Below are 72,089 nucleotides of genomic sequence, written 5' to 3' on the forward strand. Positions count from 1 at the left end.
GGTCTATTAGTTGACCAAAAATCTGCAGCACTTGGTCTTTTCATCTCTAGAAAGCTCTGCAAGAAGAAAGAGACTTTCATCTTCATCAAATGGAGAAAATGAATTAAGAGAAGTGGAGAGAGAGATTCGACCAGCCATGGATGCTCCACCAACGGCCAGCTCCTCTATTTTCTTACACCATGAAATCCCTAAAGTTTTCTACATATCCACCATTAAGTTTCAAGTGAAGGAGAAACAACAAACTTGCCATGGAAGCTCTTGAAAGCTCACGGCCATGGCCATGGTGGAAGCTCCAAAGATTGGTGATTAAAAGTAGTTTTCTCCAAGTGTTTCAACATTTTAGAAGGCCCCTAGAAACGTGATTTTTCAAAAAAAAAAATCTTCACCAAAAATGTTTTCTAACTCTAGATAATTCTATGAAGGAAGAAGTGAGAAATGTAGAGAGAAAGAGAAATCGACCAAGCCTTGGCTTGAGGAAGAAATTAAGGGGTCAAGTGTGGTAATTCTTCAAGGTTATGGCAGCAAGGATGGAGTCTTTAAGGAAACAAAAATATTGATGAACCAAGCCTCAAGTTCCAAGAAAATTGGGTCATAAAAGCCTAAGGTAAGATTCAATCTTTTTCTACATGTTTTAGAGGATTTAAACTTGTGTAAGTTGGTAAATGTGTGGTGAATGTATGAAATTATGGGTGTTGATCATTGAAATATGTGGGAGACATTAGGGGTTGTTTTGGTGCAGAAAATGGTGAATAATATTTGCTTAGTACTTTTATTATTATGGATATGGATTTTGGGATGAGAATGAAGGTATTTAGTTGTTAAAGTTGAAGCTAAACTTGTTGTGGGCTGTTGTAAGGATTTTAGTGGTAACAATATTGTTTATTTACATATGAATAAGGTGGTATAATGGTCTTGTGGCTGGTTCTATGTCTCACGAAAATTGGAAGGAAAGTTAGAACGAAATAAGGTGAAAAAATTGTATGTAGCCTCCTTTGTGTGTTCACGAGTCATAGCAAGGTTTTGAGCCTCCTTATGTTGTTGGTTAGGGGCTGTTTTGACATATTATTATTGTTCTTGTTGATCTTGGAATGTTAATGATAATTAAGGTTATATGTTGTATTATATGTTGGTTGGGCTGTTTTAGGATTGTTTCGATAAAACGACGAGACTATGGATCATTAAGGATAATTGGAAGATGTAGTAGTTATATGTGGATTGGAATAGTTGTTGAGTGTTATGAATGTGAGCTTCCTTAACGTACCAATAATGTTATAATGAAGATGTTAACTTGTGTTAAATGAAATTGGAAGCAAGAAAACCCCATGGTTAGTGTTGGTATTAAAATGGACAGATTTGGAGTTGTTTGAATTAGATTGGGTTGATTGTCGTGTTGCTATTATTGTCATGAATTATGTGTTAAAAGTGAAGGGATTGTATATGTTAATATTTGGGACATATTGGGGCTTTTCTAAACTAAAAATAATGGATGAACATCGATTAATGTGGTGGTTGTTATTGTTGCTTATTAGAAAATGAAAATGAAAGCATACGACATGTCAAGTTGAAATTGTAATTGATTTAAGGGCGGCTTATAGTATGTGGCTGCTTGTGTTAAATTGAAGTTATGATTATGCATTGTATGGTTGATTGTTGGGATGTTATAGATCACTTTAATAAGATGTGATGGCTGCAACTTATTAGAAGTAATTTGATGGCATCGTAGTCGTCATGTTGGTAATAAACGAAAGTTAAATGTTATATGGGTTGTTTGGAGTAATTTTGAATATCGTCTTGGATTGCCTTGACATGGCATTTGAATATATGATTATTAATGTTTCTTGGTGATTGTATGGCTGTTTGGGAAGTGGGGAAAGTGAGCAGTATAAGGGAGTTGTTGCCCAGAATTTTGTGTTTTGCAAACCCGTTTTTGGATGGAATTGCTGTTAGTAATTTTAGCATAACCTCTTGTGTAAAGTTTCGTTTTAAGTGATTAAAGATGTTCTGGAAAGATATTTCATAGATCTAAAACTTTCATTTAGGATATATAATCCAGTTTTTCTTTTATATATTCGAACAATGGTGATGAAGTTCAGGGGAGGTGCTGTCTAAATTTTCAGAAATAACCTACTAACGATGAAGTACGTTTTATGCCTCTCCATAGCCTAATCATAGTTCTTAACGTATTAATATAGGTTGAGATCCTATGGGGCGGCATATACATGTTGTGTGCGGATAAATGCTAAAGGTATGTAAAGCCTATCCCTTCTTTCTTTTGGCATGATCCATATGAAATCAACGGATGGCGAATGTATAAATTCCAAAGAAGCTCCTATTCTTAGAGACACTAGGATGGCTAATGTTCTTAATTCCTAGAAATTATATCATTATGTTTTGATACATGTGTATGATTCCATCCATCCTATTTTGGTATAATTCATATTTTGATATAATTCATGCTTGGCATAATTCATAATGGCAATCGAAGATTACTTGAAGTAACTATTATATTAATTTTTAAATGATGGTTCATTTGAATTATTCTTTTGAGTCCCAAATGATGATTTAAATGCATATGGTTTTTCACTACTCTGCTCGTGCATGCCTTAATGTATCTTTCACCGAGTCCCGGGCCGGGTATGTATTCGTGCACAGTTTCACTATATTATTCACCGGGTCCCTCACTAGAGGGCCGGGTACGGTATGTATATATATATATAATGATATATGATGACATAATATGATGACATGATGATGTGATGATGGCGCTGAGCCCCATGATGGACCGAATATGATACATGTATATGACAGATTCACCGAGTCCATAATGGGCCTGATATGATATATGATATAATCATGCATGATTTTATTTCATAAGGCACAGGTACAGTGATTTCTTGATTATTATACTTGTCTCTTGAATCTCTACTTCATGTGTGACCTCCTTTATGATATCTCAAAAACCCCATCTACCCCTTAGGAAAAAACATCAATAGCTTTTTTGGCAATTGCTTTCTTCAATTCAACCAAAGCGGGATCACTATCTTGCTTTGCCTTTACATCCGCTTTAAAAGATGATTTAAACCATTTTTCATAATAACACCACCATCATTGGAATCAACCAATAGAACACTCAAACAGGATAATTGATGCACATCCCGAACTAGCTCTGTCTTCTCATCCTAAATATGAGCAACACTGTTCATAGAAAATCTAATAAGAGCGTCGGCAACAACATTTACCTTACCCGGATGGTATAGCACACTCATATCATAATTCTTCAACAACTTAAACCATCTCTTTTGTTGAAAGTTTGGGTCCTTTTGTGTGAACACATATTGCAAACTCTTCTGATCGGTAAAAATATCTACATGGGCACCACACAGATAGTGTCTCCAAACCTTCAGGAAAAATACCACCACCGCCAACTCCAAGTCATGAATTGGGTAATCCTTCTCATGTGCCTTGAGTTTCCTTGAAGTATAAGCTATCACTTTACCATTTTGCATTAGAACACAACCAAGAACAACTCGTGAAGCATCACAACACATAACAAACTCATCGGAACCTTCCAATAAAGTCAACACCTGAGCGAAGGTAAGCTTATCATTCAACTCTTCGAATCTTTTTTCATATATATCAGACCATTGGAATTTCACCTTCTTTTGAATAAAAGTAGTCAAAAGCGATATAATGGAAGATAAACCTTCCACGAACCGTCTATAATAACCAGCTAAGCCCAAGAAATTTTGAATATCAAAAAGATTCAATGGTCTAGGATAATTCTTAACTGCCTCGGTCTTTTTTAGATCAATCATAATTCATTCTCTGGAAATAATATGACCAAGGAACGCAACCGACCTTAACAAAAATTCACATTGGCTAAACTTTGCATACAACTGATAGTCCTTGAGGATGTGCAACACAATCCTCAAATGATCGGCATGTTCTTCCTTATTTTGAGAATAAATCAAAATATCATCAACAGAAAATCACAAACATTTCTAAGTATTGCTTGAATACCCTGTTCATCAAATCTATAAAAGATGCACGAGAATTTTTTAGTCCAAAAGACATAACCAAGAGTTCAAAGTGACCATACTGAGTTCTAAAGGCTGTCTTTGGAATATCACACTCCCCTACTCAGAGTTGATGGTAACCAAAACAGAGATTAATCTTTAAAAAGTAACTTGCCCCTTGAAATTGCTCAAACAAATCATCTATCCTCAAAATTAGATACTTGTTCTTAATTATGACCCCATTCAATTGTTGGTAATCTATACACATTCAAAGTGACCCATCTTTCTTCCTAACAAACAACACAGGAGCACCACATGGTAAAATACTTGGCCAAATCTTTCAATTATTCTTTCAACTTCTTAAGTTCCTCAGGAGCCATACGGTAAGGAGGAATAAAAATAGATTGAGTATCGGAAATGATATCTATGCGAAAGTCAATTTCCCTTTAGGAGTAACACTAGGCAAATCATCGGGAAAAACATTCAGAAACTCATTTACGATTGAAACTAACTTAAGAGTAGGAGTCTTGGATTTAGTATCTCTAACCCAAACTAGATGGTAGATATAACCTTTGGAAATCATTTTCCCAACTTTAAGGCATGAGATGAATTGATTGTTAATCACTGAATCATTACCCTTCTATTTAAGAATAGGCTCATTAGGAAATTGAAACTTTACCTTATGGGTCCTATAATCAATGGATGCATAAGAGGCATGTAACCAATCCATATTAAGAATAATGTCGAAATCGGTCATGTCAAGTTCAACAAGATCACAAGGGATAACTTTATGCAATACCGACATAGGACACTTTGTATAAACTCTCTTGGCTAACACTAAATCACCAACGGGAGTATAAATCAAAAAGGGCTCAAATAATACTTCAAGGCATACATCAAATCTCATAGCAACGTAAGGAGTAACAAAAGACAAGTTTGCACTCGGATCAAGCAATGCATAAACATCAAAATTAAAGACCCGTAACATACCCGTAACCACATAGGGAGTTCATCCACATCTTTTCTAGCATGAAAAGTATAGAATCGGTTGTTACGTTGGCTATCTTTTGGTTGAGCTTGGGTGCCTTGTTGAACTTGGCCTCCTTGAACAACTTGGCCTTGAGGACGACCATCTCTACCTTTGTTGGAAACATGATGGCACTCAGATTTTCTATGTCCCATTTTGCCACACCCATAGCAAGCACCCATACCCATCAAACATCTCCCTCTATGATTCTTCCCATACCTTGTACACTTGGAAATGAAGGGCCACTAGCATTTACACCTCCTCCTTGAACCTTAGGGTATGTCACCCTATCCTTATCAAACTTCTTTCCTAAACCTTGGATTTATTGAGAACTGTCACTACTACAACCGGTCCTAGCATTGGAGAACCCACATTCATTCTGTGCTCTCTTGGAATTCCTCATTCTCATCTCTTTGAGTTTCTCTCCCTCAATTTGTTCAGAAAAAGTCATAAGATGAGATATGTCTATTTTCTTAACAAGAATAGAGGTACGAAATTCCTTTACAAATGAGTCAAACACCCTCAATATAAATTGGCTAATGTGGGAACGTGAATCGACAACCAATGAAGGAGCTTATTTAGATAGCTTGGTAAACTTGAGGGCATAGTCCTTCATACCCATATTGCCTTGTCGAAGATTGATGAACTCCAACAACTTGTGTTTCCTTAGCTCAAGTAGGAAGAAAAGATTAAGGAAAGCAAGCTTAAAGGCTTCCCAATCAATAGGTCTTTCATCCACTCTTTCTAACTTCCATTAAGTATACCATACTTGAGCAACACTCTTGATTTGGTACACCACCAACTCCGCTTTCTCTTCCAAAGTTACTCTCATAATACTCACTATCTTATAGATTCCGTCAATGAACTCTTGAGGATCCTCATCAACTTTGGAACCATGGAACTCCGAATGATTTATCCTTGCTAATTCCCTCACTCAACAGATCGGAGTGGGGATATTAGAAGGAGCCACAACCTCTTGGTTGGCCAAAACTTAAGCTAGCATAGTAATAGTGGTCCAAATACTCTATATTGCCACTTGATCAGGTAGGGGACCATTGTCTTGAGGAGCCAGAGGAGCTTGGTCCTCAATATTATTGACCCCTCTTTGCATAGTTGCTCTTCTTGGAGGCATTTATGAAAATTGCAAAGAACAATCGTTAGGGAGAAACAGTCTTAAAGTATACTCTATCGCATGACATAGATCATGAAAAAAGTGAGAATTTCCTAAAACATCTTATATCCTCCTATTAATAGATGTGGTGCACTTCAAAACCATGAATAAGACTCTACTTGATGCGGCATGTTGGACTCTATAGAACATCTTAAAACTTGTGCTCTGATACCAAGTTTGTCATGATTCGACCTAGGGCCTAGTCATAACACGATGATCAAAACCCCAAAAAGCTTCAACCAAGACTCTTGACATATTATTAAGCATAAATAAGGTAAGTAAATGCATAAATAACATAGGAAGAGTCTAAACATGTATTATAAAAAGTATAAGAATTCAACAACATAGACTCTACATCATATGTCCAACAAATGCCTCTACTAGTCAAGAAAGCTCTAGGCTAAGACATGTCCCTATTTCACCCTCAACATGAAAGAAATAAACCTTTTTGATAGAATAAAAACTCATAACTAGTCCTTGATAGATGAGGACTCACCAAAACTCTGCCGATATGAAATCTCAACTAGCCGTGTGTGGGAATATGATCCTCAACCCCTATATTATGAAACAATATAGGCAACAATATGTGTTAGTATGTTTGAATGAACTAAGTATGCGTACATGATATATAACATAAATCATAAGATGCAATGATCAAGAACGATCATAATAAAGAGGATAAGTAAAGCCATGAGAAAACTATAATGATCAAAGCCTTTAAAAGACATAGTTGAAATCATAAGAAAGCATAAGGAAAATATACAAGTGTGGGAAAGAACCATAACCGATAAGAAGACCATGCGAGCTATAACATGGTATCCCGATGTCTCCCTATACAATGGAAGGAAAGGGAATCTACTTGCCAAAGTAGACTCTATCCTGCTGGGCGGGTTATGTACATACGCTATATATGGATCCACTAGCTAAGACATAAGGAAAATCCTATGGTGTCATATAGTTATGAGAAAAGAAACTTTATATAAGGACCCCGTAAGTCGAGCCCCTATCTTAAGCCATCATTTGGTGTGAAGTCAAATCCCATGGAATACATAACATAGTAGTCATACTTAACATATATCATAGTTGTGCAAATACTTCATAGTTCATGGCGTAGCTCATTTTTAATTCATAATTGAATTTAGAGTAAAACTCATATACATAGTCAATTAAGTGAAAATCATGAGAATAATTTATAATCATTGAACTTCATAATCATACTTTATGTAAATCATCATTGAGGATAGCTTCATGCATGGGCATTTATAATGCAACTTAAAATCATGTAATTCATGTAGAAACATACTTATAATGATCATTGATAATAAATAAAAATATAATTGAAATAGCTCAATGCAATTCATCAAACTAGGGTTACAAATCCAATTGAAATTCATGAGATTATGAGTAAAAAACCTTGGGACTCCATGGGTTAAAGGGGGCCATAGATAAATCTCTACATACCTTGAATGAATTTGAACTTGGAATTGAGAAAGGATACTTGTTCTTTTAAAAAGCCTAGCCAAAACATGATGAAGAAGATGAACTCTTGAAGGAACCTTGAGAGAGAAGTCTTAAAGTTGTTTGGGAGTTAATGAGGGAATGAAATAGACTTAGGAGTATTTAGGATAATTACATAATGAATCTAGTCCCCAAAAACGTTCACATACATTAATGAAAGAAGAGTGAAATGACCAAATTACCCTCATTTAATTAAAATTGGAACTCACCATGAAGGACCCATCACGGTTTGTAGTCCTCACCACTGCCCGTGGTGGTGTCCGTGAAGTTAGACTTGACCATGAAATCTTGGGATTGCAGATGAAGAGTTTTAGGACTTCATCCACGGAGACCTTCATGGTTAGTGGAGGTCATCACGATCTGTGAATAACGTTCGTGGTGCAGGACCTGCAGGAGCAACCACCACAGAAGCTTTCATAGTCCGTGAAGGGCTACACAGTCTATGGTGGTCAATCATGGTTGAAAGTTTTCTGAGGGCCTTAGAGAAAGGATCATCATGGAGTGCACTATGGTCTTTGGTACTCACCACGGTCCGTGGTCCCTTCCTACAGGACTGAGTTTCAGAACCACCACTATGGTGTCTCATCACGAGCCATGATACTAATTATGGCCCATGATGGACTTCGTGGTCATCGCCTGGTGCCAATATCTGCATTTTTTTTGAATTTTCATCTTTTCTTCCTCGTTTTTCGACTTTCAAACTTCTGAGGTCTTATAAAAACAATAAAAAAAATTAAAATAAATATTGTTGGTGTTTTGTTCGCATCTGTTTGATCATCAATGGGGTCTGGCTCCTCATGAGTATCATTATTCAAATTGTAAAATACAACCTTACAAAAATAAAGGTTAGATAATATGTATACAAATGCAAATTGTATAGATTATAATGATAATTGAAATTGTAGAATGAATGTCTAATTAAACCTCTAAAATGATCTTATCAAGCAAGAGATCATTCAATTTGGAAGCCTTGAATTAATAACAATCAACATAATTGAAATGTCATAACTATATGTATATGTACATTTAATTATGTATAAATGTGGATTTGAAAAACTTGTATAAATGAAATATATATTGAGATTTGTATAAATGTGGAATTTGTATAAACTGTATGTACGATTATACAATTAAAAAAATTCAATGGCTAATCCAATAAAATGTATAAGTATAAAACTTTGATCTAAATAAAATATATATATACACACAACTGATGTTTTATTGGTGTTTGTTTGGTTATCCATGAACTCTGGCTCCTCAATAGAATCATTATGCAATTTTGAATAAATAATCTTACAAAAAAGAGGTTAAAATAACATGTATACAAATGCAACTTAAAGATAATGTATAAATAATTGAATTAAATAATGTATGACTAATCAAACCTCTAAAATGATCTGATCAAGCAACAAATCATCATTGTTGGAATCCTTAAATATTCAAGCAAATAAAAAGAATTAAAATGTCAAGTCAACATGTATATTTGCATTTCCTTATACAAAAAAATATTTTGAGAAACTATATAATTATTGAATTATACAAATGAAATATGTAAGCATACAATCCTAAATATATGGTGAATGATACGTATATGTATAACACTATATATAGGTTGTATAAATAAAAAGTAAAAAAGATGCTACTTTTGAATAATTATGTTGCTTGATGGGTGCTTTATTCCGACATCAAATGGTGGATAAAAAATAGGAGACTGATGATGGCTATTGAATGATGAATGTGGTGGAACTTCTTGCTCAGGTATCTAAATTGGATCATTAAGATTTGTGTTTTTCTTATTGCTGGCATCCAACATGATTGTGAAGTTGTCTTATATCAACTTTCTCAGATCCTTGAACTCCTTCTTTACCTATATTCAGATGATAGAATAAAATTTAAAATTAAATAAGTTATATAAAAAGTATATATATATATCTTTAAAAAATGAGCTTACCAATTTTTTGAACAAATCGAATTCATCACGAGAGATTGTGAAATCAGATGACCTGCTGGTTGATGGTTTTTCAGTAGGGTCATCTATCATTTTCGCTACACACGCTAGTTTATTGCTAGTTTATCAACAACATGATGAGGGCGTTTACCATATTTCTTTAAAGGCAGAGCCTTGACAGGTGGTGAGACAGTGTGATGTTTGGACACTTGCTTTTTTGGTATATTCTGGACAGGAGCAACAACCGAATGCCTTGTCTTCTTCATCACAGGTATTGCACGACAACCAACTTTCTCTTTGCCTTTTATCTTTCTTAAATTTGGAGGATCTTCAAAATCATCATCATAGTCAACGGGGCCACTGGGATCACATACATCAACACTTGAATCTTGCACGATGTTCTCAAGCAAGAATTGGAGGATTTGAATTTCCATAGAAGTTGGACTTATATTGTGGAAATTCATCTGCATATGAAAATTAACCTCATTATCAGAGTCAATGAGGCTAATGGGCTCACATACATCACCACGTGAATCTTGCACGATGTACTCAAGCAGGAATTTGAGGATTTGAATTTCCATAGAAGTTGGACTTATATTGTGGAAAGTGATCTGCATATGAAAATTAACCTCATTATGCATACATATATGTATATATATGTAAATATATATAAAGTGTTAAACAGAATTATACAACAATAAAGTATACAATTATAACACTAGTATAACTAAATGTATAGTGCATAAAAGCATGCTTTTAATTGTATAACTATAATAAATGGGTTAAATCTGTATAAGAGCTTTGCCAAATTTAGTTAAAATGCTGAAAACATATTCGGATTATCTGCATCATGAAACATTCCTTTCATGAAATAATCTAGACGAGGATTTTCCTTCTTGATCTTCTAGTTGAGAATTCTCGGGATGTGGTCAGACACCTTGACAACAATCTCTGGGTTAACCTTAGAACAACAATCGTAAAACCACACTTGCATAGTAAGAGGAAAATCATATATTTTGTAATACTTTCCTTCGAGTGTTATCTTCTTATGAAGATTTTTGGCTAATTCATCGAATGCTTTATTGCCTCATGGATAGTTCATATATCTACCAAACTCGATCAAGTCAAAAGTAATTCTATCTATTGTTGCAAAAGTAGGCTCTAGATAGAATGAATGTATGTATATAGTACAATATTGCAAACTTCAACACATCATCATCGTTATCATTCCATATCTTGCCAGTAAAATCATCAATAAGATCTTGTGTACCGATAGAATTTCTACTTTCAAAGTACTGGCTAAGAATTCTATTTGGTTCAATAGTGTCAAAAATAAAATCACACACATTCTTATTGCACTTGAGACCAGAAATAATTAAAAAATTCATACGAGTGAAGCGTAGTTTAGTGCCATTTACATGGATGAGAATTTCATTTGTTGAACTACTTTCCAATTCACGCAACATAAATCATCTAAATAATTGTGCTTGAACATGACATTGTTTCATGATAGTCAACTGAGCAAAATATGTAGTACCAGAGAAATACTTCAGCCAAGATTCAGATAAATACTCCACTAAATGATCCATAATATCGATGTTTGTATAACATTGCATGCGTGGAATGTGCTTGGGAGTTTCATTGAGTATGAATCTAACAACCTAAAAAAGTCATTATCTCAATTAAATTATCTTTAAAAAATCAAATAAAAAGAATTAAAACTAGTATTAACTATAAATTAATATATAGTATATATTTATTTTTGTAAATATATACAAGTAGTGATCTTATATACAAATTCTCATGCAATATAGAATTGTTATACACAAATGCTCAGGTAATATATAATTGGTTGTATATTATAAAATAAATTGTATAATTGTATATAAATCAGCATATACTATTGTTATTATTGTATAAGAATAAACTTACTTTACTTGTATAAGTATAGATAGAATTGTATAAGAATAAACAAATAATGTATAAAACTTATTTTAGACCTATATAATGTACAAGGCATTAACAGGTTTGCCATATCATATGGTTTATATACAACTAAATGTTATAGTTATCATTTATACAAGTTAGATTAACCCAAGTAGATACATATATGGATTATACAAATTAGGTTTATACAAAATACATGAGATGTTTCAATTTCATTAATATCAATTGAAGCTTCATTACCATCATCTCCCATTGTTGATTCATTGTTAGTAGGATCAATCTCGTTTGCTTCCTCTTTTTTGTTAGACCCAGAATCTACTTGGCCTTTGTTTTTTGACTCAACTGATTTTTTGCCTTTTTTTGTTGCTTGATGTATAATTTGTTGAACTTTCATTGAGTCGTTTCTAAGCTTGGACCTGATCTCATAGTCTTCATTAGATCTGGCATTGTCGAGATCTTTACTTTTTATAATTGATACTATATTTTCTCCTAATAATTGTGTTAGGCTGATCGAATATGATGGAAAATCATGAGAGGAATAGGCATGCAATGGTATACATCCGGTGACTCTTTTTGATGGAGTTTGGTCATCCATTTTTTGAGAATAAACAGTTATAATTGATTGGGGAAGAGGAATTTTAAAGTTTCAAACTGGAAAAAAAGATTAGAGTAGTGAAGAACAAAGAATTTTTCAAATTTGAAAAAAATAATTAAGGATAAAACACATAATTTAGCGATTACCTGATATGGTGATTGTCGATTAGGAGGGATAATGAGATTGGTGAAAATTTAAATTAATACACAAGTAGGGGTGTACATCGATCGTCTCATTTCAATTTTATGTATTATCAGTTCGGTTTATCAGTTTTTGGTTTTTAAATATGCTAAACCAATAACAAATCAATAAGATATTTTTTATCAATTTTTGATTTATCGGTTTTTGGTCGTTAACGGTTCGATTTTTAATTTACCAATAAGAAAATGGTCATCAAATAAATATATAAATTCTCACTTCTCTAAGAAAATTGTCATAGTCGTTCTTAGTTCTTGCGAACCCTCCTTGCAAATACGCCCTCACACCTCGCCTAATCTTTAGTTTTTGAGAAAAGAGTAAAGACTAAAGCGGTCTGAATTAGTGTTGTAAAATAGGTAGATTGTGTAGAGTAGTGATATAGACATATTATGTCTAGTTAGGTTAATTATTAATATTTAATATTTAGAAGATTAAAGTAGTAAAATACTACCATCTTAATGGGTTATTACTTACCCAATAACCCAATACTAAAAACCAAAACCGAACTATTAACCCAATAATTTTTTTATAAAACTCTTAATAACCGCTAACCCAATAACTTACTAGAAATAACCCAATAATATTATTTCGGTTCGATTTATCGGTTTCAATTTTTGCACACCCCTATAGACATACGTGAATATAGGAATGAAATTTGAGTGGAGTATGAGAGATAAAAATAAAATTGTATAAAAGGCTGTAAAAAAAGGGAAGTTGGAGAGTTTTTTTTATTCTGATACAAGTCAGAATATGGGGCCCGATTTGTATAGAAAATCTCAGGAAAATATACCTACGAATGGTAATATATTAAAATTATACCCATATGAAATAATAAACTATTAATGATAGACAACTCGTGTAATATTCCCTATATTATAACCTCCACTACTACTAATTCTAGGTTACTTGTTGGAAAAAGCCTCAAATATGCCATTGAATTTTAAGAAAAGGTTCATTTATGTCATTCTTTAAAAGTTTGGATCATTTATGATATTTTTGTTTGACAAAATGCTTATTCATGCCATTATGGGTTAACTAAAAATCACATCCGAATTTGCAAAAACAATAACACAACACAAAATCAACTCAAATTGGCCTAATTATTCTCGGATTATATCTTAATCTCAAACACTAGGCCAACCTCATGATCTTTTCACCCAATCCAGAGTTTTCTCACTAATAATTCACCTAGAACTCCTAATTTTATGATAACACTAGTGAATTACGGTAGTATAATCATGAACAACCAATTTATCAACAAAATCCATGGTTTCTACCCCTAACATTTCTTAGTACACTAGATTGTCCATCCTAGGTTAAGCCAACCCTCCCCCCAAAGGCCTCTAATTATTGATTCTAAGGTACAGAAATCAAAGTACTAGATTAGGGAGACAATTTCCTTACCTTTATGAAAAAATCTCTGTGAAAAACTGATGAAAAATAGACAAAGTCGCATCTACTCTTTCTCAAAATGTTCTTGAGTAAAAATGAATATTTTTGGAAGTTTTTGCATAAACAGTGGCTTATACAACTATGACATCCTAATATCACGGTGCCACCATAGTGCGAGCCGCCCCCAATAGCGGGATTGACTGCCTTGACTCTCGCTATAGCGGTCATCATAGTAGCGGCGTATCACCCGCTATAGCGCCTAACACAGGACTTAAACTCAGGAATCCTTTCACTTTTTCCCATTTCACAATACTATAACGACCTAAACTGTCGTTAATTTTGATTAAAAAGAAATCATAAGAATCTGGCTTGAATGAGTCCCATTATCCCATCATAGTGGAAATATGGCAGGCAGAGCAGGAGGTCGTGGGACAAAATTTAAATCACAATTTTTTTATTTTCCCCACTTCTTTCAAGTGTGAGTTAGAGGCTAGGGTTTCTGTAAAACCCTCCAAAAAGGATTCTCTTGAATGAAGAAGAGGAAGGGAGGGAATCTCAACTTTTGGAAGACTTCAACCCATGGAATTCAATCTGGTCTTGCCCGTGGAACATCTAGAATCAATAATTTCAGCAGTGTCATCTCTCCGCGAATGCTTGGCACCCAGGTAGGCTAGTCTTCTCTTTTTTGAGTAGTAAATCTATACCTACTATGTAATATAGAAGGAAAATTAATGAGAATTCATATACTAAGTTGTGGGTCATGGGTTACAATAGAGATCCGATTATGATAGGGTTAAATTCGAATGTGACCTGAGTAGAAAGGTGTTGTAGTGAATTGAAAAGTCATTGATTGTGATATTTTTCTGTGCAGCTGGTTAATTTATATCGGGCATAAAATCTCATACAAAAAGGTAAAACTAGTAGATTTTAAGGTTAGACCTGTAAGGTTTGATCGTGCAGACGTTGATTATTTCTGGAATTATCTTAAATGTGTAATTGAGTTACTTATAATATGCCTAAATATGTACAGATAAGGGTAACAGATTAGTCCTTATATAAATGAGCACTTGCTGGCCTATTTTTATGATGAATCTATTCTTGGTGATATAAATATTGTGAACACTGAATGTAATTGTGAATGTGGTATGTTTGGATCGGGTGTCACATTTCGACATATATATAGATCGGGTGTCATGTTTCGACACGTATTTGGATCAGGTGTCACGTTTTGACATATGTTTTGATTGGGTGTCATGTTCCGACATAAATTTGACTGAATTGGGTCCCTTGAGAGGGCCAAGTATGTATGTGTGGATGATCCTATGAGAGGACCTGATGATATATGTATTTTCATGTAATAATAAGGTTAATGGTAAATGATTCATGGACTTAGAACTATAAATGAACTCTTTCATTGAGGTGTGCTAGATATAGAGAATTGTGATCATCAATACACTTATTGGTGGGTAAGAGGATGGGCCCTATTAGGCATGGATGTGATCTATATGGTATAATCATATTTTATATTTATACACTTAGAAGTTGAGATTTCTAGTTGCTAGAGAGTGTTACCATTGTGATTTCCATGAATAATTGAGGTAGGGATAGTGGCTATCTAAAACTCAGGTGAGTTGGAGAGAGTGGTTGTGAGACGAATATGCTTTATGCTGTGAGACAATTAGACCAACTAGTGAGGGTTGGGCGAAATCATTGAACAGTTAAGGTTGCTAGGTGGGGACTATTGGGGTGATGGAATAATAGTAAGGTGGGTTCCTAACCCACAGGTTTTAAGTTGTGACTAGGGTGGTGGTGGAACAGTTTTGTTTAGGGTGGTGAATACCCTAAGAGTGAGAATAAAGAGTGCACTTATCACGATCCAACCCCATGGGCCATGACTAGTGCCCGAACTGGACACTCATACATACACTTGTCATCTATAATCAATAAGCAACTAAACTTGATAGGGGATTTATACGGACAGAACATCGCCTCAAAACTGTCATACATATATATATATATATATATATGAAAACCACCTGTCTTCTGAGAAGTCACAATCGTCAAAAGAAAACATAGTACATAAGCCGACAAGGCTACCACTACATATCACATTCCAAAATATACATGTATATATGCAAGCCGACAAGGCTGCCACTATGAATAGTAACATTCCAAAATATAAGTCATACTAGTACAGCTGGATAACATCTATATACCACCCACATATATGTCTATAGACCTCTAAGAATATCAATAGTAACATATGACGGGACAGGGCCCCGACGTACCCCTAGATAACAATTATATACATCAAAATATTTATACCGAAATTCTAGGCTCCGGGATAATAGAGCACTTCCCAAATAGTTGAGTGAAAATCCTAAGCTGGTGGATTCCCGAAATTAATATTTATACCTGCGGGCATGAAACGCAGCCCCCCCCCCTCGAAGAAAGGGGATCAGTACGATATATATACTGAGTATATAAAGCATAAGATATAATAAATGAGATCACATCTTAAGTAGATATTCAGGAGACAAGTATGATACTCAAAAAATCATTGTACCTGAGCCTTATGAAATAAAAATCATGCATGATTATATCATATATCATATCCGGCCCATTATGGACTCGGTGAATTTGTCATTTACATGCAACATATTCAGCCCATCATGGGGCTCGATGCCATCATCACATCATTATCTCATCATATCATATCATATATATATATATATATATATATATATATATATATAACGTACCCGACTCTCTAGTGAGAGACTCGGTGAACAATGCAGTGAAACTGCGCACGAATACATACCCGGATCGGGACTTGGTGAAAGATACATTAAGGCATGCACGAACAGAGTAATGAGAAACCATATGCATTTAAATCATCATTTGGGACTCAAAAGAATAATTCAAATGAACCATCATTTAAAAATCAAGACAATAGTTATTTCAAGTAACCTTCGATTGCCATTATGAATTATACCAAGCATGAATTATATCAAAATATGAATTATACCAAAATAGGACGGCTGAAATCATACACATGTATCAAAACATAATGATATAATTTCTAGAAATTAAGAACATTAGCCATCCTAGTGTCTCTAAGAATAGGAACTTCTTTGAAATTTATACATTCGTCGTCCGTTGATTTCATATGGATCATGCCAAAAGAAAGAAGGAATAGGTTTTACATACTTTTAGCATTTATCCACACACAACATGTATATGCTGCCCCATAGGATCTCAATATATATTAATATGTTAAGAACTATGATTAGGCTATGGAAAGGTATAAAATGTACTTCGTCATTAGTAGGTTATTTCTGAAAATTTGGACAGCACCTCCCCTGAACTTCATCACCATTGTTCGAGTATATAAAAGCAAAATTGGATTTTAGAGCCTAACTAAAAGTTTTATATCTATGAAATAGCTTTCCAGAACATCTTTAATCACTCATAACGGAGCTTTACACAAGGAGTTATACTAAAATTACTAACAACAGTCCCATCCAAAAACGGGTTTGTAAAACACAAAATTCTGGGCAGCAACTCCCTTATACTACTCACTTTCCCCACTTCCCAAATCAGCCATACAATCACCAAGAAACATCAACAATCACACATTCAAATGCCATGTCAAGACAATCCAAGACGATACTCAAAAATACTCCAAACAACCCACATAACATTTAACTTTCGTTTATTACCAACATGACGACTACAATGCCATCAAATTACTTCTAATAAGTTGCAGCCATCACACCTTATTAAAATGATCTATAACAGCCCAACAATCAACCATACAATGCATAATCATAACTTTAATTTAACACAAGCAGCCACACACTATAAGCCGCCCTTAAATCAATTACAACTTCAATTTGACATGTTGTATGCTTTCATTTTTATTTTCTAATAAGCAACAACGACAATCAATCCAATCTAATTCAAACAACTCCAAATCTGTCCATTTTAACACCAACACTAATCATGGGGTTTTATTGCTTCCAATTTCATTTAATACAAGTTAATATCTTCATTATAACATTATTGGTAAGCTAAGGCAGCCCACATTCATAACACTCAACAACAATTCCAATCTACATACATCTACTACATCTTCCAATTATCCTTAATGATTCATAGTCTTGACGTTTTATCGAAATAATCCTAAAATATCCCAACCAACATATAATGCAACATAAAACCTTAATTATCATTAATCTTCCAAACTCAACAAGAACAACAATAATATGTCAAAACAATCCCTAATTAACAATATTAGAAGACTCAAAACCTTGCGACGACTTGTGAACAATCCAAGGAGACTACATACAATTTTACATCTTATGTCGTATTAACTTTTCTTCCAATTTTTGTGAGCCATAGCAGCAGCCACATGTTAACAACATTACCTTCTTATATGCAAGGACAGTACATTAACATCATTTATCTCCTACAACAGCCCACAACCAATTACTACTCCAACTCAAAATATCAAATTCTTCCATCTCCATTATATAATCAACCACAACAATAACATCAATAATAGTTATAACTAATTTCATCATTTTCAGATTAAGGCAGCCCATTAGTTTCAATAAACACAATACAAATTTTAACTCCTAATCCCTCCAATCAACAAGAACAGTAACACACCCAAAATAGCCCACAACAAATTCAATCTCAACTTTAACCATTTACTTTCCTTTATTCTCATCACTTAATTCATATCCATAACAATCAAATACTAAATAAAATTAATTTATCATTTTTATACCAAAGCAGCCCCCAACGTTTCACCAACACTTCAGCATCAACACATATGATTTCATACATTTATAGACTCACAAAATGTTCAAACTTACCCTAAAACGTATAGAAAATGATCAACTCTTACCTTAACAAGTTGGCTCCTTAACTTGCTAAAATTTGAGGGATGAAATGTTAGGCTTTCTTGCTGCCCTAAGGACTCCATCCTTGCTGCCATTACCTTGAATAATTACTAAGCTTAGAACTTCTTCATGATCAGCCATGGCCGAGCCTCTTTCTCTCTCAAAAGCTTAGGAAATTTGTAGAAGATGAGAGGTTCTCTCTCTTTCTTGAATTTTCTAGAGTTGGAAATTATTTTTGGCTGATCTTTTGTTCAATAAGAAGACATATGCTGCAGATTTTTAATCCACAAGGAGACCAAGTGGTTGCCCAATAAACCTACTTGTCCCCTACTAACACATAGGCCAATCAGAATTGGCCATGTGGCAATGAGGCCACTTTTCATCCCACTATTAGCTTAATTCATCTTAATTAATCCCAAATTCCCACATAATAATCCAACCATAGTTAATTAATCCCTAATCTCGACTGTTATTTTTATACTGGTAGAAATTTTCAAATAAGTCGAGCCATTTTAAAATTAGAAATTAAAAATTTGCAGTCAGCGCCTTTGTTCAATAAAATAGTCATGTCTCTTGATCTCGATATTGAATAAATTCTCACAACCAATGATTGGAAAGATAATCCAATTATCTACAACTTTTATTTCAGGAGTTTTCTAAAATTTCCAAACAATGATGTCGTTATGGTCTCTCCAAGTTAGATCACTCGAAGATGTAACTTAAAAAGTCTTTTTGGAGGGCTTACACTTGGATTTGGCTCAAGGTTCCTCCTTGAGTTGTGTTTAACTTCACATATATTATCCATATAAATTATCATATGTCTTTTATATAACAATTCCATTATGTGGGCTCCACCTCAGCTCACGGTTAAGCCATCTATAGCCATAGTAAGACAAAAACATTTCGGGGTGTAAAAACACTTATTGGGCTAGGGTGACTAATTGAGGAAGTTTAAGTATTATGATATCTCTTATTTATTTGTTCAGATAGTATTCCGTAGGTATCAAATTGAAGGAAGATGTCTACCAGTACGTGTTATTTGTACTGATACTACTATTGCTATGCCACTTGACATAATTTGGTTGCAGGGTCAGTTATGTCTCTTAGGTGAAGACGAAAGCGATCCTACAGCAGCTTCTATTTTTCCTTAACTTGGTGAAGGCTAGGTTATTGTTTTTTATTTTATTTTTACTCTTAGTAGCTATTGTACTTGTTTAGACTGGTATCCTTAGGAGATTTTGTATAATTGTATAAGGTGGTCTTTAATATAGTTTTTTTTAGAAATTTGGATTTAATTATTTAAGTTTGTTTTAAATTCTGAAACTGTTCTTATATAAGAGGTTTAGGGTTCTCCTACTCTGGTCATAAATTGGGTGCTTGCACGGCCCGGTGGGTCGGATTATGACAATTTGATATCAGAGCCCAAGTTACCTATCTCCAGTACAAGAGCAAGTGTGGAATAGACTCCTGTGGATTGGTGTGTTGACGTCCACATCTAATCTTCAAGAATCTATGAAGCATTCTAGGGAGTAGTTCCATTCCTTCTCTCTTATTCGTGCGGTCTGTCACTTGTAGTATGGATTGAGTCTAATTGATATCTCTGGATTCCAATTGGTATCTCAACGAGGTAAACTCAACGTCGTTATCACGGCTGAAGGAACACTAGTAGAAAGGTTGGAACCAAGAAGGTTCCAATTAGTATGTTGCCTGAGAGGCAATGAGAATGCATGGATGATGAACTAATGATCATCCATGAAGTGGACTTAATTGATATATTTTAAAATTGCTTGAGTTATGTAGCTGGTATTTATTTATTTGCATAGTGGATTTTGACTTAATGTGAAAAACCCCTTTGCCTATGAACTAAAACTACGTGATACATGTTTTATAGTAATTCTATAAGCTTGATGTCAGAAAAGAGTCATAGCTGGATTATGTGCACTAGTCTTGTGTGAGACCCGAGTTTATTAGAGAATGCATTGTAATATGTTAGATGATATATTCATGTGAGGAATACGGACTGTAAATAGTGCATGAACTTACCATCGATAATAATTGGTAAGGGAAATTAACAAGTGGGGACTGTGGAGAAACTTCAATTTTGGGGCAGTCAGAACTTGGTTGGAAATCAGGTGAGAAAAAGATTTAGTGTTGAACATTAGTCTAATAGGATCATGAAAGATCATTAGCATATTTCGTACTTGAGCCAAAACAAAGTGTTGCTGAATTGTGTCTATCTTATGTAAGGGATTGAACTATTGGCTTGAGTTAATAAAAACTTGATGTCACAAGTTGTTTTAAATGATGCCTTGTATTGTTCGTGGTCTAATGGGGGTGATAATCTCTTATGTGTGGTGTTGGGTTCGACTCTGGGACAATCCATGTCAAGATTCTCGTGAAAAAAGAAGTCAAATGGGTTGAGTTTAATCTTAGGAGTATAAAAGAGAGTATGGGGTAGGAAAATGCCCAAGGGAATTCTCTGAGGCTACTATCTTGGAAAATCCCGCACCAGTGGGAATTATCCAGCCAGAGCGGGATTTTGCGAGACAGAATCCTCAGAAAGAGGTCCCTTATTTTTCTCTTATTTTGGCAATGATCTTTTAAGTGTGATTAGCTAACTCTAAGGTTGTGTAGTGATCAACTAAGACCATATAGCCTTTAAAATGAAAGTATTAATATGTACGACGATGTGAGGGGATTAAAAAGAATCTAGTGCTTACAAAAATAAGATAAATAGTAAAGGAAAGAAATAAATTATTTGTTTCTTGCCCAAATGGGGCAACCCAATCCAATAACAAAGTCTAGTGGGAAGGAGGGGGAGTGTCGTCATCATATTCCAGTCTCTTCGGAGGGTACTCGCCAACCCAAGCCTCATTCAGGAAGTTGAACTCTCAAAAATCTCCGGGCTCCTGGGTGGGGATATGTCTTCCGGGAGTGATGCAAGAGAAGATGACCTTAATGGTCTTCCACATCTGTATCATAAGGTGGTCTCTATCTATGCTCTTCCTCCTCTCCCACCGTAGCTGGCGATGAAGCATCTCTACTTCCATAGCAGCTGGTGGCACTAGGGTAGGGTTCTGGGCAAAGTAGCCTCCTAGTCGCCTCCGAACCGCAGCTAAGTCCTCCTCCAAGTGAGGGTTGACTGTGGCTATGACTTAGAGGGAGGGGCAGCATCCTTATTCTCATCCCCTGTTGTTGCTGCTCGACTGCTCTCGGCACCATCAATCATCCGCTTTTTCAGTACTCAGGAAGAGGCTTTCCTGATAAGCAAGGGGTGAAAATGGGGAACCATGGGAAGTACCTCATCTAAATCCAGTAGTGGCACCTCGGCTGTCTTGCACATGGAAGTGATCAGTCCCGATAGGAAAAAGGCTTTATTGTTGTTGAGATATAGAACATCTTCCACTCGGACACAATCTGAGCCCCCACATTCAGGCTTATCCCCTGAATGGTGCAATCCACCACTAGAATGAGTGGAAAGGTCACATCTATACGATTGCTAGAAGGGAGGATCCTACTAGCCACCAGGTGCAGCCACCTCTTAACATCGTCCGACCAGTCAATACTAGTGATACCTTATGTACTGGGCCAGTACACCCTTCTCTAATGTTCTGGGATCAATAGCGTGTCCCATAATTATTACAAGTTCATCTCCCTCAGTTTGGCCTCATACTCAGCATTAGAGGCCTCGAGTATTTCCAGGACAGCATTAATATAAGTGGGACCCAGGGGGATATTCACTCCTCGGATGCAAATGGAGAGGTCAGGGTTGGTCGTCCCAGCAAACCGTGGAGAGTATGGCATAGAACTCCCTCACCCAAGGTGCGTGCTGAGAGAAATTTGGTCAAAGAACCCCACCCGAACTCCTCCAATCGGGCATAGAAGGCAGGGAGCTTGTTCTCCACTCTAACATGTGAAGCCTCTCTCGGGAAGGAATTTATTGTTTCAGAAGTCGTGGTGCCTTTCTCAACAGGCAGCATCAGGGAACCGAATAAATAGGAGGTTGGCATTGTCGTGGCGAGCCATAGTGAGGTACCTGCAAGTTCCACAAAAATTCCAGTTAAGATAAAATAGTATAAATGTGAAATCAAAAGCTGAAGGTAAATGGGGTGCCTTAGGCGAGGCCACTGCATGGGAAAATCCCGCTAGAGTGTCAAGACCCCACCAACATGGCCCCGCCAGAGTGGGATAAAGTCCGTCAAAGCGCACTTCATCCTGTATGAACTCCAGGCGCGGTTATGACCCCTCCTCACCCTAACTCACAAATTTCCTCCAAAATTTTGCAGATCAATACTCCTAAGTGTCCTAGCAACATTATCTACAAAGAAATTTAGGTCAAAAACTCCAAATAACAAGCGTAATCAAGATTTGGGCCAACAAAAACCTTTCAACTTCCACCCCCACATTCTAGTCCAATTTGGGTAAAAATTGTTGTTAACCTTACGCCCAAGATATTAGGGAGACATTATGGACATAAGGGGAGAGTCCATGCTACGCTAATCTAGTAATGCAAGCAAAATATTTTTAAGGGAGTTGAAAAATATCATATTGTCCTTTGATTTTATGAATTCCTAGCATGATTAAGCACTGAATGTAAATATTAGCATGAAGTTAAAGTTAAGAACGAGTTTTTACCATTATATAGGTGATCGGAGTGGAAGGTTTGAGAGAGGTTTATGAGATTTTAAGTGAGGGAATGTGAAGAATGGGAGAAACCATTCTTGTCCCATCCTTTACTGATAGATCCCATCCCACCATGGTGGTAGTATCCCACTCCAGCGGCACTGCTCCAGTGGCGCTGCTCCAGCAGGAATATTTCCACCAGAGCGGGATGAGGTGGGTCAGTGTGGTTTGAAATATGAGTCCACCTCCTTTGGATAATCCTTATCGAGTGTGTATTGGAGGTGATTTCATTCGCACCGTAATTGGGAGTATGCAAATTTTCCTTAGATTATGGATAGTGGTTGTTTCCTGTAGTGAGCCCTGAACTGGCTCGTACCTTTCCTTGCGTGTCGTTCGGAGATGAACGAGGGGTAAATTGATATTTGTTGTAATAATCCAAACCATTTTTAATTTAGATTAAAAAGAAATCACAAGAATCTAGCTTGACTGGTCCCACTATTCCGCTAGAGCAGAATATTCTCGCCTAGCTTGATTGGGTCCAACTATCCTGCTAGAGCAGGAATATGGCCGCCAGAGTGGGAGGTTGTGGGACAGAACTTAAGTCATAAATTTTTTATTTTCCTCACTTATCCCAAGTGTGAGTTAGAGGCGAAGGTTTCTGCAAAACCCTCCAAAAAGGTTGCTCTTGAATAAAGAAGAGGAGGGGAGGGAATCTCAGCTTTTGGAAGGCTTCAACCCATAGAATTTAATCTAGTCTTGCCCGTGAAACATCTGGAATCAATGATTTTAGCAGTGTTATCTCTCCGTGAATGCTTGGTGCTCAGGTAGGCTAGGCTTCTCTTTTCTGAGTAGTAAATCTATGTCTATTATGTAATATAGAAGGAAAATTAATGAGAATTCATATATTAAGCTGTGGGTCATGAGTTACGGGTAGAAATCTGGCTATGATAGGGTCAAATTCGAATATGATCTGAGTAGAAAGGTGTTACAGTGAATTGAGAAGTTATTGATTGTGATGTTTTTATGTGCAGGTGGTTAATTTATATCGGGCATAGAATCTCGTACAGAAAAGTAAAACTAGTAGATTTTGAGGTTAGACCTGTAAGGTTTGGTAGTGTGGACATTGATTGTTCTCGGAATTGTCTTAAATGTGTAATTGAGTTACTTATGATATGCCTAAATGTGTACAGATAAGGGTAACAGGTTAGTCCTTATATAAATGAGCACTTCTTGGCCTATTTTTGTAATGAACTTATTCTTGGTGATATAAATGTTGTGAATACTGAATGTAATTGTGAATGTGGTATGTTTGGATCGGGTGTCACATTCTGACATATATATAGATCGGATGTCATATTTCGACACGTATTTGGATCAGATAACACGTTCTGACACATTCTTGGATTAAGTGTCACGTTTCTACACAAATATGACTGAATTGGGTCCCTTAATAGGGCCAAATATGTGTGTGTGGATGGTCCCATGAGAGGACCTGATGATATATGTATTTTCATGTAATAATAAGGTTAGTGGTAGATGAACCATGGACTAAGAACTAGAAATGAACTCTTTAGTTGAGGTGTGCTAGATATAGAGAATTGTGATCATCAATACACTTATTGGTGGGTAAGAGGATGGGCCCTGTTAGGCATGGATGTGATCTATATGGTATAATCATATTCTATATTTATACACTTAGAAGTTGAGATTTCTAGTTGCTAGAGAGTGTTACCATTGTGATTTCCATGAATAATTGAGGTAGGGATAGTGGCTATCTAAAACTCAGGTGAGTTGGAGAGAGTGGTTGTGAGACGAATATGCTTTATGCTGTGAGACAATTAGACCAACTAGTGAGGGTTGGGCGAAATCATTGAACAGTTAAGGTTGCTAGGTGGGGACTATTGGGGTGATGGAATAATAGTAAGATGGGTGCCTAACCCACAGATTTTAAGTTGTGACTAGGGTGGTAGTGGAACCGTGTTGTTTAGGGTGGTGAATATCCTAAGTGTGAGAATAAGGAGTGCACTTATTGGGTTAGGGTGACTAAATTGAGGAAGTTTAAGTATTGTTATATCTCTTATTTTTCTATTTATATATTATGCGGTGGGTATCAGATTGAACAATGATGCCTATCAGTACATGTTGTTTGTATTAATACTACTCTTGCTATGTAGGGGTGTTCAAAAGCGAATTGTAACAGATAAGCCAACCACAAAATTGGCTTATTGGCTTATTGGTATTGGATTATCGAATAAACCATTGGGGAACGGATTAAAATTTTATAATTAATGGTTTATTGGTGTGAGGCCGAATTATTAAATTTTTTTATCGGATAAACCGTTAACCCGTTAAGAATTACCATATACTTACACTTTTTTCAGTCTTTAGCCAATTGACATGAGTCTTTTACTCTAATTTTGTGCAATTCTGTAAAAATATGAGTCATCAAGTTGAAGCCAGTGTATCCTTGACTTTTACTTGTATGGTATATCTTCTCTTCAATCAGCTCCACCCTTTTAATGTCAACGTAAGTTCTTTTTCGTTGTCAAATAGTCTACGAACTTCTTATAGGTTATCCGATACACCGCCCAATAACCGTCCAATAATTGGTAATCTATTACTGAATCAACTAATATCTTATAGGTTGGCTAGCTGATTAGTAAATTTAAAAATCTATATCCGATAGGCCAAACCATTAAATAAAATTATCCGCCCGATAAGCAGCCCTATAATGTTATGCCACTTGGCATAGTCTGGTTGCAGGATCAGTTATTTCTCTTAGGTGAAGACGAAGGCAATCCTCCAACAGCTTCTATTTTTCCCTTATCTTGGTGAAAGTTGGGTCATTGGTCTTTTAGTTTATTTCTACTCTTAGTAGCTCTTGAACCTGTTTAGACTAGTATCCTTGGGGGATTTTGTATAATTGTATAAGTTGGTCTTTAATATAGTTTTCTTTAGAAATTTTGGTTTAATTATTCAAGTTTGTTTTAAATTCCGCAACTGTTTTATATAAGGGGTTAAGGGTTCTCCTACTCGGGTCATAAAGTGAGCTTCTGCATGGCCCGGTGGGTTGGATCGTGACAAGTACACCTTCAAAAATTGACATTTCGGACCAACCCATTCACATCAAGTTCGATATCAGGAGTTCTACTCACCCGAATTCAATTTTGAAAAATCCGACGGACCTTAACGTCTTAGCTAAAAGGAAAGCTAGCCCAATCTTAAATTTGACCCAATCCTTTTCCGGATTTTTCTAGGCATCACCTCGCTCAGATTTCTCCGAGCATAGCCTAGTCTGAAATTTTCAACTCTCCAATTTGGAGGCTTTTTCACCCAATTTCTTTTACGATTAGCTCAATCATAATGACAGAAAAGATTGTTAAAATTTCAATGTTAGGTTGTTCATTTATTTTTAGATGCTCTTGTATGCTTGACACTAAGTCATGGGGATTGTATTTTCTTACCTTTCTACACTTAAGTTATAGAGATTTTTATGGTTTGAACTTATATTTATTTTATTTTCGTATTTAATTATTTTATCCTCAGCTGTTTCGTTGATGATTTGACTAATCAAGAATAGAAGGTAAGTGTCATCATGATCCGTATAAATTTTTAGATCGGGACAAAGTAAAATTAGATTCTTTGTGAATAATGACTTGTCTCTCTTACTCTTCTCCGTTGCATTAATTTTACCTTCAATTAAGAAGTTACATTTGTCCCCTTAAATTATTTTACCTCAATTTTTAATATTTAGATAAGAAGTTACATTGTCCACTTCACTGTTGTCCTAATCTTGATGTTATTCATCTATTACCATCTGGTGCATAGATAGTCGTAGTTGCACAGGTTACCTCTATTTTAGGATGGTCTTATATTTTTACCCCTCAAATAATGATCCCTAATTTTGCCCCATTGCTTATTTAATAAAAATTGATTGTTTGAAATATCTTTAATTATGAATTAATTTTATTAGGCAATTTTTTTTAGAATATAATTTCCTTAAAACATAAGTGCAACGTTATCTAATTAGCAAGACAAATATTTACTCTTTAAGATTAAAAAAATCGTTGGAACAACTGAACAAGTTATATCATATAAAACATAAATTAATATTACTGAACATATGTTTCAAGACACAAGTTAATATTACTGAACTTATGCTCCAAAGCACAAGTGCTTAAGGTATAAGTTTAATGTATGAAATTCTTAAGACATAATGTTCTAAAACTGAACTTATCCCCAAAGTAAAAATTATGTTTTACAAAAAGTAAATTTAGCTTTAAAATTTTATCCAAATTTTATGTTAATAATCCAAACTCATGATATGTATGATCCGTTTTAAGCTAACAGGTCTCACAAATTTGTTTTTTGACAGGCTACACTATCATTAAGTTTAAAACTGTGTGTGTTGTATTACATGAACTTTTATCATGTCATATATATACTAAGCTCTTAACTTTTTTCTCTCTCATTCTAATATAAAAATCGCTTAAACATAAATAAGAGGAAAATAATTCTATATTTCTTTTAATTAATATTTTTCTTATGAAATGTTTATAATATAGATTTTGAGATGAGAGGTTAATAATTGAATGATTAAAATAAATCAAATCGATGAATGAATATTTTATTTGATTTAATTTCGTTTTAATAATTTAAAATTAATTAAATTAATTAAATTTTAATTTTGATCAATAACCTACCTAAATGATCAGTAAACACCTTTTGAAGTAAGAACCTGAGAAAAAAATGAAGATAAGGAAAATGAAAAGAAGTTAAATCTATATATATGTATGTGTTATTTTTACTTTAAATAACAGAATTAAATAGCATATTATCCATTTCCCCTTTTAAAAAAAGATATAAAACCCTTAACCTATTATCCTTTCGAAAAAAAAGAAAACAGAAGCATTATAACCTTTATATCTTTTAATATTGTAAACAGAACCGACTTTACCAGTAAAAAGCATGGGATGGCAGAAAGCAAGCAACTTTCACATGTACCCTTATTGGGTACTGAAACACTGAGACCATCGCTAGACAAAATACGTGGAGGATTTCCCATATCAATAAACCTATAAAAAGGACATTTGTCCATCTTTATCACCACTATTTCAATAATCCCCATTTTATACAACTCTGAAAAAAAGTAACAGAAATGGAAGATGGTATGAGTGATATTGCAAACTTTGGATTCTCCAACTCTGGAGGTCAAGAAGTAAAAGAACAAATTCAAGAAAATGTTGAAGAAATTAGTAAAAGTGACAAAGGAAAAGAAGAAGGTGGACTTATTAATAATTTAATTTCCAACTTAATGAGCCCAAGAGTTGGGGAGGCTAAAAACAAAGAAAGAAATGATCTTTTTGAGGTTAAAGATGAAGAAAATATAGAAGAGAAAAGTGGTAATGACAACACTGGAGATGGAGGGATTATCAACAATTTGATCTCCAACATTTTTCATCCCGTGGAGAACCAAGAAAACAACAATAGTGGAGTAGGAGGACAAAAAAGTGAGATGAGGAAAACAGAGGAAGAAAGTGGGAGTGTTTTGGATAATATTATTTCCAACTTGCCAACCCCTCTTGCAGGTATTTCCATATCCTCATTTAATATCTTAGTGTGTGTTTTTCCCTTCTTTTTTCTGGCAACTTTTATGCGGGATCATATGCTAGCTTAAGAGGTCGATGGGTTGGATGCAATGAAAAAAAGAAATAGTGTGAAGTATCTTTTTTGATACATTTTTCATATAAGTTATACACTCAATCTCATAGAGTATTAAGGTATGCAAAACGAGTACATGAAAATTAATAGTATTAGTAACAGTAATGTAAAGGATTTTTAATGCATATATTAGTATGCTCAAAGACATTTCTCAAAACTTTTTTCACATTCTTTCTACCATATTTTATTTTTATAAAGAAATATATAATCTTTTCTGGAAATTATGTGATGCATATTGTTTTAATACATCAAATCAATTTCTACAGAAAAATAATCTCGAACATAATTAAATACCAATCTTATTAATACATTATGTTCAACATTATTCTTATACATACGACGTATATGTGGTGAAAGATTGGGAATGAGTGTTTGTGTTATGATTGTGAGCAGATGATGCAGTTCCAGCAACAGATGAAGCTTCAATACTGATTCATTCAATTGTTCATGACTAGACTAGGAGATGTAGTGTTCTACAAATGAGTCAACAACATACGTGCAGAAGATGAATGATTAATCAAGAATACAGTTCCCATTTCTGTGGAGAAGAGTGGGGTTCTATATACATAGACCATAATTAATTACATGTGCAACTTGTGATTCTGTCATCTCATTCACATTCTGTTCACTGCTGGGTTTTTCTTGGTATTATTTTTTGGGTTTTACTTGTTAGATGCTTCTTAGACAGGTCTGATTTGATTCGAAGTCAAGTTATGCTGATTAGTTTTTTTTTATATTATTTTTTTATTGATGGTTTGATTTGTTGCGTATTAAAGTAATATGCGTCTCAACTCTGCTTGTTAAGAAAAATATAATTATTTAGTAAAAATAAAATTGAGGGACTTCCAGAGTATTTTCATTATTTTATCTCAAAATAATTAATTTTGATATTATTATTCCAGACAAATATAACTTATTTTGATGTTAATTACTAATTCTAATATAATTTTTTTCCAGAATTAGTGATCAAATAAGAAATAAGGTTAATATTTTTCACCCGACAAGTCTTGCAATGCAGAACCTTTTTAAGTTTATGAGCGAATAAAACTTTGTACTTTGGTGTATGCATAAATATCAATGTAATATACAGGGAAAAAGAGTCAAAAATGTCTTTAAACTATTGAAAATGAATAAAAATATTTTTTGTTTATAGTTTGATTGAAAAATATTCTTATCATCAATATTTTGATCCAGAAATATCCTTATTGTAATTTAATGGGTCAAAAATGCTCTTATTGTTATAAAATTGGTCAAACTATCTTTTTCCGAATAAATATATATTTTTAAAAAAATAAATCTTGCTCCTTATAAAAATATTATTTTGAAGGAACTTTATTCTTGTTTTATTTCTTTTTAAATCACTTTAAGTAATAAAGATGTAGGAAATTATTTTATTCTTCGTAATTTCATTTTATCAATTAAAATAGAATAATTTCATGTACTCTAAGTTTTAACAAATAATATATGTTATATATATAAGATCATAATAAATCCATCATTAATTTTTATTCAAATAACGACAAAAAATAATTATAAGAAAATAAGAAAAAATTTAAATTTTTATTTGAAAAAGGGCATTTAAGATAATATATTTATTTGAAAAAAGGAATTTAAAATATTTTTTATTTTATTATAATTATTTTTTATCGTTATTTGAATAAAACTTAATCATGAATTTATTATGATATTATATATATGACATATGAAGGGGAGCCTTGGAGTAACTGGTAAGGTTGTTGTCATGTGACCAAGAGGTCAGGGTTCAAGCCTTGGAAACAGCCTCTGACGGAAATGTAAGGTAAGGTTGTCGGGAGCTTTAGTCCACCGTGCTGCCCTTTTTTTATTATATATATGACATATATTATTTGTTAAAATTTAGAGTACATGAAATTATTCTATTTTAATTGATAAAATGAGATTACGAAGAATAAAATAATTTTCTACATTTTTATTATTTAAAGTGGTTTAAAAAGAAAGAAAACACATAATAGAGTTCCTTCAAAGTAATTTTTGTATAAGGAACAAGATTTGTTTTCAGATATATATATATATATTCGGAAAAAGGCATTTTTGACCCATTTTATAACAATAGGAGCATTTTTGACCCATTAAATTACAATAAGTGCATTTCTGGACCAAAGTATTGATGGTAAGGATATTTTTGGACCAAACTATAACTGGAGGATATTTTTTTTCATTTCAAATAGTTTAAGGACATTATATATATATATATGCCATCTGTTTAAATTTAGAATTTATTTAATCCTAATCTTGATTAATTAATGTGTGTCTTACTTCATTAAATTACCTAATCATGAGAAACTACATTAGTTTGGTGTATACACTGGTGTAGGTAAGTTTTTACCGTTAAAAACTCTCTTAAACTTGATATATTTTATTAAATGCATATTTAAACAATGAGAAGTTTTAATTATATTTTCGAATATAGATTATTTGAACTATTTACTCCTCTAAATTATGAGAAGTCTTGATTACTCCTCTAAACAACTATTTATCCCTTTTGAATATGTCACATGGTAAATTTTTTTATTGCATTTCAATCTATATGACTTATTTTTCTTTTTAGTCAATTTCATAATGATTGACATATTTTTATATTTAGTAAAAATTTAACTTTAAAATTTATATTACCTCCGATGAAATGATTTATACCGACATAAATATCTATGACTTATTTTGATTACATCTTTCTTAAATTTTATGTTTAAGTCAAAGTATATCATATAAATAGGAATGATATAACATATGATTATTTCACATGGACACCTAATAAAGTAAAATGATGTAATTTTCATTCTTATTTATAATATTATATAATTTGACTTGACAAAAAAATTTAAAAAAATATAATCTAAAATAAGTAATAAATATTAATGTGTCTATAAATCACATATTGAAAGAATAATTAAGACTTCTCATAATTTAGAAGAACAAATAATTTTAAAAATTTATGTTTAAAGAAATAATCAAAACTTCTCATAATTTAAATATGCATTTAATAGAATGCGTCAAATTTAAAGAAAATTTAAACTATTAACTCTTTTAAGTTTATAAAGGATTCTTGTTGCAACAAGAAGCACTCAAACATGAAATCAAATATTAAACTCAATATATCTTCAATGTAAAAGACTAAAAGAATGACAAGTGATCTAAATTTGGAAGAAAATCAACTCTAATGACGAGTATATAAGATTTATTACTTTAACACATAATATATAAATGCTCGTTTTAATTTGGATTCATCTTGTATTCAAGTCCTCAAATTTTTTGTGTGCATAAGTAAATATTTGAATTTATTTAAGGTTGAACAAGCAGATACACACATTTTACATAACATAATATATGTAGAATGTCACGTAGGATGTGAATTGTCATGTAGGACATCATGTAATATACGTGTGTTTACTTGTCAATTTTTGGATAATTTAAGTATGTAGAGCCTGTTAGGATTGTCTTATTAAAGTCATAAAGTATGATTTCTAACTTATAACTTTTGACTAATTATTTTATTGTTTTGTCTTAAAAATAAGTGCTTAAAACACTTTATAGTTTTATTCAAATACTATAAAAAGCGTCTAAAAAATATTTTAGCTTAAAAGTACATAAAAGAAATTAATTTAAACAAATTCTTACTTATACACATTTAAAATTAAAAAATATAAATACCAATTAAATTTAAATTAAAAGATATATTTATATATCATGTCTAATTTTAATATCTTTGGTGGAGTACTGATGGAAAGAGAATAAAGAACACAACGAAATAATATTTGTACGTTTTAGTGAAGCGGGTTCTAAAGTTTAGTGCGGAAAAGGGGAAGGTCGGCTGATTATTCAATTCACTTAACCTATATGAGCAGTAGATTTAAGGGCATGTTTCGAAAGTAATTATTAGGATAGTAGTTAAATAGGTCGATAATTGTACATTATAGTAATTATAATGATTTGTTTATTTATCATGATATAATTATAATGTATTACCAGTTATTATTTAGTTCCATCAATATAGTTAGACAATTAAATTAAACTTTGAAAATAAAAATTAATTATCAAAGTATGAGAGTTAATATTTGACAAGTATACGTTAGAAATAATATTAAATTAGGTATTTAAGGTACATATTGTCTCCTGAAAATATATATATATATAATATTGATACCCTCTCTTATTAATTCCTTAATGTCATTCAAGTCTAATTTTCACCCTCTTTAGTCGGTTCACTACAAATTTTAACACATATCAAGGCTTACCCCATCTCACACATGGAGGAGTTTCCGACTACACCAATCTAATCCTTGACCACCTGGTGTACCCTAACAAGTTTCTTATCCACCCCGGATCTGAACTCCTTTTCCAAGGTCTGACCTTAGTCACTTCGCTCCCATATCAACCCCTCTGATTCTCACATGCACACTTCTCAAACTTGGAGTCCTGAGCACATTTAATCACCACAATATGATAAAAATAAGCATATACATGAATCACCCTCCTATTACCATGCCTTGAGCACTACTTAATTTACAGGGTCAATCTCTATACAACAATCAACAATAGTCCCTCCGCCTTAACGTTTATGCAGGATGGATCTGGTTAATTATAGTAGTGCCAATTTCTCTTACCACAGTCCTCCCACATGAAATCACATTTATCCATAGCTGCACAATCAAATGGTTCTCTCAAGGAACCATAACACATAGTTGGTCCTCTTATGGGATTCATACCCAAATCATATATGTGTTTGTGTGTCGGAATGTGACACTTGATCCAATATATATATGTGTCGAAACGTGACATTCGATTCAATATGTATATATATGTATGTCGGAATGTGAATTCCGATGCAATATGTATATATATGTGTGTCGGAACATGACACCCGATCCAACATGTATATGTGTCAAAATGTTACACCCGATCCAATATGTATATGTGTCGGAATGTGACACCCGATTCAACATATGTGTCAGAACGTGACATCCGATCAAATATGTATATGTGTTGGAGCGTGACATTCGATCCAATATGTATGTATATATGTGTGTGTATCGAAATGTGACACCCGATCTAATATATGACAATCACAATCCACAACGAATAGTTCACATATTTGCACAATCAAGTAACATGTTCATTGCATATAGTAACAAGCACATATAGCACAAACAAGAATGTAAAATCATCACATACTGTTGTCTATTTCCGTTAAATCCTTGATACACGTCAGTGACTAATATTAAGCTTTTTCCCCAACCATTAGTCACAAGCCAATCAAGACCCATATACATGTATATTCCTAACTTACACAGTAATTAATGACTTTTAGCCATTCAAACTCCGTGTCTGAAGGCCTAAGCATGAAATATCCCATCATCTACGGTATAGAATGCATGGGAACAAATTTGCAACTACTCGAATTAGTGGCATTTTTGGGTCAAACCAATTACGACAAAAATATTTTTTTGATCAATCTATTAATGACATGACATTTTTTTTACCAAACAATTAACGGGGGATAATTTTATTCAATTTTGCATAGTTTAAAAATATTTTTGATCATTTTCATAAAATAAATCCCTCTAATCCATATAAATGAATTGTTCAGGTATGACACCCCTTAAGAAAAATATTTCAGGACATAAATCAAAAACTGCTTTCTACTATTGTCCTTTTGATTATTGAGATAATATCTCATACGGTCACTCAACTATAGACTCTTTCACTAGAAAGTCACACAACTTTGATTTCAACTTAAAAGTCACTCTACTATGAATTTTTTTCTACAAAAAGTCACTCAATTATAGGTGTTTTACTTACAAAGTCACTCAACCTAATAATTAATTTTTTCAATGAAATTTATTAACATGAATTTTTGTTTAAAACTAAAATTTGAAAAAATTAAAAGATATTATTTAAATCATTTAATGACCCATTTTTATATAAAAAAAATAATATTCCAGCAATCTCAACTTACATATGCTGGGCAACATCGTTGTGCCCGCGATGAAGCTTTTTATTTGCTTCAATTTAAGCTAGCCCTCACAATTGATCGAAATGCTTATCACTATTGTGACCACGACACCTGAGCCAAGACTTTTAATTTGTCTGGAATGTTAAAAGGAGATCGAAATGCTAATCACAAATGATTTAACTGATATCTTTTTATGTTTTAAAATTTTAGGTTTAAATAAAAATTTCATGTCAACAAATTTTATCAAAAAGATGTTGAGAGACTTTGTAAGTAAAATATTTATAGTTGAGTGACTTTTGAGTTAAAAATCAAAGTTGAGTGAAGAGTTATAGTTGAGTGACTTTTCAGTTAAAAATCAAAGTTGAGTGACTTTTCGTGAAAAGATCTCCTAGTTAAGTAATCGTCTGAGATATTATCTCTCGATTATTTCCAAATTAGTCTTGTAGGAAATATAAATTAGTTAAGACCATCATTAAATGAAGGATAAATATAAAAAAAATCTCAATAATTTTTTATAACTTTAAATAATTTATTTATTTTGAATTATGAAAAAACCCCTCAACAATTCACTTAATACTAATATAAGAAGCAGCATACTCACTTTCCAGTATACCAAACCGAATAAGAACAGAATTTTGGGTAAAAGTAAACGAGTTGGTTAAATGTCAATCCAAGCCTTTGTTGCTCGCTACATTACAAGATCTGGTTAGTCCACATGCATTCGCCTCTTTTACAACATAGTACCCCATATAATAATTGTGAACAGTATAGGAAGAAAATTAGGATTTTTGTTAATTTGTTTAATCACAAACACATAAAATTGATGATTAAAGGAAGTTTAGAAGCTGGTAGGCTTTAAGTTTTACTCCATTTATTTTATTTTATGTGACATAATTTGAGAGTACGTGAAGTTTAAGAAATAGTGAAGAATTTTTAGAATTTGAGTACTTAAAGATGTCATTATATTTCTATGATTTTAAAAATACTTCATAAAGAGTTGAATAAGAAGTTTAATGTTAAATAATTTCAAAATATGAATATCATTTTCTTAAAAAAAGAATGTCACTTTAAACGACATAGAAGGAGTACAAGATTTTCTCATCCATTTGTTAATGAAATGAAATTAATTATTTTGAAACAATGTAAGCAAATAAAGATTAGTGGCCAATCAAACAAAAATGAAAAAACTAAAGAAAGCAAGGAAGAAACAAGTAAAAGAAAAGCCAACAAACCGTTTGACCAGGGTCCCATTATCACCAACTTAAGAAACAATAGGACTTGGAATCTTTGATCAAAAGAATAAGTCGGAAAACAAAAATCCAAAAAACTTCTGCCTACTCAACATGTCTATTTCATCCCCTCAAATATTCAGATTTTTTTCAAAATTTTCTAAATCTTAACATTTATTAAACTATTTCTATAATTTTCTTTTGTTAATAGAAAGTAAGTGTAATTTGTGTGAACTAAAAAGGCTTTTCCATCTTATTGGATGTTGTTTTCTACATTGTCTAATTCTTTTGGATTTCTATTTTTAAAAGATTAATCTCTATGAAAAGAGTACTCGGTATCAAGTATTAGTCGCGAAATTAGATATTTCGTTAAAACTGTTCAAGATTTAATATATATATGCAAAATAATTTTTGATCTATATACTTCGCATAATTCTCTATCTATATAATATCATTTTGTAACGAATAATGTTCGACTGACCATCCTTAAGTATATGTGGGTACGCCACTGCAGTCATTATTCATGACATATAAATACGAGCAAGGTCAGAGAGATGGTTTGTAAGAAAAGGAAATGAGGAAGCTTTGCCTCTGCTTCAACTTCAACAGCTCATTTCTGCTTCCTACTAAGAGCTTCAAGTTCAAGAACTCATTTCTATTTCCAACTAAATGCAGTTTTCTTACTGTTAGAAACAAAGGTAAAGTACATTCACTGAAAATCTTGATTTTTTTTTGACACATCTTAAGGTTGAATTTGATGGTTTGTAATGGCAGGGAGTCGAAGTGGATTGGTGAATCTTTACAAGGATATGGAGGCTTGTGCAGGATACAATGATATTCAAGTTATGTGGGAGATGATTCATTCCAATGTCAATGAAACCAAATGCAAGAAAAGGCCTTTTTGCTGGAGATTTCATAACAAAATTAGAGTTTAATACATATAGAATGTGCTTATTTCTTTCTCATAGGAATTGAGACCTCATTAAGTATAATTTCGGTACAAGTGATACGCGTTTGTTTAGACATCATCGAGTTGTTCTTATTATGTCCTCTGTTCCACCACGGTGCATTGGATGGATGGTGAGGGCTCGTAGTGACTATGATAAGGTCTTTTCTCATAGTTGGTGGAGTCATGAGTCATAAGTCATAACTGGAATATACTTTATGTAGCTTGGCAAGGAACTTTTGAATTGTGGGTACAGGATCCTCCCTTTATATGTAAGACCTATTGCTTTTGCAATTTGGATCCTCATGTTCGTCAATAGTCGGCTTCTTCTTAAGTTGTTCTTTTGTACATGATCACATAGATATTCCTACATATATGTAATCCAAGGGGCGGACAAACTTGCTTCCTCTAGCCATTCGCTTGATCATCCCAAAGCTTGAACTCTTTTGCTGATTTGCTTAGTTCTGTTAAAGGCATCATGAGTACAGATAGATGAAGTGAGATTTCAGCCTTTTTGACGGATGGCCCTGTATATATTTCTATAGGTATAGGAGTTGTGAGAGGTCTGTAAAATTAAGTCTTGGACCTAACTCACACCCAAAGAGCTAGCTTAAACGGAGGAGGATTGTATAAACATTATAATGATACCGCCCATCTCATTAACCACTGATATGGGACTTTTTCATTCTTCAACAAGGTCCAACATCTTTCGTAAAGATTACATCCACCTCTCAGCACATAGTGCATTCAACTCATCTCTTTTAGTCCCAAGGATAGGCATGTCTACCCTTCTTTTTGTTATTAAGAGGATTGTCGGTTTAATAACACCCCCTCAAAAGCCCTTGTATTGGCAGTTTGTAGATGAATAAAATGCAAATTTGATTTAAAAAAACATAAATGTAATCACCACAATGTTAATGGACCATTAAACTAGCAAACTTAGCTAGATGAGAGCTCTGCTTTAATTCCTCATGAAACTTCTTTTATTTCTTGAAAGCAAGCCGCGATATTATTCTTCTAGGATCAAGCCTTTACATGACTTGAATTTGAAGTAACATAAATATATATTACATTATTGGACAACAACATAGTAGAGCCTAATAATCTTAAGATAAAGGAGACTGAACTGGGGGACCTTCAAGCTGCACCATTATATTAATGTAAAAGCATCTGATCAAAGTGCCACACCCCTGTTAAGGAAAGAAAGAGTATTAGGTAGGGATATTACTTAGTTAAGTCCAAAACAGTGTGAAATTTAGTTACTACTCTCTCCGTTTCAATTTGTTTGTTTGGTTTTGACTTGACACAGAATTTAAAAAAATAAATAAGACTTTTGAATCTTGTAATCTTAAACTAAAGATATGTGGAATGTACCAAAATGTCATTTAATCTTGTAGTCGGGCAAATTAAAATGGGGGAGTAGTTAGTTAGAGAGGATAAATCATACCATGTCCTTTTCCAACCCTCCTTAGCTGAGTTACATAGTCTGCAATTTTCTTTATAGCCTCAACCTGCCAAAGCAAGTAGCATAGTAATGCACTCATATGAAAACTAAAGGTGTAAGAATAAGCAAAGGATCCTTCATTGTTAACAATCCAATTTACCTGCTCGGCCAAAAATTCTCGTTCAACAAAATCTTGCATTTCGGAGTCATTGTTCCGATCAGCCACCTGTTGTTCATCAAGAATGAAGTGTAAGCATAAGAAAATGATACCATTTAGGCAATTGGACACTTGAAACTGTGTTTGATATGAAGAAAAAAGGAGAGGTTTTTACGCTATGCAGGGTCAGAAGTTTCTCATTTGTTAACTTCTCCAAGGACAATGCCAGTTCCATTGCTGCATCATAAACAGATAGAGTTATTTGGATTATTTCTCAATTTTAACGGATGTGCCCGAATGCACATTATTGACCTGAGAAATTAATGCTCGTCAAAATAATCCAAGAAAACTAACCATATAACGCGTCTCCCTTATCAACATGATCAAATTCGGAGGGAGGCATTATAATAGAGTGTAGCTTAACTTTTCCTCCTCGGATGTTCTGTTATTAGTAAAATGCAAAAATATAAACTTCTGACCATTGATGTGACTATATTGAGAATACAATTAAATAATTAAAAGTGTGTTCTTTCTAACAACTTATTCTTTTAAATGAGATGGTAACATGCTTCAACATGGCATCAGAGCAGCTAGAGATCCTGAGATCGAATCTCACTGCTACCCATATTAAAAAGAATTTCCACGTGCTTGACCTACGCCCAATCTTTTAGATGATATGGTCACACATTTCAGCAACTATATAAATCATTTTATTAACGGTAAAAGGGAATTGTAAAGCTGTATTATTTCCAATAATAGAAATGATATGACAGAAGGAATATATAGTTTGCGTTTTATATTTTGTGCTTGTGCAAGGGACCTGATAATGCATCAATTTCTCAGCATGTTCCTTTTCTTCTTCACTTGACTCCTTGAAGAATCTGAAACAAAATCTCTTCATTAACATATGAACACTGAAAAATATGGAAATTATAGTAGGAGAATGATGATTTTCTAGTCATTACTTTGCGAGGCCTTTTAGTGCTACGTAGTCCCTGTCAAAGTAGGCGAACATGGAGTGGTACACATAAGAAACGTTGTACTCCACACTGCAACCAAATACACAATGAACCCAATCAACAAAACAATTTAATACACACACACAAATATATATATATATATATATATATATATATATATATATATATATATAGATACTGAAAATATTTACACCATCATTATATTTTAACTTGTTATAGCAGATAATTTGTGTTATTTTCCGGTTAACAGTCTCACTTTCTATAGATAATTACATGTAGTCCGTTAATCTTTTTCACTATCTGTGTTTAAAGTTACATACCCATGATTTTCCTAAACCCCTTTTGGATCTATTTAATTTGTATTGCTTAGACAGAGTATTACACATCCATGGCAGTACTAAATGAAACAGGGATTCTTGATTTACAGAGCACGTTATCTTATCTAAACGCTTAAAAGCTATTAAAGATAAACGTATTTTTATTTAATTAACTGTGCTTTCGACACATCCCTTCATTGCGACTTAATTCTTTTCAGTCATGTGACAAACACATAAAAATTCCTTATTTTCCGTAAATTCGTGTCCACTCAAACTATAAGAAGTGAATTAAAATGGAAGGAGTACTATACAAACACCAACAACCTTAAAATCAGAAGAAGACAGAGATTCAGTAGCAATTCGAGCCGGAGACGGATCCAGCTTTACGGTACCGAATTCATTTGAACCCGTTATTTTTGACACTTAATATAAATATATGTGCAAAAATTCACTAAAATTCTAACAAATAGTATAAATAAATCCATAATCATTAAATAACATGGATTCATACAAAAAAAAAATTAAAAATTGAGCACATAAAATTTAAATCTTTAATTCCCTTGCATAGAAAAATTAAACAGGGAAAAAACTTACTTGATCTGCTCATTGATAGCAGCTTCACATTCGTCTGCAAACCTCTGACGAGCAAGTGATGTTTGTATTGACATAGGAACCATAAATTCATCTTTCTTAACTTCATCAAATGGCTCAAACACCACACCAGTAAGTGATGACACATCAGCGGTTGCACAAAGTTTGAACTGTCTCCTAGGGAAAACAAGATTTGAAACAGAGGAAACAGAAGAAAAAGAATATGATGAAGTTTTGAAGGGAGTAATAAGACTAGTAGCTGAAACTGCCATTATTTCACAATTTAGAAAACCAAGAAAAATGATAATTCAAGATTCAAGATAGTGATTAGCATAGAGAGACGAGATATATAGAAGGTTGGTGACAGAGTTCAAGTGGAGTACGATTCAGTTGGGCCGATGAGGGAGTGACACGTGGGGTTTGTCGACTAGTCCAATTGTACGAGGCGTGTGGCGGGCTCGTGGCCCTAATCCAAAAAGTTACTTAGAGAGGGATCAGAATTGGAAAATTCAGGAATCTATCGTTATCATCTTAGGTGTCAATGAGTCTTCTCATGGATTGGAGGAGTATTAGACTTTGTTTCCCCCCTTTTCTTTTTACCTTTCTAACTTATTACACCCACTCAAATCTCTGTATAATAATTATGTTGTAGAGATATGATCTTTTATATTAATTCATTTATTTTAATTTATGTGATATTTTTTATTTTTTGAGAGTTAAATAATTGAGTGTGATTGAAAATTTACATATGAAATCTTTATGTTTTAAAAAATAATATTTATATATTTATAAACTACTTACTATAAATCACACTAAATATTGACAATTCAAAATATTTAAAAGATATATGAAATATTTATGATTAAAGATAGATTGGTTTGAATTTTAAAATTCAAAAAATGCGACATAAATAGGAACGGAAGGAGTGTATTATATGGTTATATATTATCTATAATAATATTTCGCGAAAACCACTAAAAAAAATACTTCTTTCTAGTTCAACTACTTTGAGCTACTTTTCTTTTTAGTTCCTTTACAAAAGAATACTCATTTCTTTTTTTAGCAATTTTTTAGTTTCAATTTTCCATCGGACATGTTTAAGAGAGCATTTTGGTAAAGACCACAATTTTTTTTTTATTAAATTTTATGATAAGTTAAAATAAGTCAAACAAATTGGAACGAGGAAAGTAATGAAGCAAATACCATTGTTATACAGGCATTTATCTATATTTAGGATGCTTATTTATCGTTACCACTAAAATCAATTTATATTGTCCTATTTTCGTCGTTTGGGTGTATAAGTGATGTAAAAGGATTCTTCTATAATCATGTAACTTTAAATACGTGTTTTCTCATATTAAATATGAAGTATGCATTCTGTATTTTATACTGCCACCAAACTCACTGGGAACCAGGTTTTTAGTTTGCTTAACAAGAAGTAAAGTGGGAAATGTAATTAATGTCGCGATTTTGGTGCACACCCAAAGTGTACGTGGTCACCAAATAATATAATAATTTCTTTGCAATTGAAGGTCAAATTCCACAAGACTTATGACTGACAATTATTCGATGTAATATAGTATATTTAAGAGAACAAGTGTTTTTCACAAAAGAGTTGTTATTTTGTTTGCTTCTAATTTACGACTTTATAAATATGAAAAATAATAGTGATCAATTTAATTGGTTTAAATTCATAGAGGAGATAAATTCTACGGTTATGACACTTTTTCATAATCACGTCATATCTACACCTTAGTTGTTATGCTAATTACTATCGAATTATTGATTCACGAGATTGACAGTATAATCATGCTCTTTCGAATCTTTAATCCTCTGTCACACTAACTTAATACATATATTGTTAAGTAATGATTTGTTAACTAACTCTAATGCATTTGAATCTCTCGTATGGGAACCAAAAATTTGGTATATTTCTATCCTATCCGCAAATCCATCCCGCAGAATACATCCTACTCCATTTAACCCCCTTCCTATGTCTAACTTTTCTCTTCTGAGTTCCATTATGAGAACCAATTGAACAAATTGCCAATAAATGTTAAATCTGTTGGGTTGTAGATGGTGATTTTAATGTCATTCTATCACCAAGAAAGACTTGGGGGTCTTCCAGTAACACATCAAGAAATATCAGATTTTGCCCATTGTGTCAATAACAGTGCTTTAGAGGAGCTGGAATATATTCACAGAAAGTAAATAAATATGGTGGAGTGTGAGGACAGAGCAGGATTGTATTTTTAAGAGATTAGACAGAGTATTTATAAATCAAGAGTTCCTATGTGTGCTACCATCTAGTGAGGTAAGACATTTAACTTTTTCGAATTTCTAGACCAAACATCACAAATTTATTAACACTTCAAGTAATTTTCCTCTTATACTTGATGGTCATATATATATTCTTGTCACACAATGTATATGTCATTCTCAAATATTTTAAGTCACGAGCAAAGTGTATGTTGAGAAAAAAATCTCAGATTCTCAACTTATTTTAATTACAGTGTGCTTTCAAACTTCTTACTTTGCATTTACTTCTTATATTTTATATTAAAATAATAAAATAACATATATCACACACACACATATATAAAACAGAAAAGACATAAAATCACCACTGAAGTTATCCTTCAAAAACACACCTTAACTTTGCTGGAGTCCTATTACCCCACAAAACTGTTTAATATCTTTGTAAATGGACCATTTTGACCCAATTTTTCATCAATCGGTGAATATGTTTAAGCGTGTGATGCTCACCTTCTTTGAATTAATTATTTTAATTTAAAGACACAGTTTTAACCCAACCCGAAATAATACTTTTCCATTTCTCACTTCTTCTTTTTTTTCTTTTTCATTCTAAAGAAACGATTGACGCTTTCAATTCACACTTCAATTTCCATGGTTGTTTGTCAATTTCTTGGGGTACTAGCTGGGTAAACACGGAATTGAAGGTTAACATGTTAGGACGTTCATATTTATGCAGTATTTGATAAAGATCATATTTTTCTTCATGTATTTGTGACCTTTTAGGGGAAAACACATGTTTAGGATTTATTTTAGTGTAAAAAATGTTAGAAACGACTTTGTAGGATTTTGTAGTGTTTTTTTGTGTTATAGACTTTTTGCTAGTTGGGTAACTATTAGGATTTGTAGTATTATGTTGTGTTATCGACTTAGTGCTACTTTTAAAAATTTGTAGATTTCACCCTTTCTAGTGTAGTATTGTAGAAATTATATGAATTGATTTTGAGTTGTGGACTTAATGTTACTGTTGGTGTAACTATTAGTGCTAGTGTTGGAGTGTAATGTTGAATATTGTAGTGTAAGTTTTTCCTGAATGTGTGGTTAAATTATTCCTGAATAGGTGATTAAATTGATTTCTACATGCTTTTTTCAAGAATCTTCATGTCTTTTATTATGATAATTTTAAGATGGTATCATGGGGCAAAATAGATTTTGGTCCCCCACTAGAATATATTGGGGGGAGTGTGACAGAATTCCTAGATGTAGATGTTGATAGAATGTCTTACTTTGAGTTGATGGACTACATAAATAAATGTTGATAGAATATCTTACTTTGAGTTGATGGACTACATAAAGGATCTAAGATATACAACAGAATGTGACTTTTTCAATAAGTGGGATGGGCTACTGGTTCTTATTAATTGTGATAAGGTTATATTTGACATTCTCACCATGATAAAAAATGGGGATGAAGTTGAGGTGTATGTTTGCCATGGGGTGAATGAACCTGATCAGGCTCCACTTGAATTGGAGTATGTCCCCAATGTGAGGGACAATGGGTTAGATGAGGAATCTTTGAATGAGGCTTGTAACCCTAATAATCAGCCTCATTCTTCTACTTTTCTTTCAAACCCTACTATTAAGACCTCATTTGGCCCTGAAACTTTCAACACTACTTTTGAAGTTCCTTCTTGTATTGTGCCTTCATCTCATGTACCTTCTCCTTCTGATGTGCCTCCTCCTTGTAGTGTACCTTCTCCTTCTACTATATCTTCTCCTTCTACTGTGCCTCCTCCTTCTACTGTACCTCTTCCTTTTACCGATCCAAGTGATGATGAACTAGAAGATGCTTCAGGATAAGAAGAAGATACTAACGAAGATAGTGAGGTTGACAGTTATTTCCATTAAGAGTATGTTGATACAAGGGAAAGTAAGAGGCATTTTAGAAGGTCACAAAGGAGAAGTAGAGGTACTACTTCATAACAGATTCATGTTAATGAAAAGGGTCTAGATATAGAATATGATAAGACAAATATTGGTATTAAGAAAAGCTTAGTTGGTAAGCTAGGAGGTGATGAACCTTACTATCTAAGCTATAAATTCCCTTGTTTTGAAATAGATGATTAAACAAATTGGGGAGATGGTGAAGAAGTTGATCAAGTAGTGCATAAACCTGTTAGAAGGAAGAAAATCCAAACAGAGTTGTGTTTGGTGAATTTTTTGAAAATATTGTTTGGAAATTGTACTAGTTTTTGCAAGTGTTGAGAAATTTAGGCTTGCACTGACAAAATATGTAGTCCAAGAAAAAATCCAAATTGAAAAATATGTGAATGAGCCTGGCTGAGTAAAGTGAGCTATTGCAAAGAGACTTTTCCTTAGTTGTTGTGTGCAAGTAAGGATAAAACTAGTGGAGATTTCATAGTTAAAAAATATAACCCTATCCATAGATGTTTGACATCAACTTTTAACTATCTTTGCAAATCAAAATTTCTGGCCACTAAATACAAAGAGAGAATAACTCAACAACCAATATTAGCATTGTGATGTTGTAGACGATTATTAGAAAGGAGTTGGATATCCATGTTTTAGGACAAAAGTGAGAAGAGCTAGGGCCAGAGTGGTCCAAGAGATCATGGGTGATCACATTGTGGAGTATGGTAAGATTTTTGATTATAAAGATGAGGTTATGAGGAGTAATCCAGGTAGAGGTGTGCAAAAACTGAACCTACTGATAAATTGAACCGAAAAAAGTGTTATTGGTTTATTGCTATTGGGTTATTGGGTTAACAATTATGTAATGATTTTATAAAAAGAAATTATTGGGTTATCGGTTCGGTATTGATTTTTCAATATTAGGTTGTTGGGTAAATCGATAACCCATTAAGACTATAATAATTTACTATTTTAATATTTACTCATACATAAATATCAAACAAAAAATATTAATATATATAAATATATAATCACTATATCATACTATCAGTGCCCTAAACAATTCACACTTGACACTTCACACTACTTCACACTTCACACTGTATTTACCCTTTAGACTTGTTGCTTTAGGTTTACAACGTTATAACTCAAAACCTAAATAACTAAGAACGGCGGCGACTAAGGTTAGGTGACGACAAGGCTTAGGTGATGACTAAGGTCGTGAATAGTGAGCTTACTTTCTCTCCTTTTTTACTTCTCTTCTTCTTAGTTTTCTAATTTCTCCTCTTTTCCGTACCCACTTTCACAAAAAATTTGACTTCGCTTGTAAAATATTAGGAGATTATTTCATCCTAATTGGTGTTAAATCTTATGATCATTTGAATATTTTCCTTAAGAAACTCTTTTTTTCCAGTAATGTTCAAGATTTTCAAAAATTATTAGAAAAGTCGTATATTTATTTTAAAAGCATTTTCTTATTGGTTAAATCTAAAAACCAAACCGTTAAAGACAAAAAATTTATAACAAATATCTTATTGATTTGATTATCGGTTTAGCGTATTTAAAAATCAAAAACTGATAAACTGAGCCGATAATACTTAAAATCGAACCGAACCAAACCGACATATATACACCCCTAAATCTAGGTAGAACTTGTGTTGTGAGTATTGCAGAAAAAAATGAAACTCGTCAGAAAATATTTCAAGAATTTTATGTTTGCTTTCATGCTTTAAAGAAAGCATTCTTTGGAGGTGCTAGGAGGTTGATTGGTTTGGATGGGTGTTTCCTCAAAGGTGTGTGCAAAGGCCAGTTGTTAGTGACAGTTTGCATAGATGAAAACAACCAAATGTTGCCTATAGCTTGGGTAGTTGTTGAGGTTGAAAATAAGGATACCAGGACATGGTTTCTTGATCTAGTAAGGAATGATCTTGATCTTGGAGAAAGGCATCAACTTACCATCATTACTGATATGCAAAAAGCATTACCATATTTACTATTTTATTATCTTTTTTATTTTTTTTAGTTTTGCATTTTAGTTATTATTTGCCTCTTATGTTGGTTTGTAAGGAACTAAAAATTGCTATTCAAAAGGTGTTGCCAATGATTAAACACTAAAAATATGCAAGACATGTTCTTGTAAAATTGGTGTAAAAACTGAAAAGGAGTAGAAAGAAGAAGAGTATTTTGGAGGATTGGTAAATCCATAGTTGAAGCTGAGTTGAAGGACAATATACATGAAATGAAGAAGTTGAAAAATGTATGTTTGGATGATCTTTTATGATACAACTTAGATACATGGTGCAAGAGATATTTTTAAGACCATAACAAATGTGATGTTGTGGACAACAATATAACAGAAAATTTTAATGCATGGATACTGCTTGCAAGGTATAAAACAATCATTACAATTCTTTGGGAGATTAGAGTGAAGATGATGAAAAGAATTGGTGATTTGAAACATTTCTCAAACACTTGGATAATTGTTATATCTCCTATATCTATGAAGATTTTGCAAAAAAATATTGACAAGTCCATGCAGTGCAACTTGTCTTGGAATGAAGAAAGAGATTTTGAGATTAATCATTTTGGTTTTACATATATTATAGACATTGTTAGTAGGAGTTGTAGTTGCAGATCTTGGCAACTTAGAAGCATTCCTTGTACTCATAGTGTTGCTGCCCTTCATTACAAGGAGTTGGAACCAATCAATTATGTAGATAGTTGATATGGCGAGGAGACCTACCTCAGCACATATGCCCATTTTATTCAACCAATGAATAACATAAAAATGTGGCCAACATCAACTAATCCAAGTGTAAAGCCACCAAAGATCAAGAAGTTTCCTGGAATATCAATGAGGCAAATGAAAGTAGAAAAACTTAAAAGCTTAGCAAATGTGGTGCTTTTATGAATTATACCAAATGTGATACACATGGACAAAATAAAAGAGGATGTCCTACAAGAGACCAAGCTGGTCCAAGTCAATTAGCTGAAACATCTTCTCAAGCATAGGTACTTTTATTTGAGTGGTTCAAATGTAAGATATATGTACATATATCTCATTAATATATGAGTATACAGGCTACTGGAAGAAAAAGAGGAAGAGCAAGAGGAAGAGGCAGAGGTCCAAGTCAACCAACTGAAATATCTTCTCAAGCACAACTATTTTTTATTTGTATTTATTTGTTACTTTCAAATGTAAGATATATGAACATGTAATAATATATATATATATATATATATATATATATATATATATATATATAGAGAGAGAGAGAGAGAGAGAGAGGGGCTACTAGTAAAGCAAGAGGCAGAGTAAGAGACAATGGTTCAATCCAGCCACTTGGAGCTTCTTCACAGGTAGTGTATTGATTTGTAAAGGAAATAGTTATACTTATATGCACTAATATGTGTAAAATCAGGCCACCAAAAATAATAAAAATGGTATAGGAAGATGTAGAGGAAGAGGTAGTGTTTCAAGTCTTTCAAGTGTTACAACTCAATCATATGGAACTGCTACACACACAAAGGTAATCTATATAATTATTTTACCAACTATATATACATACATATATATATATATATATATATATATAAACCTAATATTTGAATTTCAATAAACAACATGTAAGTGGTCGAGGTAGAGTAAGAGGAATAGGTCAAGAAAGAAATGTGAATGAAGGCATAGGTAGAGGAAAAGAAATGCCTCAACATAGTCAAAATAATTCTGAAGCAACAGGCAGTGGAGGAGGCCGAGAAAGTGGGAAGAGACCAGTAGAACATGAGAACACCAGTGGAGGATAAACAAGACCTTTTAAAAGGCCAAGGATTGTAAGGGTTTGAATATACCAAGCTGAAGATGACTTTACAAATCTTAATGTAAGTAGTGACTTTATATATGCATAATTTAGATTTATACACAGCCTAAATATCATCTGATTTAAATATTTCTTATTTGACTATACAACTTGGTCTTGCCAAGTAAAGGAGTGATCAATACTGGTACAATAGTGACAAAGAGGGCTAATGTTGTTACTAGTGATATTGACTATACACCAAGACGTGGATTCAAATGGAAGGGGAAGAAAACTATTACCAATAAATCTTGAAAGAATGAGGGATAAAAAAGTTATTTAAACCCCGTCTGCATTAGATACTAGTAATCAAAGACAAATCATTTCTAGTAGGAAGACCCATGTGCCACAGAAGTAGAGCATTCTGATGTTTTGTTGTTGATATTGACAAACAGATTTTAATTGTGTATATTTTGGTAATGTTTATTGTTGGAATCTGTTTTTGTTAGGTACCAATCAAACAATATTTTGTTAGGTACCTTTAGGTATCAAACTTCATTTTTGTGAGGTACCAAATAAACAAGATCAATTTATTGGTTGTAGTTCAAATTGAAACATTGATTATGTTGGAATGAAGTCGCCATTTTGTCCAATTAGTATAATAGTTTTGTTGCTCTTAGTTCTATGAACATCTTTCTAAATTTTCTCAAATGGATATCCCAATAAGATAGACAGAAAACATAGAAGGATTGACCTATTTGGAAGTGATACAAATGCTATTTTATAAAGCCTTACACAACCAAATACACTTACAACTTGTTAAATTCATAACTATTCTGACAACATAAAGAAAAAAAAAGAACCAAACCAATGATGTAGAGTAGAACTATGGTAATTTTGATTGCACACAACTACATATTCCATCCTTCACATTCTTGGTAAGGCTTAAAAATAGAAAAAAACACCACGACAATGAAGACGATTAGCATCCAATTACAACATATGATCTTTTTATTCTTCTCCTTCATAAACCATTTGTTAGTTTCAACACGACTTTCATAAAAGGGTAATGATTCTTCTAACTCATTAATTATATTCGCTAATTTAGGCCTAGGGAGAGTTCCTGTGTATTTTTCAGAAGCTCCGAGGATGTTTTGATCTTTTTAAGGCTTAAAGTTAGTTTGGTTGTGACTGATTGGATTCCGGTTCAAGGAGACCTCAAATTTGAATTCTGATGGTTCGATTGAGTTTGGAACATCAAATTTAGTATGACATCATATATAGTTTTTGTGTACAAGATTTCAAACAAATCCCAAGGATCAATTCAGAAACTTCGTGGAATTTTTCGATTTGCTGAGTTCTGGTGTGATCACGATCATGAAGGGCCTGTCACTTTCACAACAACCTCTTTATCAGAGGCCTCTCACGTTCTTGAAGGGAGAGATTTTTATTGGAGTTCTCTTAAGCGTACAGTGGGTCGTGATTGCGAAGCCTGCGAAAATAACACGTGATTCGCGAAAGCGAGACCTGAGCGGTTTATGGCTGGGGTTTTAGCCTTATTCTCTATTTTCAGACTTTGAAAACTTGTTTGGATGAAATTTAAGTGATCTTTTGATTCTATTTGATTGGTTAAGTGTTCTTAGCCTAAAATCTACATTATCGATCCATTATATCATGATTTGTACCTTGAATTAAGGGTTTTGGATCCCAAATTTTAGAGAATTTTCTTCATGAACTTTAAATTTCGTAAAATTGGGATTGTGGAATATTTTGAACTCTATTTTTGAAATTCTTTAATGGATTCCTAATGCCTTTAGGATCATTTTCATCTAAAAATTCTCGGATTTAAACCCCATTTTTAGAATCAGATATTTGAGCTATTTTGACTTCTTTTGCCCGAATTTCATGATTTTTGGTGTCGTTAGTTTTGTATCTTGATTGTGAATCATAATTTGACTAGATTGTGGTGAGTTGGAGGCTATTCGTAAGGGAGAAACTCAAATACTTAATCTATCGGTTATTGATTAAGGCAAGTAAAGTTCTAAAACCTCGTAAATCTTTTAGATTACTTGAACTTGATTTCATATATGTGTTAGGGTAAAATGGAAATAAAATTTGGGATGATAATTATGTGAATTGTGCCTAATAAAAGATCAGGGTAGTAAAAAAGACTGTGTGCTATGATTTGATCGAAAATATGAACTCCTTGACTTGAACTTGACATGAATTTGATAATATGCTATGATAGCCTAAATGTGATTATGAAATTGATGAATTTGTTATTTGTTTATTGTTGATCATGGGAATTGACTGGACATACTTTCTCAGCGATTGATCTTAAATATGATAAAGGGATAATGATATGTATACTTGAAGAGTCATAATGATATAAATGATGTACTTGTTGATGTTGATATATTATTGATAGTGTGAAATAAATTACATTGATATAAATTGCGTTGTGACTGTGGACACTATCATTCTCTCATTATTTATGTTAATATGCTTATTTTTGTTGGTTCTATAACACTGTGATGAGACTCGATTGATACTTATGCCGATGGAAAATAGTTTTGGTGGATTGATACTTATGCCGATGGGAAATAGTTCTGGTGGATACATATAGAGAAGAAATAGGGATCGTGCCACACGTTTATGGAAGAGTTATATATGAGAGAGATGGGATCAACCCACACATCTGTAGAGTATACATGGTACTTTTGCGTCCTCTATGGTTTCTGTTCTGTTATACAACAGATATGTATCATTAGGACATACATGCATCATTCTATGTGGGATCGCTTTGCATTGCATCTTATCTGTCATCGTGAAGTTGTGTATATGCTCCTTGTGCTATGTAATTTAATCTATTTGGAGCTGATATGACTTATTCGGTGATACTATTAAGCTATTATTGACCTATGTGCTGTATGAACTGTGTAGAGTAGATTGGGCTAATTTCTATATATGTTATAGTTGAGGAGGTTAGCTTGGAAGAAAAGGAGTTCCAATATCTGTTAGATTTACTTGGATTTCTTAGTTGGTGTAAGACCTCGAAAGTCGGAAAGTTGGAATGAAGAAAGAATCTCAAGAAAATGGGATAACCTCAGGTCTACTACTCCATCTATGGATTGTAGCAATCTTTATGACTCATAAAGATGAGTTGTAGAGGGATCTATTAAGCCTGTCTAAGACCAAACTCAGTAGAGGTCTCTATGACTCAACAGGACAAGTCGTAGTCTTATTGACGAGTCATAAGGTTGGCTCAGAATAAAACTTCAAAGGCTTAAAATTTGTAAATTTTCAGGCCTGCAGAACGATAAGGGTCTACGACCCATAATCTTGAAGATAAATCGTAATAGAGGGTCGTAGTGAAACTTCAGAGACTCACAACTCCAGTAATTTTTAGACCCTGCAGGATGACTCTAGTTAATGAGTCATAGAAGTACGTAAGAATCATAGAACCCAACTAATAGGGTCAAATTTTGGAATTTAATAAAAGGTATAAAGGTCTTTTTCCAAGTTCAGTTCAATGTATCTAAAAACTTTTACGGCCAAGTTCAAAGCCTATAAGTACCCAAACCCTTCAAATTCCCCTCATATTCTAAGTCATTCTAAAATTTCCCTAAGGCAAGACTAAGAAATTCTCTCAAGGTTCTTCACCAAATCCCAAGCTAGGGTTTCAAGAGCAACAAGTTCCTTCTTCAATTTATGAGCTAAATTCATTAGGTATGTGGGGATTTATCCATGGTTTCCTTTCACCCATGGAGTCCCAAGGTTTCTCTCAAACATCTCTTTAAATTTCAATAGTTTTGTAACCCTAGTTTTGATGAATTGCATTGGGTTGTTTCAATTACGTTTTAAATTGTTATCAATGATCATTATAAGTATGATTCTACATTAATTGCATGATTTTAAGTTGAATTATGAATTCCCCTACATAAAGCTATTTTCAATGATGATCTACATGTATTATGATTATGAAGTTCAATGATTTTCAAAGAAAGTTTTATAAATGAAGTTGAGACTCATGATTAAATGATGATGGTTATAATGATGATCCAAGAAATTTATTATGGTGTGATAAGGAAAATTCTCACATAAGTTATAATTTAAGATGGTGTTAAAGACAATTCTCACCAAAACTATGGATTCCCATGAATCACTAAAGTTAATGAGCTACTCTAATGATTATTTTCATGATCAAGTTAATGTTGATGCTTCTATTTTATAATGAATTTCGTTGGAATATTGACTAAGCATTGAGAGGACTTATAGGTGAGTTTCGGTCCGATAACATAATTAGTTATCCAAAGGGAATCCTAGTAGCAACCTAAAGTCCCAAACTACATTGCCGCCGCAGGTCACCTTATGACTTAGCTAGTGGATCTACATATAGCTCACAAAGTTAATGTTGTTCTCATGGATTCTGCCTTGGCAAGTAGCCTCTCTCTTCTTGATGTGAGAGTTATATTAGATTCCATGTTATAGCTCGCATATTCTTAGATATCAGTTATAGATCTTGTCCCATACAAGTTATATGAAAGGATGTAAGTTTTACTATGAATATTCTATGATGCATTGATAAAAAGTTTTCATGTATTTTCAAATGCTTTTAAGCTTTATTCATGTTTATTTATGACCGGTCTTGTACCCTATGTCATATTTCTCATGTCCTATTGCTTGATCATGCATGTTTCATATACTTAGTACCTTCTATGTACTAACATATATTATGCCTAGATTATCTCATAATGTAGGAATGGATGATACTCATGCTCCTCGCATTCGTGGCTAGATTGACTTAACATTCTTGAGTTGTCATTGGTGAGTCCTAATTGATCGAGGATGGGACATTCTTTCATATGTTACTTTGACTTTTTTTATGATTCGGGTGAGCTACGAGCTTATCCTAAGCCCCTCTTAAGTTTAGTATAGAGGCATGTTTAGATGTTGAGTAATTGATATAGTCTATTTTGGACTTTGGGATTGAGTTACTTTCCTTTGTATTCTATGTTTATTTGATTCTTCCACTTATTTTATTATATTCATTTACCTTATGTATGTGATGTCTACTAAGATGGCTTAGTTGGGATCCTTCGAGCTCCTAATCACCATGTCACATCTAGGTCTTAAGCTCAGGTCGTGATAGTTGGCTTGCTGAGTATCATATTGTTTGGTACTCACCCCCTGCTATCTACACTTATGTAGGTTCCAAGCCCGAATAGTGATTTAGTCTTTCTTTCCCTTCATCCGAGGCTTTAGAAGAGACTTGAGAGGTAGTCGTTCGATGTCGGTGATCTTCCTTGTCCCTTTTGTTTATGCTTTGTTCTACTTGAGAAAAAAAGATATTGAGACTTGTATTTATTTCTATTTTTTATATTAGAGGCTCGTACATGTGATAATCAGTCCTTTGGGGTTATTGTAGTTGACTAAGACTTTCACTTTCATATATTTATCTACATATTTAAATTGTTTCCACATTATTTTGCAAATGTTAGGTCGTATATTAACTTGGCTGGTGGGAAAAGATAAGTGCCACCATACTCGGACTCAGGTCATAACAAATTGGCATCAGAGCCTCAGGCTCATAGGTATCATGTGTACAAGCCTAGTCTAAGTGTAGTCTTGAGGATCGTATAGAGACATATGTACTTTTCTTTGAGAGGATATGAAGATTTGTAGGAAAACTTCGTTTATTCATTCTTTCTTATCATGCGTGGTTGCTATCACAAGTTTTGAGTGTGGCTTGTTATTTTGGCAGATGCCAAGGACTAAAGCTTCAACTATAGGTAGAGGGGAGGCAGTCTCTGAGGAAGTTGTTAAGATCCCGGCTAGGGTTAGAGGTAGAGGCCAAGCTCGATGAGCGGCACTAGTTAGAGGTCATGCTAGAGAGGCTTCTAGAGCCATATGTTAAGGTTGGTAAGGACCAGGTTCCTCTAGGATTTGTGGCACTATTATTTTAGGAGAATTTATTGAGGATGCTAGGTGTGTTAGAGAGTTTTATTTAGGGTGTTGCAAGCACACCACAGGACTCATAGACTAGAGTTGGGGCATAGACCCCAGAACAACATCAAGTCCCAGTTGTTCTGGATCAGGTGGGTCAGCAACCATTGGTTCCCATACCAACTATCTCTACGCAGGTTGCTCTAGATATGGTGATGACAGTAGTTGATCAATAGTGTTATGAGATGTTTTAGAAGATAAAACCAACCTAGATTCAGGGTGGTAGGAGCGAGGATGCTAATGAGTTCTTAACGCTATGCCATGGGATGATAGAGCCTCTAGTTTTTATGTTGTGGTTCCGCGAGGTAGAGGTATGGTTCAGGATGGTGGTGGTAGGAGAGCTCAGTGCTATGCTTTTCTTGGAAGAACCAAGACTGAGGCTTCTTATGCAGTTATTATAGGTATTATCCAGGTTGCTATAGACCTGCATTTGTGTTATTTGATCCTGGATCTACATTCTCCTATATGTCTATCTATTTTGCATCTTTTTTTGATTTGACTTGTGATCTCATGCCCATGCCTATTCATGTTTATATACCCATGGGTGAGCCCCTAGTGGTGGATCGAGTGTATCCATCATTTCTTGTGTCTTTAGTCGAGTAAAATACTTGGGTGAACATGATTATTCTAGGGATGGTAGACTTTGATGTGATATTAGGTATGGATTGGCTTTCTCCTTATTGTGCTATTCTTGATTTTTATGCTAAAATTATTACCTTAGCCATACCTGGTATCCCGAGGATCGAGTGGAAGGGTACTAGTGATTCTTATCCTAGTAAGGTCATCTCCTACATGAATTCCCATAGGTTGATTAATAGGGGGAGTATGTCTTATTTGGCCTTTATTCGGGATACTAATGCTGAGTCACCTCCTATGGAGTCTATTTCTATGTTTAAGGAGTTTGTCGATGTGTTTCTTATTGATCTTCCTAGAGTCCATTTGGATAAGGACATTGACTTTTCAATTGACTTGGAGCTAGGAACTAAGCCCATTTCTATTCTTTCATATCACATGGATCCAACTGAGCTAAAAGAGTTGAAGGACCAATTGCAGAACTTGTTGAGTAACGGGTTTATTCGTCCTCACCTTGGGCACCAATTCTATTCGTGAAGAAGAATGATGGGTCTATGAGGATGTGCATTGAATATAGACAGTTGATTAAGGTGACTATCAAGAACAAGTACCCTCATTCCCGTGTTGATGATTTGTTTGTCCAGCTTTAAGGAGCGGCTTTGTTCTCTAAGATTGACTTGAGATCTGGGTAGCATCAGTTGAGGATTAGGCCATCAGGTATTCCCAAGATAGCTTTTAGGACCTGTTATGGCCAATATGAGTTTCTGGTTATGTCTTTTGGGTTGACTAATGCTGAAACAACATTCATAGAGTTGATGAATGGTGTGTTTCATATGTATCTAGACTCTTTTCTGATTGTTTTCATTGATGATATCTTGGTGTATTCCAAGACAGAGGAAGATCATGCTTGTCATTTGAGGTCTCTGCTTCAGAAATTAAGAGAGCAGAAGTTATATCAAAATTTCTCCAAATATGGGTTTTGGCTTGATTCTATGGCATTTGTAAGACACGTGGTGTCCAAAGAGGGTATTAGGATGGATCCAGCTAAGATTAAGGCAATTCGAGGCTGGACTAGGCCTACTTCCCTTGTGGAGATTTAGAGTTTTGTGGGCTTGGCTGGTTATTACAGATTCTTCATGTGGGGATTTTCTACTATTGCAGTTCCATTGACTAGACTGACTCAGAAAGTAGTTGACTTCCATTAGTCTGAAGAGTATGAGGTAAGCTTCTGAAAGCTCAAGCTTTATTAAGTACAACTCCTGTTTTGACCTTACCTGAGGAGGTTGTGGACTTCACCATTTATTGTGATGCTTCTAGAGTTGGTTTAGGTGGACTGTTGATGCAAAAAGGGAAGATAGTTGCCTATATTTCTAAATAGTTGAAGGCATATGAGAAAAACTACCCTAATCACAATTTGGAGTTAGCAGAGATGGTGTTTGTGTCAAAGATATGGCGATATTAATTGTATGGTATGCATTTTGAGGTATTCATTGATCACAAGAGTCTTCAATACATCTTCAGTCAGAAGGATCTAAAATTTAGATAGTATAGATGACTTGAGCTACTAAAGGACTATGTCATGACTATCTTGTATCATTTGGGGAAGGCCAATATGGTGGCCGATGATTTGAGTAGGAAGGTTCTTAGTATTGGGAGTCTTGCCATGATTAGTGTTTACTGGAGGTCTTTTGCTAGGGATGTTCAGAGACTAGCCTACAACTTCATCCGATTGTGAGTTTATGAGGATTGTGGAGGTTTTGTTTTTTTCATTGAGGCTCGCTCTTTATTAGTTGAGAAGATTAGGGAATGACAATTTGATAATGAGAAATGATGTCTTATCCGAGACAAGCTTTTGAGAGGATAATCCAAGGAGTCTAGACTTGATTCTGATGGTGTTTTGAGGATTGAGGGCAGGATTTGTGTGCCAAAGGTGGGTGAATTGATTAGATTGATTCTAGAGGAGGTTCAGTGTTCTCGATATTTTATACATCCGAGTGCGGCAAAGATGTATCATGACCTTAGAAAACATTATTGGTGGTGTGGGATTAAGAGGGACATGGCATAGTTTGTGTCCAAGTATTTCATCTGTCAGCAAGTCAAGTGTGAGCACCAGCGGCCTAGAGGTGTGACTCAAAGGATGCCCATTCCTACATGGAAGTGGGAGCGGATCACCATGGACTTTGTTGTGGGTTTTCCTACCATCATGGGTGGTTATTATTCCATTTGAGTATTTGTTGATAGGCTAACCAAGTCTGCCCACTTCATTTCAGTTCAGATGAAGTATACGGTAGAGAAGCTAGCCCAGTTGTACATCAGTTAGATTGTTCGGCTTTATGGGGTGCCTATATCTATTGTTTCTAACTAGGGTTCATTGTTTACTTCACACTTCTAGAGGGAATTACAGCATGGTTTGGGTACTAGGCTTGATATGAGTACAACATTTCACCCATAGACTGATGGACATTCCGAGTGGACGATTCAGGTGTTGGAGCATATGCTTTGAGCCCAGGTTATTAATTTTGGTGCAAGGTGGGATCAATATTTTCCCTTAGCATAGTTTGCCTACAACAACAGTTATCACTCTAGTATTTAGATGGCCCCATTTGAGGTGTTATATAGTAGGTGGTGCCGATCTCCTATTGGGTGGTTCGATTCAGCTAAGATATACTCTTTAGACACAGACTTGCTTAGAGATGCCATGGAGCAGGTTTGTATGATTCAGGGTAGGCTCTTGATAACCCAGAGTAGGAAAAAGAGCTATGAAGATAGGAGAGTTTGACCATTAGAGTTCATGTAGAGTGATCATATTTGGCTCTGAGTGTCTCCCATGAAGGGCGTGATGCAGTTCTGGAAGAAGGGAAAGCTTAGCCCTTAGTTCATTGGACAATTTATGATTTTTGGAGAGTAGGAGATGTGTCTTATAGATTGGACTTTCCACCTAGCTTATCAGCGATACATCCTGTTTTCCATATTTTCATGCTCCAAAAGTATGTTCTGGACGAGTTCCATGTGATCTCCCTTGATTCGTCAGAGTTGGGTCCAAATTTGACATTTGAGAAGGAGGCTATAGTCATTTTAGATAGGCAGGTCCATAAACTTAGGGCCAAGGAGATTGCTTCCGTAAAGGTATAGTGGAGACACCATTCAGCCGGAGTGGTAACTTGGGAGTTGGAGGATGTCATGTTTGCTTGATATCCCCAACTTTTCGAGGTTCTAGGTACTTTCTTTTATTTTATGTTTGAGGTCAAACATAACTTTAGTGGTGGATGATGTAATGACTTTGAAGGTCATTTTTGATAATTTTTATAAAATAGCCATTTTACCCCTCTCAAAAGTTACCCCGAGTCATGTTTGATCAATATTAAAGTTGGTTTTGTCACAACCCGAATCCGGGTATGATGACACTTGTCCTTTCCCACCGGGAAAGTCAGCCTAAAATCCAATAAAAACATAAATAATGCTGAAGTAAGGAGATAAAAGATATAAACATAAGCTGACGGCTTTCAAATCTAAAGTAATCCCCAAAACCTGGTTGTCATATGTAAAAGCCTCTAGTAAAACATAACTAAAAAATAAATACAAGTCTTGATGCATTGGCTTCTCTAATAGAACATAGCATAAGTAAAAAGGAAAAGGGAGATCACTGGACTACAACATCTACCTCTCAATTCACCTCAAAGTCTCGGAGAATAGAATACGACTCACACACAGTCCGGGCTCTAAACCTACATAGGTGAAGAAGCAAGAAGTGAGTACCAAACAACATGGTACTCAGCAAGTCAATAACAAAACCAGGCAAATTAATAGACACTAAAACTCCTTACATCCCAACCAAACCTTCTCAACTACAAACCTCGCAGAAATCAGCCAAATCTAGTCTACATAGTTCATATCTATATCAAGTATTTCATCAACAGCTCATTAGGATCACCAAATAAGTCACATCAGTATCAAATATATCAATTATAGAGACAAAACGGGGCATATACACACTTTACGATGACATATAGATGTAATACAATGCAATATAATGTGATGTCACGTAAAATGATGCATGTCTGACCTAATGATATACATCCGTTGTATAATAGATTTGAACCCATAGGGGCCGCACAAAGACTATGTATCCTCCACGGGCGTATGGTACGATCCCATCTCTCTCATAGATAATTCTACTATGGACATGTGGCTTGATACCTGTTCCCTCTCAATATGAATCCACCAGAACCATTTCCCACCAGCATAAGTATCAATAAAGTCTCATCACAGTATTCCAGAACCAATGCAAATAAGCATGTTCACATAAATAATGAGAGAATGATAGTTTCCAAAGTCACAACGCAATTCACGTCACACTATCAATAATATATCAACATCAACAAGTACATTATTTACATAATTATGAGTCAGCAAGTCTACAATTCATTAGTCTTTTATAACATTTAAGATCACTCGGTAACAAAATATGTCCAAGTCAATTACCATAATCTACAATGAGAAATTGACAAATTCATCAATTTCATAACCACACTTAGGCTATCATAATATTTCATCAAGTTCATGTCAAGTTCAAATCAAGGAGTTCACATTTCCGATAAATATCAATGCACACATAGTCCTTTTATTACTCTGATCTTTCATAAGGCACAATTCACATGTTTATCATCCCAATACTTATTCCCATTTTACCCCAACACATATACGAATTCAAGTTCAAGTAGTCTACAAGATTTAAGGGATTTTAGAAGTTCACTTGTCATAATTGATACTCGATAAATCATTAAATTGAGCCTTCGAAACTATCGACACCTAAATCACAAAATTCAGGAAAAAGGGTCACATGACTCAAAAATTTGATTTCAAAAATGGGGTTTAAATCTGGAGTTTTTTGGATGAAAATGTTCCTCAAAGTATTTGGAACTCATTAGCAAAAATCATTTTAAAAATAGAGTTGTATCCAACTCATAATCATCATTTTTCATTTGAAAACCCAAGTTCTTGAAATCCCAAATTTGCCAATCAAATCTCAAATTTTTGATATTAAAATCACATTTGATGCTATAGAAGTGAGTTTTAGGGTCAGAAACACTTACCTAAATGATTCCCAGCAAGAACCCCTTCAAATATCGCCTCAAGGATATTTCCCAAACTCAAAAATGGAGGAAATGGGGATAAGCCCCGAGCAAAGTCCTCTTTGATCTTGCTAAAGCTACTTAGGGGTCGCTTTCACAAGGCTCGTAAAAACCCGGCCTTCGCTTTCGCGACAAGGTGTTCTCTTAAGAGAAGATCTCTTTCGTGACACACCCTCACGATCGCGAGGCTTGCAGCCAAGTCACACCAAATCTTTCATAAGGACCAAATATTCCTCGAACGTACCTTCGAGATTCGATAGAACCCTTTACACACAAACCATACATGCAACCTACTAAAATCAACGTTATAGACTTAATGAAACCATCGAAATTCAAATTCGAGGTCTCCTTGAGCTAAAATCTAATAAGTTGTAACCAAATTACTCTAAGCCTCAAAAAGACCAAATTGCCCTTGGAGTTTCCATAAAATACACATGAACTCTTCCAAGCCTAAAATCATCCTCTAAATCCAACGGAATAGTCAGAATCCAATTCCGTGCATCTGAACTCTGAATGTTGACCATAGTCAACTCTAAACTCAAAAAACTCAATTATTTCCAACTTAGGACCTCAAATCCTCGATATAACCCCAAAACGAATTCCATCAACTCTCCTAGACCAAATTCTACATTCCAAAGCTGATGGAATCGATGAAATGTTATTCCAAGACTTGAAACTCCAAATAACACCGTATACTACTATTTCACAACTTAATCTTTTAAAACTCAAATCTTTCCAAGAATCTCAACTTTTTACCAAATTTCACAAAACTGAAATTGAATACTAATCAAACATGACTCGAGATAGCTATCGAGAGGAGTAAAATGGTCATTTTTATAAAAATTACCAAGAACGATCGTCAGAGTTATTACATCATCCAACATTAAAAACTATGTTCATCTTTGAACATAAAGTACAAGAAAGAAGAATACTCGACCCTACCAAGAGTCCGAGGCATAACCTCCAAGTTCGGTATTTGTCTCCCCTAAGTGAAATATTCCTTAGACCATATCGTCAATATCTACTATCAAACTGAACCTTCAAATCAAACTTTGGCGGATCTATCAATCCGGAGAAATTTTCAAGTCATAGACTAACCCATGGACAAAATCTGAACCCAAATCATCTTAACCATAGTATAACCATGAGGACAAATCTTTCATCATATAACCATGAGAGAATTTTGAACCAATACTTACTAAAATCAGGGGTTAGCTTGAATTAGACACCAACCACTCATAACACATGAACCATCACATATTCTAGAAAAATTCTATTCTCACATCCAAATCTTCCCATAAGCTTAAGTTATACAAATCTGATTCATAGACATGCAGGCCTCACAAAAGTGATCAGGTGAACGCTTAAGCGAGTGTCGCGAAAGCAACTCCTGAGTAGCTTTAGCGAGATTAGAGAGGACTTTGGTCGAGGCTTAATCCTATTTCCTCTATTTTTGAGTTTGGGAAATATTCTTGAGGCAATTTGTTAAGGGGTTCTTGCTGGGAATCATTTGGATAAGTGTTTTCGAGCCTAAAACTTCACTTGCCTAGCATCAAATCTGATTTTAACATCAGAAATTTGAGATTTGATTGGCAAAATTTGGAATTTTCAAGAACTTGGGTTATCAAATGAAAAATAGTGATTATTAGTTGGATACAACTCAGATTTTAAAATGGTTTTCGCTAATGTGTTTCAAATTCTTTGAGAAACATTTTCATCCAAAAAATGACGGAATTTCATTGTGAGACTTAAAAATTCAAATGACACCGAGTACCACTATTTCACAACTTAAGCTTTCAAAACTAAAATATTTGAATTCTGATCATTTTTGGTAATTGTTTTACAAAATGACCATTTTAACCCTCTCAATAATTGGACTGAGTCATATTTGATCAGTATTTAAAGTTAGTTTTTAGAAAAGTTAAGGTTTTGGAAAGATTTGAGTTTTTGAAAGTTTAAGTCATAATATAGTGGTATTCAGTGTCATTTGAAGTTTCGAGTCTCGAAATGGAGTTTTGTCAATTTCATAAGCTCTAGAATATGGAATTTGGTCTAGTGTAGTTCACAAAATTAGGTTTGGGGTTATATCAAGTATTTGAGGTCCTAAGTTGAAAAAGATTGAGTTTTTGAGGTTAGATTTGTCTTTGGTCAACATTCAAAGTTTGAATTCTCAGAATTGAATTTGGACAACTTTGTTGGATTTGGGAGATGATTTTAGGCCTAGGAAAAGTTACTGTGTATTTTTTGGAAGCTCCAAGAGTATTTTGTTTTTTTAACATAAAGTTAGTTTGGTTGCGATTGGTTAGATTTCGGGTTAAGGAGACCTCAAATTTGAATTTTGATGATTCTATTAAGTCCAAAATGTCTAATTTTGTATGATAGTACATGTGGTTTTTGTGTACAAAATTCTGAATAAATTTCGAGGATCGATTCAGAGACTTTGTAGAATTATTTGATTTGTTGAGTTTTGATGCAACCACGATCGCGAAGGGCCTGTCGCTTTTGCAACATCCACTTTAGTGAAGGCCCCTCACTTTCATGAAGGGAGAGATTTTATATCGGGGTTCTGTTAAGCGAACATTGGGTCGCGAACGTAAAGCCCGCAAAAGTAACCCGTAGTTCGCGAAAGTGAGACCTAAGGGGTTTATGGCCGGTGTTTTAGCCTTATTCTCTATTTTTAGACTTTGAGAACTCATTTGGGCAAATTTTGAAGTGATTTTTCAAGGAAATTTGATTGGGTAAGTGTTCCTAACCTAAAATCTACATTACCCATTCATTATATCATGATTTTGACTTCGAATTAAGGGGTTTGGATTCCAAATTTTTAAGAATTTTCTTCAAGAACTTTAAATTTCTTAAAATAAGGATTGTGGAATGTTTTGAACTCCATTTTTGAAATAGTTTTCTTTAATGTATTCCTCATTCCTTGAGGATCATTTTTATCCTAATGTTCCCGGATTGAAACCCCATTTTCGAAATTAAATTTTTGTGCCATTTTATGCCTTTTACCCAAATTTCATGATTTTTGCTGTCTTTAGTTTTGTATCTTGATTGTGAATCATAATTTGGCTAGATTGTGGTATGTTGGGGGCTATTCGAAAGGGAAATGTTCAAATACTTGATTGATCGATTATTAATTAAGGCAAGTAAACTTCTAAAACCCCGTAAATCTTGTAGATTACTTGAAATTGCTTTTGAATATGTGTTGAGGTGAAGTGGGAATAAGATTTGGGATGATAATTATGTGAATTGTGCGTAATAAAAGATCGGAGTGATAAAAGGGACTATGTATGCTATGATTTGATTAGAAATGTGAACTCCTTGACTTGAAGTTGATATGAACTTGATAAAATATTATGATAACCTAAATATGATTTTTAAATTTATGAATTTGTCATTTGATCATTGCTGATCATGGTAATTGACTTGGACATACTTGCTCACCGATTGATCTTAAATGTGATAAAGGGGTAGTTACATGTAGACTTGATGACTCATAATTATGTAAATGATATACCTATTGATGTTGATTTATTATTGATAGTGTAACGTGAATTATATTGATATGAATTCCATTATGACTGTGGACAATATCACTCTCTCATTATTTGTGTGAAAATGCTTATTTACAGTTTTAGAACACTGTGATGACAATTGATTGATACTTATGCCACTAGAAAATTGTTTCAGCAGATTGATACTTATACCAATGGGAATATATTTCGGTGAATTCATATTGAGAGGAAATAGGGATAGGGCCATACCTGTGTGGCGGAGTTATCTATGAGAGAGATGAGATCGGGCCACACATCTGTGTTGGATACATGGTCTTGTTCGGCCCCTATGGGTTTCGATTTGTTATACATCGGATGTGTATTATTAGGAAAGACATGCATCCCTTTACATGTCAGCACATTGCATTGCATTGCATCTTATCTATCATCGTGAAGTTGTGTATATACCCCTTATGTTCTGTGATTTGAACTATTTGGAACTGATATGACTTATTCGGTGATACTATTGATCTATTATTGACCAATGTGCTATATGAACTGAGTAGAGTCGATTGTGCTAATGTTTGTTCAGGTTATAATTGAAGAGGTTCGGTTGGGAAGAAATGAGTTCTAGTATCTATTAGATTTACTTGTCTTTCTTAGTTGGCTTGGTGAGTACCGTGTTGTTTGGTACTCATCCCTTGCTATCTACAGTTGTGTAGGTTTCGAGTCTTAACAGTGACTCATGCTTTCTTTGCCTTCATTCGAGGCTTTAAGAGGAGACTTGTGAGGTAGCCATTTTATGCCGGTGATCATCCTTGCCCCTTTTATTTATGCTTTGTTTTACTTGAGAAACAAAGATATTGAGACTTGTATTTATTTTAATTTCTGTTATATTAAAGGCTTGCATATGTGAAACTAGTCCTTTGGGATATTGTAGTTGACTAAGACTTCTGCTTTTGTATATTTATCTATCTATTTAAATTATTTCTGCAAATTTTGGGTCTTAGGCTTACTTGTTCAATGGGAAAGGATAAGTGCCATCACACCATGACCCAAGTCATGAAAAATTTTCTGCCAAACACTTAATGCAAAGTTAGTAACGTAATATATTGACTTTATTTGAATTACTTTCATCTTCCCATACTTATTAAAAATATATTATTTAATCAATTTTTTTATGTTTAAGTTTCAAAGAAAAATTTAAAGGAAAAACCAAAGGTTGCATTTTTCTCTAATAATTGTGGACCTTTTGGTTCGTCTTTATTAAAGAATCAATTATTTTAACTTTATTTTATGGGGGGGGGGATAGGGAGGAAATTCTTGGAAAAAGATAAAGGTTTGGTTGATAGCAAAGCTCATAGAATTCTATATAACTTTTATTAAAATATATAGTTTTCTTTTACATGTTTTTTCCATCAAGTTATATTCTTAAGTTAAATTACATATTATGTTGCATAGCCTTGAATTTGCTATTATTCTGAAAGAGTTTTGGGATTTTATTTAATTTCTTTAAGCATGTTAGAATGAAAAATGCTGCAAATATTCAAGAGAGCATTTTAATATGTAGAATAAATGAAATAATATTATAAGTAGTGTGAATACAAGTAAACAGATTATATTCTACTTTCCTACAATGATCTTGAAGGTCATTTTTGGTAATTTTTATAAAATGACCATTTTACCTCTCCTGGTAGTTGCCCCAAGTCATGTTTGATCAGTATTCGAAGTTGGTTTTGTAAAATTCTTTGAAAAGTTAAGGTTTTATATAAGATTTAAATTTTGAAGACTTAAGTTGTCAATTAGTGGTATTTTGTGTCATTCAAAGTTTCGAATTTTAGAACGAAAAATTCCATCAGCTTCGAAATGTGAAATATTTTCTAGAAGAGTTGACAGAATCGAACACGGAGTAATATCGAGGATTTGAGGTCCTAAGTTAGAACTTTTTGAATTTTTGATCAAAGAGTTGACTTTGGTCAATATCCAGAGATTTGATGCTCGGAAATATATATACACAGAGGGAGACAGGTAAATACAGGATGATGTGTGCTAACCCTCACCTCTATTGAAGACTTCAGTTGGTTCGAGATCAACGCTAATAGATGGTGCTCAGACCTACATCACAAAAATAGATGCAGAGTGTAGTATGAGTGATAAAAAAACATGTACCTAATAGGTATCATAGGCCGGCTGAGCAAGAAAAGCAAAAGCAAATATAAATTCGAGAACTAGACACAACGAGACAGGAACAAGAAGTAAAATATGCATGTACACGAGTGTACTTACACATAAAGAGAAAAAGAGTGGCTAACTAAATCCACCGGGCTACCATAAACCCAACGAATATGATCGTGCACAAGTGTAAAAGCAACAACCTAAACAAACTCCCATAAGCTCGACAGGAGCAAGGATAGTTGTAATGAGATTAAGAAATTTGATATAGTACCAAGAATGTCACAACATCATGCAGACTCAAATCGAATTATACCGAAAGCCTGAAGCTTGAACTTGAAGCATGAAGGAGTAAGGACTTGAACCAAATGAATATAGGAGTACCAGGGACTTGAAATGAGATTTAGAATAACAAAAGACTTGAACAAAGGATAAGGATATTCGTGGACTCGAACCACATGCAAATGAGACCAAGGACTTGAACTGAGGTAATAATATTTATGGACTTGAACCAAGGCTCATAAGTAGCTATAGAGTAAAACCAATGCAATGACTTGAACCGAGACTATAATACCAAGGCAATGACTTGAACTGTGCCTAGTGGAGTAATTTGGGGACCTGAACCATGAGTAGAGGTAAATCAGTCAAAATTAGGATCAACGGCCAATCGAATAATATGGGGAGTACCCCCAATCAATAAATCACTCCAGCCAAACCACACCAACCAGAATCCTCGAATAAACTTCTTGAACTAAGGATCAAGTGATATGAGAATGATGAAAATAGGGAATTATAGATAAGAGGTCCCAAAAGCTGAGTCACTGTCTAACTAAGGCCCAGACTATTAGACTCAAGTCTGCTATATCAGTCTACAGGGAGGTTAGTTGTCTTAAGCGATGTCAGATAAGTTCCAAGGCCTAACAACACCAAAATCACGCAAGTCTATGATAATTATTACTCTAAGCCTAGACTAAGGCCAAACATGTTTCACAACAACATAAATTAAACACACAATATGCCACAAAAATTATGGGTGATCAACAATAACAGAAGACAGGCTATAATAGTCCAAATTTCTAGAAAATTGAGCCTAAGACATGATTTCTAGGAATTTGGCATACGCGATACCCAACAACCCCAAATCTCATATAATTTAATATACAAATGCTTAACATGCTCAGTCTAAAGAGGGGAAAGCCATAGCCTACTAGTAGGCTGACCACACATGCTCCAATTCAAGTAACTAGAGTTTTTCCCTCCATACGACCTCCGAATGCTGCTCCTGAACTCGTGTTACAAAATTAAGAGTCAAAAATAGAAATGTGGGACCAGCTCCAAAATTTCTAGAATTAATTCTGTAAAAAGGTCCTAAAGAGTACCCTGAACTTGTGTTACAAAATGGAACACCATTCAGGGCTTGAAATAGCCCAAAACTAAGACATGCAACAAAATCATAATTTCCACAATTAAAGCTTATGGGACAGGGTTTTTTTCACAAATTTTACCTCAACGTTGCTTTTTCGACACTCTTCATTACCCACCTAAGTAGACTCAGCAATTTCGGACCTAATGCACTTACAATCACTAAATTCGGACTAGAAATTAGAGAGTTATCGCAAATTAAAAATTGGAAATGAAGGTTAGTCGAGGTCTGGTCTTAATTTAAAAGACTAGACGAGATTCTTCTCTTCGCATTCGCGAAGAACAGGATCACGATCGCGATCCACAAGGAAAAAATCCCTACGCGATCATGAGGTTTACCTCTGCCATCGCGATGACCAAAATTAGTCAATGCCTAAAATCCTCTTTGCCATCATGGAGACATCATCTTGATCGCGATAAAGGAATATACTTGCGCCCAATTTTTTGCTAGAACAGCAATTTGAGCAATGTCCAAAACCTCTGATGAGGTGCTAAGTATTTGTTCGGAATCCCATGCGGGCAAAAATATATGCGACCCCAGCAAATTTCACGTTGTAGACTCAATGTTCAAAATTTCCATACAAGGTCACTTTAACAAAAAGTGGGTCCCACACCTAAGTTCCATACTTAACCCAATTCCACAACGGGGACTCAAGATTAGTCGAAAGTCTCAGAAATGAATGAAGGGTCGTTCTAGAAAAAACTCGATATTCCATAACTAACTATATTGACAAAATTTTAATCCAAGCGCATTTTCCAAGAATGTTGACTAGATGCAACCTTAGGCCAAATTTCAAAGGCTAAAGCACAAAATGGCCCTAAACTCGTACCGATTGCCTCAATACTCGTGCCAATAAAAGCTAATAGCCTAATTTGGCCATTATAGAGCTGATGGAATCGTCAGAATTACATTCTTATGTCGTTTAATTAAAGTAATGACTGAAGTCAACTTTTAAGTTATAAAAGCTCCAAAATAATGAAATAGGCCTAATACCCAAACAAAGGACTAAGCGACCAAATAGTCAATGCCAGTAAGTCATAAATGACTTTGGGTCACTACATGAAAGCTTTAACTGATGAGATGAAAGCTTTAATTCAAAAATAACCCAGAGGGGTATTAGAACATCCATTACTAAAAGAACTTTCATCTGCAAAAGTAAGAGTCAAGAAGTACCTGAAGGCTCAAATAAGGCGGGGAACTAGTCCCGCATCTACCTCTTGGTATCCTAGGTAGCCTCCTTAACTGAAAGATGCCTCAAATGGACATTAACAACATGAATGGCTCTGGATCGCAACTGTATGATAAACATGATTCTCAATATAACTCAAACGATCATCCAACTCAACCGCATCATAATGGAGAACATGAGACTCATCAGGGACATACCGGTGCAGAATTGGACCCTGGAAAATTGGATATATAGCAGAAAAGGCCGGTCAAAGCTAACTGATAAGTAACCTCACCAACTGTCCTCAAAATCTCAAAATGTCCAATATATTTTGGGCTACGCTTGCCCCGCCTCACAAATCTCATCACGCCCTTCAGGGGCGATACATGGAGGAATACCTTTTCACCAATAACAAATCTCAATGGCCGACTCCTATGATCCGCATAACTCTAGTGTCTAATCTGAGTAGTCCTGAACCTATCCTGAATCACTCTTACATGATCTAAGGACTTCTGCATCAATCCTTTACTGCGCGGGCTGGGCTATGTAGACTCAATCCAAACAACCGGAGAGCGACAAGGCCTACCATATAAAGCCTCGAACTGGGCCATATGGATACTTGAGTGGTAGCTGTTGTTGTATGCAAACTCCGCTAAAGGCAAAAATTGGTCCCACTAACCTCCAAAATCATAAACACAGGCCTACAAAAATATCATCAAGAACTTGAATAGTGCACTTTTACTGGCCATAAGTCTGTGGGTTGAAAGATGTGCTAAGGTCGATGCGGGTACCCAACTCCTCTGGAAAAGTTTTCCAAAAGGTGGATGTGAACTGTGAGCCCCATTCTGAAATGATAGAAACATGTATATCATGGAGATGAACTACCTCCAGAATATAGATACGAGCCAACCTCTCAGCAATATAAGAAGTATGAACAGGGAGGAAGTGTGCAGACTTGGTCAATTTATCAACAATGACCCAAATACTATCAGTACCTTTGTAAGTGCCAGGCAACCCCATAATAAAGTCCATGATGATAAATTCCCACTTTAAGTCGGGAGTGGGTACTCTCTAAAGCTCGCCACCAGGCCTCAAATGCCTGGCCTTAACATGATGACAACTCAAATCACTAGACACATAGTTTGCAATATCTTTCCTTATGTCTCTCCACTAATAAAACCTCAAGTCATAATATATCTTAGCAGGACCTAGATGGATCGAATATTCCGAATCATGGGCCTCGCTAAGGATGAACTAGATCAAACCCTCAACTTTTAGAACACAAAGACAACCACCAAACCTCAATATCCCATATAGATCTAAAGTAGCCTGACTAGCATCTCCTCCCCAAACCCTATCTCGAAGAGCAACCAAATTCTCATTTTTAAATTGAAGGTTGCGAATCAAATGGAATAGAGATGAATGAGCTCTCACATAATATAGTATGAGCAGGAAATAAGAAATATCCAACCGAATCATCCTGTTAGCTAAGGATGTCCAAAGCCAAAGGTCACTCTAAATTACAAAGGAGGGCTAGACTATCCATACTCACTGCCTTCTGACTCAAGGCATACGCCACTATATTCATCTCATCTGGATGGTAGAGAATAAAGAGGTCATAGTCCTTAATGAGCTCAATCCAACGACGCTGCCTTGAATTAAGATCCCTCTAACTCATAATGTACTGAAGGCTCCTATGATCATTGTAGATCTCACATCAAACTCTATATATGTAGTGCCTCAAAATCTTACATGTGAAAACTACCGCTGCTAACTCTAAGTCATGGGTAGGGTAGTTGCGCTCATGCAGCTTAAGCTATTCAATGCATAAAAAATAACCCAGGCCCACTACATCAGTACACAACCTAAACCAACACCAAATATGTCATAATAGACCGTGAAGTCCTCTTTTTCGACTGGAAGAGTCAGTATAAGAGCTGTGGTAAGAAACTCCTTGATCTTAAGAAAGCTCATCTCACACTCTTCTGACCATACAAAGGAATATCCTAAGGAGTCAACCGAGTCAGAGGTGCCGCTATATTATAAAATACCTTAAAAAATAGCATGTAGTATCATGTTAATCTGACAAAGTTCAAATCTCAGTCACATAAGTAGGCCTGGCCTTATCGCGAATGGCCTCAATATTTGCTGGATCTACCATAATGCCATCTTTGGACACAATATGCGCCAAGAATGCTATAGACTCAAGCCAGAACTCATACTTTGAGAACTTGGCATAAAGCCGCTAATCTATCAAAGTCTGGAGCACTATCCTAAATGCTGCTTATGCTCAACTTAGATCCATGAGTGTACCAATATATCATCAATGAAGACTATAGAAAAAGATTCCAAATACGGCTTGAATACACGAGTTATCAAGTCCATGAATGTGTTAGGGGAATTATTCAACCCAAAAGATATCACTAGGAACTTTTAATGGATGAAATATGTCCTAAATGTGGTCTTAAGGATATCCGCTACCCTAATTGTCAACTAGTGGTAGTCGGATCTCAGATCAATCATAGAAAATACCTCGGCACCCTGAAGCTAGTCAAATAGATCATTAATTGTAGGCATAGGATAATGGTTATTCACCGTCACCTTGTTTAACTGCTTATAATTAACACACATCCACATGGTACCATCCTTCTTCTTAAAAAACTGGACTGAGGCACCCTAAGAAGATACGCTAAGGCAAATAAATATCTTACCTAAGAGATCCTAAAGTTGAATATTGAGCTCCTTGATCTCTGCAGGGGCCATATGATATGGTGGGATGAAAATAGAATGAGCACCCAACTTTAACTCAATGGAAAAGTCAATATCAAGATCTGGAGAAAGGCTTAACAGGTCGGCAGGAACATATTTGCAAACTTTCAAACTATAATCTTTAAATCAACTATGGGGCCCTCCCTACTAACATCTCTACCATAAGCCAAGCAAGCCAAACATCTGCTAGCCACTAATCTCCGAGCCCAAACAAAAGAAATCACCCCAATCAATATGCGACTACAAGAGCCCTGCCACACCACTGATGAAATATCGGGCATGACTAAGGTAATGGTCGTTACATATCAATCTAAGACCGCACGGTGAGGGGATAACTAGTCAATTCCCAGAATTAAATCAAAATCCACCATATCAAGTAAAATGAGATCAACCCTAGTGTCTCGCCCCTGAATAGTCACCATACAAGATTAAAAGACCTGATCCACTACTAAAGAATTACCTACTAGGGTCAAAACATATAGCGGCTCAGCTAAGGGAATTGGAATCATACTCAATCAAGAGGCACAATATACAGATATATGAATAGGTGGACCTAGATCAAATAAAGAGGAGGCAGAATGATGGCATAAAAGAATTGTACTTGTTATCATATCGTCTGATGCCTCAGCCTCTACTCTAACTAGAGCTACATAA

At 34.3% G+C, this 72,089-nt stretch overlaps 2 protein-coding genes and 1 pseudogene across 2 annotated transcripts; 2 read left to right on the plus strand and 1 right to left on the minus strand.

Annotated features, from left to right (window-relative positions):
* Nucleotides 1-28,379: 28,379 nt before the first annotated feature.
* On the plus strand, nucleotides 28,380-29,901 carry LOC129881569 (uncharacterized). Its single transcript, XM_055955741.1, has 2 exons — nucleotides 28,380-28,933; nucleotides 29,460-29,901. Exons 1-2 carry the CDS (start codon nucleotides 28,504-28,506, stop codon nucleotides 29,519-29,521), a joined length of 492 nt encoding a protein of 163 aa, XP_055811716.1. The 5' UTR covers nucleotides 28,380-28,503; the 3' UTR covers nucleotides 29,522-29,901.
* Nucleotides 29,902-38,190: 8,289 nt separating this feature from the next.
* On the minus strand, nucleotides 38,191-41,045 carry LOC129882439 (ferritin-3, chloroplastic-like). Its single transcript, XM_055956732.1, has 8 exons — nucleotides 40,723-41,045; nucleotides 39,797-39,880; nucleotides 39,652-39,712; nucleotides 39,186-39,273; nucleotides 39,007-39,068; nucleotides 38,835-38,900; nucleotides 38,678-38,741; nucleotides 38,191-38,420 (listed from the first exon to the last, which is right to left on the minus strand). The coding sequence occupies exons 1-8, from the start codon at nucleotides 40,989-40,991 to the stop codon at nucleotides 38,386-38,388; spliced, it is 729 nt and encodes a 242-aa protein (XP_055812707.1). The 5' UTR covers nucleotides 40,992-41,045; the 3' UTR covers nucleotides 38,191-38,385.
* A 6,647-nt stretch (nucleotides 41,046-47,692) lies between these two features.
* On the plus strand, nucleotides 47,693-49,116 carry LOC129883479 (uncharacterized; annotated as a pseudogene).
* Nucleotides 49,117-72,089: the final 22,973 nt, after the last annotated feature.

This window comes from Solanum dulcamara, chromosome 3, assembly GCF_947179165.1.
Source record: "Solanum dulcamara chromosome 3, daSolDulc1.2, whole genome shotgun sequence".
In the NCBI taxonomy this organism is placed as follows: Eukaryota; Viridiplantae; Streptophyta; class Magnoliopsida; order Solanales; family Solanaceae; genus Solanum; species Solanum dulcamara.

Coding starts and splice junctions, on each gene's coding strand:
- LOC129881569 (XM_055955741.1), top strand. CDS start 28,504: ATGGAAGATGGTATGAGTGATATTGCAAACTTTGGATTCTCCAACTCT. Junction 28,934..29,459: donor CTTGCCAACCCCTCTTGCAG/GTATTTCCATAT, acceptor GATTGTGAGCAG/ATGATGCAGTTCCAGCAACA.
- LOC129882439 (XM_055956732.1), bottom strand. CDS start 40,991: ATGGCAGTTTCAGCTACTAGTCTTATTACTCCCTTCAAAACTTCATCA. Junction 38,901..39,006: donor AACTTCTGACCCTGCATAGC/GTAAAAACCTCT, acceptor GATGAACAACAG/GTGGCTGATCGGAACAATGA. Junction 38,421..38,677: donor GAGGGTTGGAAAAGGACATG/GTATGATTTATC, acceptor TTTCCTTAACAG/GGGTGTGGCACTTTGATCAG.